The sequence below is a fragment of the Ascaphus truei genome, chromosome 3 (genome assembly GCF_040206685.1).
Source record: "Ascaphus truei isolate aAscTru1 chromosome 3, aAscTru1.hap1, whole genome shotgun sequence".
Classification (NCBI taxonomy): domain Eukaryota; kingdom Metazoa; phylum Chordata; class Amphibia; order Anura; family Ascaphidae; genus Ascaphus; species Ascaphus truei.
Window position 1 is genome coordinate 89,094,030 of NC_134485.1, and position 72,089 is coordinate 89,166,118.

Here is a 72,089-nt window from a genome sequence, read left to right on the forward strand (position 1 = left end):
TTTTTTGAGAGTTAGACGTCTCACGAATTTTTGTGTATCTATATATAGATCAAACATGTTAGGTCTCTGCGAGGGGGCAAAATTGAGCCCCTTCGAAAGGACCTTCTCCTCAATATCAGAGATTTTATGGCTACTGATGTTAAACACATTGCTAACCTCTACCGATGACTCGCTTGGTCTGACTTTTTTCTCTTTCCTCCTCTTTTTCCTCTGAATCCTCTATTCTTTTGCGTCTCGCAGATCGTGGGGTATCCTGTCTCCCTGTTAGGTTGTCTGTCTCGCTGTTTCTCCTCGGGGGGAAGTCGTAATCCCTGTCGTGATCTAAAAAAGACATTTGATGCTGATTATTTTCATGGTCTCTAGATGGTATATGGTAAGGTCTAAAGCCATTGTTTGGTCTAAAGACATCATCATAGCCTCTATGATAATAGTCATGATGTCCATAGCCTCCATGGCCATTGGTATACCCTCCCTGTGGTGGACCATGATACCTATGAGGCCCATTCCTATATGGTGCTTGTGGACGAGCTCCAAAATAGGGGCGTTGTGATGCCACCTTTTTACTCAGTGGTTTGGGTATTGGGTTACTATCTTTTTTAGGTTTTTTTGTTCTTCCTTAGATTTTATTCCCTTACTGATTGGTGTAGTTTTAACCTCCACATTGGGGATTTCTTCTACAATATGAACTTTCTTCTCTGATTTCCAGTCCCTTTGTCAATTCTGTTCATAGTCCTTTTTGTCCCGTATATATTTTTTCTGCTTTGTACTAATAACCTCCTTCTCTAGTTTTTGTATCCTTTGAGTGATTTTCTCATCTAATACTTTGTACTCTTTGAGTTCAGAGAAGTGGCTCAATTTCTCTTGGATTTCTATAATCTCTTTGTCCAAAACATCTAGGGATCTAGTTCTATACTGAATGGACAGGTTCACTAAACCAAACGCACGAGTCAAGAAGGTGGTTCCACTCTTTCATGAATTCCTCATTCTCTGTCTCAAGTGTCGGTACTTTGAGGACCCTTAGTCCTCTCGGTATCCGTTTATGTTCTAAGTATTTCTTCAATGCTACCACTTCCCAGATCTGCCTCATTTCTTGCGTGAGGAGTTTCTCTACTTTATTGAATAGGGTATCTAAATTTTCAGTGTCAACATCTATGTTATCCACCTCTGTGTCCTCTGTGAAAATACTATCTAGATTACAACTGCGAAGTACTCGACTAGAAAAAAGTGACATATTAAATAATGGTTGGCTGCTGATATGTGAAATGGATATGGAGGTGATGGTGAAATTATACTAAACTAAAACATATACAAAAGCGCTCAACCTATTAACCTAACTTAACAATCTACTTGTGATATATAAGTGCTCTAAATATTAATTCCTCTTTGCAAGAACTAACAATACAGTAGAATTGAATCCTGCAGACTAATTGTTAGACTGAGAAAGCGGCTGCCTAAGGATGAGAATAGCACACCTATCCACAAGGAATGCAATACAAAGTATACAGACAATACAAAACAGACAATTAACACAGATGTCCTTGGCGCACTATCTGGTATATAACCTGACAGTAATGAAGTCCATTTGTCCTTGATGACAGGGATATTAAATCCGAAATCCAATCGCACTGGAGGTCCTTTAAGGTAGTTGAATCAAATCTGTGATGATATTAAAGACAGAACAACCATTGCGCAGTACTTCTGGTCAAACATCAACTCCCCACCGTTGCCAGCTACTTACTTAAAAATAGATAAAAAAGGCCTCAAAAGGTATCTTTCACTTCTTTCCCCGTTGAGTCGCGGCCACGAAGCGGGGATACAAGCCAAATCTCACCTCCATCTGCAGCATCCCGGCATCCTGCCACGCAAGCGGACGGCACATTGTATCACAGACATAGGGACTATGGACATGTGAGTGCACTGTTTTATAGTCTTGTAGTTTAATTGCATTAAATTGTTACGGTATCATACCATTGGCCCTATTTCCTTACTTTCCGGTATTGTGCTGGTGAGAGGCTTCTTTCTGAGTGGAGGAGGCATTTCGCCTGGCAACTAAGCTGAGATCAGGCAACGGGGAAAGAAGTGAAAGATACCTTTTGAGGCCTTTTTTATCTATTTTTAAGTAAGTAGCTGGCAACGGTGGGATAGTTGATGTTTGACCAGAAGTACTGCGCAATGGTTGTTCTGTCTTTTATATCATCACAGATTTGATTCAACTACCTTAAAGGACCTCCAGTGCGATTGGATTTCGGATTTAATATCCCTGTCATCAAGGACAATTGGACTTCATTACTGTCAGGTTATATACCAGATAGTGCGCCAAGGACATCTGTGTTAATTGTCTGTTTTGTATTGTCTGTATACTTTGTATTGCATTCCTTGTGGATAGGTGTGCTATTCTCATCCTTAGACAGCCGCTTTCTCAGTCTAACAATTAGTCTGCAGGATTCAATTCTACTGTATTGTTAGTTCTTGCAAAGAGGAATTAATATTTAGAGCACTTATATATCACAAGTAGATTGTTAAGTTAAGTTAATAGGTTGAGCGCTTTTGTATATGTTTTAGTTTAGTATAATTTCACCATAGCCTCTGATACTCCTTTATACTGGCATTTTTTTGTCATATACTGTACTGTACAAGCTGTAATCTTGAGCGGAAACCAATATAGTGTACCTTGATGTCAATATAGAGCTGTCTGTATCCAATTAACCCCATAGAGGTGTACCAACCTTTATCAGCTTCTCTATATGCTACACTATTATGGGGATTTTTATCGTTACATATACTGTATGTTTTTAATCTTTATATGAATTTTTCTATTTGATGATGAATTATGAAATAAAATTTTATTATTTTCCTTTGATCTTTCTGGTCATTTTGGGTCATTAGACCGTATTACAGTAATTATCTGTTAGACCACTGTTGTCTGCCTATTGTTATCCAGCATTGAGTGCTAGTAATAGGGGGAATCTTTCTGATCTTTCTTTGATCAACTCTGTAAAAACAATGCGCGTACTGTATCAATGTGTACCAGTCAAATATCATAGGTATACCATTATTAAATATGTAATAAAGAGTCTTCTCTTCCAAAAAAGGAAAAAACAAACTTTAAAAATGTTCTGCAAAGTGAATGATCCCCCAACACGCACCAACTTTGGATCTCTATTTATGTACAGATCCCAAGAGAGGGGCATGACTTCTGCCCTATATTATTCCCTAATTAACGTGGACAGATAACAAATATTTTCATATGCTAAAATGGGAGGAGGAGCTCGGTGAGGTCCTAGACGAGGAGGATTGGGCTGACATATGGGAGGCTGCGGCAAAACGTTTGATCTGCACAATGATTAAAGAGAACTCCTTTAAACTATTATTTCACTGGTATACGACCCAAGTCAGACTCCATGCCATATACAATGCCCATTGACCGACCTGTTTTAGAGGGTGTGGAGAAAATGGCTCAATGTCACCTATCTGGTGGAATTGTCCGAAACCTGTTCTCCTATGGAGACATGTTTACCTGTTTATCAATAGGCTTCTGAATACGGACCTGAGACCTGACCCTTGGTCTGCTCTACTAGGCAGACCAGTTCAAGACATGTCTAGAGTCTCACCCAAACTAAAATCCCATGTCATGTCAGCCACAAGATGCTGTATAGCAGTGGCCTGAAAAACAGGAACCCCCCTCTCTGACAATGGTGAAAGAATATAGAATTCAGAATGCAGAATATGGCATATTGCCACAAAGGAGAAACTGACGGCTTACCTAAGGGAGAGCTACGACAAGTTCTCTCAGATCTGGGACCCGTGGTTTGCCAGTGAGGGAGGGCAGAGAGATATTAGAGAATTGGCTTGGGTGTAGACAGAAGACGACGATCCCAACAGACGGATCTAGCATTGAGGTATGTTTCAAATAAACCATAGTATGGGTTTCTCCTGTCAAATAATGAGTATGACTGGGAGCATACATGTGAAATAAAATCAGACCTTTGATGATACTGATACCACCAACCCCTCCCTCCCCTCCCCTTCATTTCCCCTTGTATTGTTTGGTCCATTATATTCATCCAATTTTGTTCATTATGTTCATCCATTATTATTTAACCACAGAGATTTTTGGGGGATGTTAAGGAGGACTCCAGCAATACGGATAATCATCATTATATGTGGATATGTGGGCTGGGAATATCAATTATGGTTTCGGCTATGTAACATCCCCACTACACCTGTTTTATCCTCTGTATCCCATTTGAAAATTTGCCAATAAAAAATTAAGTTGAAAAAAAAAATGTTCTACTCGCTTAAAATGTGTTATATTCCTCAGTTTAAATTGTTTATGTTTAAAAAAACAAATATCTATGAAAATATTGTTATTGTTTAATTCAATATAACTTTTTCCAGTTGCCTTCAGAGGATTTATAAATTGTCTTCACCATCTGTGACAGATTCAGAACACATCAAGATTTGTCAAAAAGTCAGAGAAATACAGGTGTTAGTGACTGTGGATGAGAAAGAACTTGCATGTCACTTTAGTTTCAGGAGTGCATAACATGTGTGGTCTTTTATCTTCAGCAGTTGTCAAACAGATTTATCAATACCCCATACCGTGGCCTGTAACTCGGGAAGCAGGGGGTCCCCAGACCTGAAATTTATGTGATTCTGTTTCGGAGACCCCGTGCTTCCATACTGTTTTATTACAATAAAATAGAAGCAGTGCGATCGCCTGTTAGAGGCGCACAGGGAGAGGGACCAATTCATTCTCACTCTTGTATGTATGTATGTATTTATGTCTTTATTTATATTGCGCCATTAATGTACATAGCGCTTCACAGTAGTAATACACGTGACAATCACTTAAATAACAAATAATACAAATAACAGATCATGGGGATAAGTGCTTCAGACATAAAAGTAACAAGAGGAGTCCCTGCTCCGAAGAGCTTACCATCTAATTGGTATGTAGGAAGAATGTACAGAGACAGTAGGAGGGCATTCTGGTAAGTGTGTCTGCAGGGGGCGAAGGTGTATCATGTGTATAATATTAGCCACAGTGCTAATCATATGCTTCTTTAAGCAAGAGTGTCTTAAGGTGGGTCATAAAGGTGGATAGAGAGGGTGCAAATCGGGTATTGAGGGGAAGGGCATTCCAGAGATGTGGGGCAGTCAGTGAGAAAGGTTTAAAGCAGGGGAGTGCAATCTTTTTTACCTGCGCACCCTTCCGTCTGTCCCTCTCTCCTCGCGCCCCCCTGCTTACCTTGCTTCAGACGTCCTGGCGTCATGATGTCACGTTGCCACGGCAACGCGTCATCACATGACCCTGTGGCATCATTTGACGCCGTGTTGCCATGTCGAAGCATGACCAGGAGCGTCTTAAACAAGGTAGGTAGAAGTTTACAGAGGCCCTGCAGCTCCCCCGGCATTAATTTAATACCCCAGGCAACCGCGTGGGGCCTCTGTAAACCCCCCGCCCCCCGCAGAGAATCTCGCACCTCCCACTTTGCGCACCACTGGTTTAAGGCATCCTTGAGCAGAACGCAAGAGTCAGAATGGTGCTTAGCAAGAAATTCGGGCTGAGATGTAGGGAGGGGCAGAAGAGTGTAAAGCTTTAAAATTGAGAAGGAGAATTGAGTGTGAGATGCGGGATTTGATAGGAAGACAGGAGAGTGATTTCAGCAGGGGAGACGCCGAGACAGATTTGGGAAAGCGTAGAGTAATTCTGGCAGCAGTGTTTAGGATACTGTAGATGCGACACGAGAGAGGCAGGAAGGACAGCAATCGAGACGGGAGAGAATAAGGTCCTGAGTCAGAGTTTAAGCAGTCGAGCAACACAGGGGCGTATCTTTGTAATATTGTGGAGGAAAAAAGTGACAGGTTTTAGATACGTTTTGAATGTGAGAGGAGAATGTGAGGGAGGAGTCGAGTGTGACCACTTGGGAGCGTGGTTGGGCTACTGGGTGAATGATAGTACTTCCAACAGTAATGTGGAAGGAGGTAGTAGTGCCAGGTTTGGGAGGAAGTATGAGGAGCTCTGTTTTTGCCATGTTAAGTTTAAGTCGGTGGAGGGCCATCCAGGATGATATCGCAGAGAGACATTCAGAAACTTTGGTTTGTACAGCAGGTGTAAGGTCAGGGGTTGAAAAGTAAATTTGTGTGTCGTCAGCATAGAGGTGATATTTAAACCCAAGAGGTGTGATTAGGTCACCTAGAGAGATAGTGTGCAGGGATAAGAAAGAGGTCCCAGGACAGAGTCCTGGGGTACCCCCACAGAGAGATCGATAGAGGAGGAGGTGTTTGCAGGAGACACTGAAAGTACATTGGCGAGGTAAGAGGAGATCCCGGATAGAACTTTGTTATCAATACAAAGAGTATGGAGAATGTGAAGAAGAAGAGGCAGTTGAGGGTGGTTGAGTAGAGTCAAAGACAGAAAAGAGTTGGCATTGGTTAGGCCTGTGCGTGTTGATTAGTGAAGAAAGGTAAATTTGTTTAGCCTGAGAGAGGTCAGAGTTGAAATAGGATGGCATTAATTTGTAGATAAGGAAGTCTGCGAGAGTGTGAGAATTCCTCCAGAGGCGTTCAGAGGAAAGAGTGGAGGAACATGTGGGAATTTAGCCAGGGTCTGGGGTTAGAAAGGCGAGGACGGCAGAGAAAAAGCGAGGCATGTAGATCAAGAGAGGAGCACAAGGCAGAGTTGTAGTTCCTGAAAAGGTTGTCAGGGTCTGGAGAAGGGCTGAGAGAGGAGAGGGAGGAGTGTAAAGTGGAATCAAAGGCTGGTACACTGGCGACACACTTTATTGAAGTGTGGCCAGTTCCGCAAGCCGGGAGATTTCCCGGCTTGCTAGTGGCATCCCCTCGGCGTGCCGCGCGTCATCGGGTGCCTGCGCCCCCTGCACGTGTGTCCAGGGCTCCAAGAGGGAGCCCTGGTGTCCCGCGATGTGGGGGACGGCGGCAGGCGGTTCCGGGGGACCCGGCGGACCCGGATAGGAGAGGGGGAAGCCGCGATCGGCGGGCCTCTCCTCCGCTGCTTCGGCGCACGCCCGGCACCCTCCAGCGCGCGCCAGGTAACTGCTGCGGCCGAGAACGGGCAAATGCTCGAATAAACTCGGCCGCAGCAGTAGATTAAAAGAGCGCAGGTTTCTGCAGAAACGAGGGGTAGATGAGATGGAGAATGGGAGAATCAAGAGAGAAACTGAGATGAGGTGATGGTCAGAGAGAGGAAAGGGGGAAATTGAGAAATTAGAGGGAGAAAAGTTTTTAGTGAAAACCAGGTCTAGGTTGTGGCCATCCTTGTGGGTGCTGGCTGCAGCCCACTGCCAAAAGAAGAAGAGGTTAGAGAGAGAAAGTGGGAATCCCAAGAGAGAGAGGGGTCATCAACGTTGCAGTTGAAATCCCCAAGGAGAAGAACAGGGGAGTATGAGGAGAGAGAGAAAAAGGATTCAAAGTGAGAAAGGCAGAAGGGGGGTGAGTAGAGGTAGGTGGGCGATAGATGACCGCCACATGGACTGGGAGAGAAGAGAAGATCTGGACAGTGTGAGCCTCAAAGGAGGGAAAAGCAAAAGAGGGAGGAATAGGAATTCAGTAACGACAGAGAGAGTAGAACAGGAGCCCCACGCCTCCACCCCTGCCATCAGGGCGCAGAGTGTGGGAGAAAGAAAGGCCACCATAAGAGATTGCAGATTCTAGTGCAGAGTCATACTGAGTGAGCCAAGTCTCAGTTATAGCAAATAGGAGCAGAGAGTGAGAGAGAATGAAGTCATTCACAGAGAGGAACTTGCTATAAAGGGAGCGAGCATTCCAAAGGGTACAGGAGAATGGAAGAGAGGAGGGAGGGTGGCAGGGATGGGTATGAGATTGGAGGGGTTGACACCGGAAGGAGTAGAAGTTGCATTTGGCAGGTGAGGACGAGAGCATGTAGGAATAAGGCAGGGACCAGGATTGGGGGAAGATATCCCCAGAAGCAAGGAGGAGAAGCATGGATAGAAAGAGAATGTGTGAGGAGGATTTCTAGATGTGTGTTTTAGTGCAGGGGGTATAGCTGTGTAGTGACAGAGGGCACATGTAAGAAAGTAGTTCATGTGAACTGAGAAGTGGCAAAGAAAGGAGAGATGGAGATATATGAATAGAGTTGGAGACATGAGGCTGGTAGAAAGAAGTGCATCATTTGAAAAGAAGTGAGGCCATAGCAAATATAAATAGTAAAGGCAGCATCACAGCAGTATCAAAGTGCTGAGATGTGCAGTCTGGGATCAATAGTATCCTCCTTTCCAGCATAGATCAAAATCAGAAATCAGGGCCAGTATGTGTTGTCCACTTCTTCACACCTTTTGAACTCCCTTTTAAAATCCAGAACTGCATGCTACTTTAAACCTGGCTACTTCAAACATGGGCTGCTCTTTCTGCAGTTATGAAGGCCTAATAAGTCACCTGACTGAATTAAGTTCAGCCCAGCTTGCTTAATTAGCACATGTGAGGCACATTAAAACACATGGTTTTTCTAAACAGGGTGTTGTCCTGCCCAAGTGTAAAAGCTGAATGAATTGAGACACATCAAGGGGTGATTGGAGACAGGATTCAAATATGGGTTTTAACCTGAGAAGAAGAAGATAATATCTGTTAGGGTAAGGGATGAGTCCAATAATCCAATAGTCCTCCCGTTTAAACTACAGCACTGCATGCTACTTTACACTTGGCTATTTCAAACATGGCTGCAAGACAGCATAAGGCTGCTGTGCTTTTAGTTATATAGCTCTAAAATGTCACATGACTGAATTCAGTTAATCCCAGCAGCTTCATTAGCTCATGTGAGGCACATTAAAACAGATGGTTATTCTAAACAGTATGTTGTCCTGCCTAAGTGTGAAAGCTGAATTTAATAAAAATACACGTCAAGGGGGTGATTGGAGACAGGATTAAAATATTACCTAGGATTGTTACTACAGGTGCACCGACGAGTATTCTAAATCTTGCCTTGGAAAATCTGGGGCTATCACCAACAAGATCCAGGTACATGCTGGGTACATGCTGGGTACATGCTGCAACATTTCAGTGACATTTCTGCAGAGACTACAGTTATGAGATCAGATAACAGACACCACCTTGTTCCTATAGTCCATCATATTCATCACCACAATGGTAAGTTTGATGATGAGGCTATCATGGTGCTGAAGAGAATATAGAGTTGCTAATTCCCTTTTAGTGAAATTAGGTAAGGCAGATCTGTGTTTTTGGTCCAGTCCAAGAGTAATGAAAGGTAACTAAGGCAGCAGCAAGCCACCAAAGACAGAAGCACTGTGGTATAGTACAAGGGTGTGCAAAGTGTGGGGGGCACAAGATTATTCTGGGGGGGCACGGACGTCTCCTACCTTATCTTCAGTGACACTTCGCCATGGCGATGTGGCGTCAAATGACGTTGCAGGGTCACATGACGTGTGTGACGTCATAGCAACGCGCATCAAATGACGCCGTGGGGGTCACATCACCCTGCTTGTCACTTGACGCTGGATATTAGGTAAGGGGGGGTGCCAGCACAGGGGCTGGCAGGCAAGGGGAACACAGCACAGAAGGTTTGCGCACCCTGGTATAGTATACAGAAAGCAGGGAGGTATAGATGTAGTATCAGGTAAAGTACAATATACTGCTTTGTTCACTTTCAATGATAAATATGATGAATGATATCCTGGGCAGTGCCATCACATGTGTAACCCATATTCCCCCCCCCCCCAATCGCAGAGAGGGGATCTATATGCATTACCCAGCGTGGTGCTTTACCGGTTAGGCTCACAGGAGGCCTAAGCCTCCGCCACGGAGAGCCTGGAGCACGAATGACAATATGAATAACCTCGTACTTGGTGCAGAGCCTCCACCTGCGATGGCTCCCACCAGAGGGGGAGTGGTTCCTCGCAGGAAATATATATATCACTCCACACAACGTATGTAAAACTACCAATGACTTTACTTGCAGCAACAATAAGCATATGCACATATATCAACAGGTGTCCCTCCCTAGAGGAGACACTAACTACAGCGTCGCGCAGGACGCTACCTTCACCTCCACCTCCACCGGATGATCCCACCCAGTGTCCAGTAACCCCACACAGTATTACCCCACTCTCAAGTGAGATGGATATGTGTGACTGCGCAGCCACTATGTCCCTTGTGAATGTGATATGACTTGTTGGTGCACTTGTAGATTACCTGCCGGGCACTCCGGTGCCCAGGCCTGCCATGGAACTTCACAAAGGATCCTGACGTCGACTGTACACCGGAACTACCGTCCGGGGCGATCCCACCTGGATGGCTGATGCAGCAACAGCAAAGTTCTGAGCCCAAACCTCTGCACGGACGCGCAGCTTCTGCTGTGTCCCTAACTGGCTCTAGATAGTAAGTGGCAGGGTCCCTAACCTGGGGGCTGTCCCTGACACAACTCTCACTACTGGATGACTCAGGGCTAGCTGGGGCCTTGGGGGCTGCTGGCCTAGTGCAGGGAGTCACTGACTCCTGCACCCTACCTCCTTCCCCTAGCTTCTCCTGGCTCCAACTGCTGAGTGTACTCCAAGCACGCGAAATGTATCTCTTTGCTCCTGCAGGGCCATCCTCCAGCCCTATTGGCTCCCTGGGGTCACATGGGGCGCTGCTGAGGCTCATGGGACTTGTAGTCCATTCCAAGAGCCTTCCCTGGTAGGTTAGGGTTCGCGCGCTCCTTTATGCGCAAGCGCAACTCTCCAGGGCTGCCTGCAACTTCCTAGCCTCTTCCCTACTCTGCTACGCGCATGCGCGATCGCGCCGCATGCGCGTGCACCCGCAATTGCGGCCCCTGCTAACCGGGTACGCCGCCGAGCCTCCTAAGGCTCTCACCGCTCCCTGCTCCGGCCCCCACCTTTGGAAGCAGCCGGCGGGTCCGTCGCTGGCCTTGGCGGCACCCGCAACCCCGCTGCCCGAAAGGAGGGGGGTCTCTAGGAGCCGCTGGGGACCAGGGCTACACTTGAATCTCCTTAGTTGTCAGAATAATATTCACCCACACCCACACCAGTGTTTCTTTGTTACCAATTGTTAGAGTACACTTCTAATTACTTATATAGATGTAACCTCCCCCTCCCCCCCTCAATGGGATTACCAAATTACAATGTGGAGTTAATAGCGGGATAGTGTGTGCTGAGCCCACCCTGTGTTACCATGAGAATTCTGATGTCAGAAGGGATATATAAGAATGGAAGAAGGGTGTAGAAGTCAGGTTTCAGGAGAACAAGAGAAGAGGAGCCTCTTAGACACAAAAACGCTTACCCAAAAATGTGAAAATATTTTCCTGCTTCCTTTTTAAAATATTTTTTTATAAACCAAAAATCAATTGAGTTCTGGCAACAGAACAAAAGACAGAATGTATTTAGAACCAAAATGAAAGCACAGAGAAAGTACCCACTTCTACTATTTATGGGATATTGAATACAGATGACAGAGAGACACACTAGGATTATTGAAAGCTAGCAATTAAAAGCAACAGCAGTCTACAGTTTGCCTTAGGTGAGATCACTCCACTCCGCACCCATCAAGACCACTACAGCATCACTACCTCCCACCTGCAAAAGCTAAATTGTTTCTGGAGAATTTCCAATGTCTAATGAGTTGCCAATGTTTGCTGAATGTTGACAATTATTTGAGAACTGTGGAAGCCTGATATTTAACAGTTTTTTCACATCTCTAGTTACCACAAGGCTGGTATGAATCAAAGGCTGACTATGCCTGTATTCTATTGCTAAAGCACTGCTTAGTAACCCTGAGCCCTGGTCCGAAAAGCTTAACCAATTAAAACACAACAAACTTGGGTAACAATACAGCAGTGATTGATGTTGTTTTATCAGAGTTATAAGGGGCTTCTTAAAATTGCTCTATGGGGCCTGTGCTAGTAGCCTTCATAAAACGTCTCGCTGGGCCTGTTACTCCGCCAGTTTTGTCAGTGTAGTTATCACGGTATTCAGAAAGACTCTGAAGACTGACGATAGTTAATGACCAAAACTGGTGAGGAGCAGTGATGTGATATTCGCCTCTCTCAAATGTTCTCACCTGTGGATCTGCAGCGATATGGGAGGGCCAGCATAGAGATAGCCACCTCTCCCTGTGCATATCTCCCAGTGATCGCAGGGTTTTAATAACATTTTTAATACAAGTGTACAGTACGTGAGCATGGGGTCTCTAGAGCAGAAACGTGTTGATTTGAGGTCCGGGGACCCCCTGCTTCCCGAGATAAGGGCCTCGTTATGGGGTGCCGGTATCTCCAAAGCATTTAAATGTCCCAGTCATGTGACGCAAACCATTTACATGCATATGAGATACCGGCACCTCATAACTGGGCCTGTATCTCAGTAAGCAGGGGGTCCCTGGTTCTCAAATCAACGTGGTTCTGCTCCGGAGACCTCCTGCTCACGTACACTAGTAATGCATTTTTTATTAAAACAACTTCATTACCTTAGCAGCTAGCTGAAAGGGCAATGAAGGTGTTCAACTGCAATAGCCTGTTTATTGGGGGAAGAGAGGGAGGATGGTGTGTGGTAAGGCCTGCCGGGAAGGTTGCAGGAGGAGTTAACCCCTTCACCACCATAGTGATGGGAAACGCTATGGTACTGAACGGCTTAACCAGTCCCGCTAAACCCCCCCTCCCCACCCCCGGTAGGCCTAAACACCCACCCTTGGGGCTACTACCCCCTTCACCCAATCCTTTCGTTTTAAAGGCTTTGACATCATCCCTTAAAGTGATGTCACATCCTTTTTAACAAATGGTAAATATTACATGGTACAGGAACCAATGGGATTGGCTGCAATCCCATTGGCTGTAATACCATGTAATATCAGCCATGTGGTTTTAAGGATGTGACGTACAGTACCTCCCTTGGAGATGACATCACATCCTTAAATAAAATAAAAAATCTTGTCACATGATACAGCATCCAATCGGATTGGAGCTGTACCATCTGATCCTAAAATGTGACATCACAGGCCCTACATAAGGCCTGTTCCGTCTCATTTTAGCTCAAGACGACGACGAGGCAACTTCCGTTGCTGGATTTGTCATGGAGTACGTTGGATTACAACTAAAGAAGATAGAAGATTAAAGAAAAGAAGAAAAGAATGACAGAAAAATAAAGAAGGAGAAAGAAGATGAAAGATTTTGGTACCTGATGCTGATCGTCAAGGAGGGTGGAGTCTGATTGCAGTGGATGACTTCAAGTGTCGAGAGCTTCCTGATATGCCGGGATTCGGAGGGTGAAGACTTCTAAAGGTAAGATAAATATTGAATATATGTAATTGTCTTTTTTTCTGGTTTTTATTTTTATGTTTTTCATTCCCCATTAACTGCTAATGTATTAATCTGTGCCCAGGGTACAGATAAATACAGTCACAGGCAATGCATTTTTTAGAAAATGCTTGTTTACAATTGATTGTAATTTTTTTGATTTATGTTTATTGTTTTCACTAAATTGTTTGGTATTTGGATGGCTTGTCTCTATTACATTTTAGCATTGGTTAGCGGTTTTATTTCTGGAATTGTTTTGTTGGTTAGGTGTGTATTTAATTGTATTCTAGTATTTTGTTATACCGATTTTTATTCGTTTGTGGTTTCTGTGTTAGAATAATTTTACTGATGAGTAGTTGAGGGTTTGTATTTCTTTAATTGTTGTTTTTTGTTGTGCTTGATGATATTTTGCATATGTTGGCCATTGAATGCTATAGTGGCTTATCATTCCCATATTATATGGGTATGATGTACCCTGTGCCAATATATGGGTAGAGGGTGGGGGTACTTGTGCAGGGGTTGGTGGCTAGGCCTCCCGAGTGGGTAGCGGGTGAGTTAACCCCTTAACTACTATAGCGGTTAATAACCGCTAAGGTTATTAAGGGGTTAGGGGCCATTAGATTGTATTTTTTCTGGTACTCTTGCTGCCAACAAAGGACATGGACCTGGAGTATGGTGATGATTATAGCAGGGGAAAGTAGAAGTTTTATGTACTTTATTTATGCTGGCTGGCTAAGTTTGATTTTGAATGGACAAATGAGCTATTATCCATATCTGGATAATAGTAATTTTGCCCATTACTGTAATGTATGTGTTGTGAGGGGTTGTTGGGGGTAGAAGAGGTGGGTAGTAGGGTTGTTGTGTTTTTGAATGTTTATTTTGGGTAGCAAGGATGGGGGAAGTTGGCATTTGGCACTTGGTGGGTGTTTATACCTACTGGTGTGTAGCGGTATGGGTTAACCCCTTCATTACCTTAGCAATATTAACCGCTTAGGTAATGAAGAGGCTAACTCAACCTGACCTGAACTCCCCCCCCCCCCCACCAAGGGTCAAATAACACCTTCACCCACCCCAGTTACCCACAATAAACATGGCACCGGTAGTTAACCGCTTCATTGCCTTAGTGGTTAGCCGCTAAAGTAATGAAGTTGCCTGTAAATGCTTTTTTCATGCATCTGTTTCATGCCGGGGTCTCCGGAACTGGAATTCATGTGTACCTGCTCCAGAGACCCCGGCATCAATACGATGCAGGAAAAATGCATGTTTTTCTAAGTCCCTCTCTTGCCGCCACCTCTGAAGCTTCTCACCAGCTTCATGACAACTTTCTCTGGCAAGAGGAATTTGGGAGAAACTCGCCATTCTAGAGCCTCAATAACCTTAGAGGCTACTAGAATTGCACGAGGTTCAAAATCTGCCAATATGTGGCTTATCGCAGGTCACTTGGTGATGTGTTTTGGATGACAGAAAAAAATTGCGATTTAGCCCACTTATCCAGGCTTCCTGAATCGCTGTAGGCATTTTTGGCCGATAACAGCTAAAAAGCTTTGATAAGTGGGTTATGAAGGCTACCAGCATAGGCCCCTTAAAATATTTTACTTTAATTCACTTTCCATTCACTGGCAATCTGGGAATGAGGGGAATATCACATACTATCATAAACATATACCTTGTGTAGCCCCCTCTTGGAGGACTACTAGTTTCTGTAAAGGGTTGATTGCCTTAGGGGGTTAACTCTGTGGGGTCATTCAGGTTACTCCCCTCACCATCATGTGATGTCTGATGTCAATGTAAGGATATCAATAGCCACCCATTACGTTCTAGAAGCCGGCACTTCAGAGTTCTATCTGGAGTCCTTACTTTGACTCCTGTAAAAAGGTTTGTGTGTTTAGTAATATGCATTAAGATGTATCCTGAAAACCTTTATTGTTTTCCACTTAGAAACGTGCCCATACTAAGTTAGCATCTTATTAAAGGAATGGGAAACCCAAGTTTATGGGTGAAAGCTGCCAACTATCCTGGTCTCATATGGTTGTCCCTATAGCAGCTTCACTACTACTGTTTACACATGGTTGCCAATACTGCATTCCTCGCTCACTTTGAACTTGCTCATCTAGTGGGTTTTCATTGGCATTCTTGTATCCCTGCAAGCTGTCTTTATTTACTAATTTCCAATGATCCACTAAGCTATGTACCTCCCATGAATAGGAATAGGGAACTACCAGGGGATGAAGTCTTTAAAGTATTGTTTGCCACAAGTATCTGTCAAAGTACATTATATGTTGATATACATTATGTGGAATATTTTAGATGGCTGTCAATAAAGCTCTTATTTGTTTTATTATAGTTCCTGGAGCCCATATTTTTCCTATGCTTTCATCCATGCCCAGCCTGCACCTACTGAACATCTTGTGATGGCCCTGAGAGACTGATAAATTATAGTATATAACTATATGGGATACCTGGTGCTTATTACAGTAGAAAGTGTCCATACAGTGCAGTCCTTTAAATGTCCAAATGATGTTCCGAACCAAAATGACGATTGCAGTTGGATTCGTTAGTCCCCCCTAATAAAGGGTTAAAGAAAAAACACAAATTGCGCAGTATATCTGGACAGGTGCATACAAGACAGTACAACCACAGTGAACTACTTACAAGATAAATCTTGCAACTTTCAGTTGAGAGGATCTGTGCTTTAACCTCTTCCTTGCTGTGATCACGAATCCCACGCGAATCTTCTCAATCCTCCTCTTCTTTAGCCTCTCCCAAGTAGATATTCGAAAGGCATGATAAGGAGAGAATACAGCAAGATAGTGTGGAAAGTACAACACAATTTATTAAAATATATAAAAACAGCCAAATGTAAACTCACATATGGATGCAGTAACACGTGCAATACTAGGATGCCGTCCGCAGCTTGCTAAGGTGTCCCTTTTGCTTGTTACAAATCAAGTACAGCTGTATGGCTCCTCTCAGCAGCAACTCAGTGCCCAGGACTCTCTTCGCCCTCCCTGGTGTGTTCCGGCGCTGGTCCCGCTGACGTCACTGCCTGAGCGCCGTTCAAACAACTGGGAACCTCCTCTGCAGACGGTGCGGCAAGTGAATTGGGTGTATGCACCTGTCCAGATATACTGCGCAATTTGTGTTTTTTCTTTAACCCTTTATTAGGGGGGACTATCGAATCCAACTGCAATCGTCATTTCTTTGGGAACATCATTTGGACATTTAAAGGACTGCACTGTATGGACACTTTCTACTGTAATAAGCGCCAGGTATCCCATATGGTTTTTGTATGAGTTTTGTGTGTAGGTTGAGGAGATAACCTGCACTGTGGGACAACTTAGGCTGCTTTAATTGTTTGTTTTTTAGTCATCACGTTCACTTGATATTGTATGTGCACTTTATTATATTGTAGGCGCAATTAAGTATGCACACCATTTAATTTAAGGCACATTTTTTAGCATTAGCTCATTATAGGTTAAGCGCTGTAGTTTTGGTGTATTAGTTAGTTATTTACATTATAGTATATAACTAATTTAATGTGACCTCCTCTAGAGTCGGTTAAGGAGGGTTACATTTTGTGCCCAACGTGGGACTGGGCATTAAAAAAAAAAATACATATTTTGTATTTTTGCTCGTTTTGAAACTTTTGGAATGAAGAAAATATTTTGCTGATTTTGCTTGTTTTTCGGAACTTCTAATGTTAAGAAAGGGTTCTGAAGAATTTTAGTAGAATTTGTGTGTATTTTCCACTGAGGAAACTGTTTTACTGCTTTCCTGCCTTAGGGGCCTATTCACTAAACTTCGATAAGTGACTTAACACTTCTCAAGTGCACTTTATAAGTGATTTTACATGTGTAGCTATTCACAAAGCTGTGATAATATGGCAAAATCGCTTGAAAACGGCTTATCAACAAGCGTCATAACTCATGCACTGACAAGCCGTGCGTTAGCTCAAAAAAGGCTGAAACTCGATCTTTTTGCTATTAACTGCTATTCACAAAGCAGTGAGATGCAAATTGCTGGTTAAAAACATGTGTTTTTTTTCCTCACTACCTAAATAGTGGTGAGATACTGTAGGAATTAGAGTGAGGGTGAGTTCCAAACTAAATAGATATCTCTAGATGTGTACAGTATATTTTCCCTCCAAACAAATTAGGGAGAAATATATGTGCTGAAAAATGAACATTCTTGAGGTACCATGGGAGATATGCTAATGCTTATACACAGTATATTTAAATTATATCCTTAAAACCAATCTGTTTTAAGACCCTTGCAATGAAGGAGGTACCAGTGTCAGACCCAACAGAATTAGATCCAACAACTTCTGCTATTCAGGGCATCATCTCTAGCATTGAACTAACTCAGATGCTGGGAAATGCTGCATACAACATACTATTGAGCTCTAATACTCAGACCTGTAGCCCCCACCACATAGCTTCATTTAAAGCAGGAAATATTGTGAAATCTTTTATTTATTTTTTACATAAATCAGTTCTGTAGTATTAGATAATAGTGACTTTTTAAAAATAACTCAACTCTTAATGCCATTTTAATCAGTTTTAAAACATTCTTTAATTTCTATAGCTGGTTTTAGCCTACTTCCCAAGCAGTGCAAGATGTTTTCAACACGTTCCTGTTTGTTATAATTTGCTACCAATGTCCCAAGCAGGTTGAATGTTACAGTACCTTAGTAATATAGGGATACATTTTAGTTTCTGAGTTGCACTGACTGAAGGATTGATTTAAACTGTAAGACAACCATTATGGTAGGCACACAGTAAGGATTGTTACAGAATTATAACACGAGCACCAAACGATTGCCAGTATAGGTAAGAGCTTAGAATTATACAATGTCACATGCTTACATATAAAAAAAATGACACCTGAGAGATATGTGAGAGTAGATCTTCCAAGCATCTCCATTAGTTTAATGCTAAAGCTTCTGTCCTAAATAGCAGAAGTTGTGGCTTCTAATCCTGTTGGGTCTGATACTGGTATCCCCTTCATTGCAAGGGTCTTTAAACTAATTGGTCTTAAGGATATATTTTATATATACTGTTTATAGACATTAGTATACAGTATCTCCCATGGTACCTCAGGTATGTTCATTTTCAGCCATGCATTTCTCACTATTTTATTTGTAGGGATGTTTGAGGGGACATACAGATACAGCCACGTACAGTATCTATCAACTTCCTCAGAGCATGTACTGGAGCACAGAGTGCAAAGCGTTGACTGCCTGCGGTGCAGTGCTTTGCAGGGAGGAATGGCCAATTGGGATAAACACAGCAGGGGTCGCTGCTTTTGAATGGGACTCCCGCTGTATGAACCCTACTGGGCTGCATTAGTATGTAAAAGATATGCAGTAAGAATAGAAAGAATCAATCACTCACCCTGCGAGCCTCGAACAGGCGATTGCGCATCTTTATTTTATTTAAATATCATAGTATTAAAGCAGCCATGGGAACCCCCTGTTTTAAAAAAAAAAAATGTAATGTATTTTATTTTGTGGTTCTTTTGAATTTTTAGATTCCCATTCATTGCCATTGCAGCAGCAATCCATGCCGATATTGTGGGCATAGTTTACCACTGTGACAAACAATGGGTTTATTGTCAAATATTTGTTTTTATTTAAATGTAATTTATATTATTTTGTGGTTATTTTTATTTTAGGTTGCTCATTCATTGCGGCAATCCATGCCCATATTGTGGGCATGGTTTACCACTGTGACAATCAATTGATAGAGGGGGTGGGATGTAGGGGTAGCTGCCTGGGGAGGGTGGTTAGAACTCCCGGGTGGGTAGCAAGAGGGGGTTAACCCCTTAATTACCATTGCAGTTAATACCATGTCAATAGTCTGTTTTTTTATTTTACTGTCGGTGCTCAGTAAAGATGAGGACAAGGATGGCCTTCATCCTGGAAGGTGTAAGTACAACTTTTATTTACTATATGCTGGCTGGACAATGTTTTATTTTTTAATGGGCAAATGCGCTATTATCCAGATATGTATCATAGGGAGTTTGCCCATTACTGTACTGAATGTGTTAGGGGGAGGTTTTTTGGGGGGGTACAAAGGGTGGGTAGTAGGGTGCCCATTCATTGCCATTGGGGTTATATTTGCTCCCATTGGGAGCATAGGTGATCCCACTAGCAATCAATGGGTATATTGGTGTTTGTATTGCATTTTAAAGTTTATTGGGATTAGAGGGGGTGGGTGAAGGGGGTAGTTACCCAAGGTTGGGTGGTTAGTAGTAAGGTGGGTAGTAGTATGGGTTAACCCCTCCATTACCTTTGTGGTTACTATCACTAACGTAATGAACGGGTTTATCCCTCCCGCAACCTTCCCGGTAGGCCTAACTACCCACCCTGGGGCAACTACCCCCTTCACACACCCGCTCTACCCCCAATAAACCAGGTACTCTAGCTTAACCCTTTCATTGCCTTAGCGGTGTATATATATATATATATATATGTGGGTGGTTTTCTGGGTATGCACCTTAACCCTGGCTGTGCTCAAAGCTGTGACCATGCAGCAAGCTTAAGCCTATAGGGAAACATGTTAAAAATGGTTATTGAGGCAAAAAGTGACACTGTGTGCTCATTTGCATGTCATTTCCCAGAATCCCTTGCTGCAGTGGAAGTGCTGTATGCTGGGTGATGATGGGGAAAGGCGGGGTTGCAGACCTGCCTAAGACATGCAGATGAGCATACAGTTATATTTGCATATTTGCTTTCCTGTGGAGGGTTTTTGTCACTTTTTTTACTCACCATAACTTAACTCAGTATTATGGTTTAGCCTATCCCATAGCCTCTCTTACATTCCCAGTAAATCCAACCCCACACTGATGAGACCCATCAAGGTCGAAACGGCTGTCTGTGGGTGGTTTTCTGGGTATGCACCTTAACCCTGGCTGTGCTCAAAGCTGTGACCATGCAGCAAGCTTAAGCCTATAGGGAACCATGTTAAAAATGGTTATTGAGGCAAAAAGTGACACTGTGTGCTCATTTGCATGTCATTTCCCAGAATCCCTTGCTGCAGTGGAAGTGCTGTATGCTGGGTGATAATGGGGAAAGGCGGGGTTGCAGACCTGCCTAAGACATGCAGATGAGCATACAGTTATATTTGCATATATATATATATATATATATATATTATTATTTTTTTTTTCATTTTTCTATATTTTAACATGCTTATGTTTTTTGGAAAACATATGTTTTACTAAAACATTTTATCAAGTGGTTTCGTTTTTCAGTTTACCCACATCAGTGGAGTATATTATAATTTATATATATATATATATATATATATATATATATATATATATATATATATATATATATATATATATATATATATATATATATATATATTATAGACGATACCGTTCTGTGGCTAACAAAATGCTTTTATTTGTGCCATATTATATATTATATATTTATACAAATATATATTATTTGTAGATTATAGTGTGCATCGATTTATTACATACCTCCTTTATTCCCCTTTGGTTTGGTCAAGGATTGTTTAGTTAGAGCGCATTCCTTTTCATACATTTTTCTATTTCTTCTTCCTCCTGTCCATGATGACCTGTGTCAGCGTATATACATATGCCGTCTATAATTTCTTAAAAAGATTGTTGTACAGATTTATGGGGGTTTGCCATATGTTCCTATCCTGTGCCTGCACTCTTGTGCCATTTCCACTTTATATCTGAAAGCGCTTCTTACAGTGCTACACAGCCTGTCAAAACATCCCTATACTGTTGGCTGAGTCAGCAATATGACACCATTGTCGCTTCTTAATTGACATGGAGGTTTTGTGCATTAGGTGACCAATTATGTGGTCATTGATCTTACAGTAATTATTTTCTCTACAAAAATGGAGTTCTCCTCTTTAGAGAATTTCATACTTGTGGTTTCTCTATGGGCTTGGTGCTGAGCCCCGACTCCATGATCATTCCTCCCACTCTCATCTCTTACTCTCTTCTTCCCTCCTCCTGTCCACTCACTTTGACCTACCGTACTTCTATCCTCACCTATCACCCACCCCTTCTAAGTTCCTCCCCATAAATCTCATCTTACCACTCCAACAAAGACTCAACACTCTCACTACACCTCCTCTCACCACTTCCACTATGCCTCCTCTCACTACCACTCCCTCCACTCCTTTTCTCATCACAACTACCTCCAGTTCTCCTCTCACAAATCCCACTGTGCCCCTTTTCACCACCCCTAATTTTATCACTCCCACAACATCTCCTCTCATCTCCACTCCTCCCTCCATTCCTCTAATCACTCCCACTATGCCTCCTTTCACCTCAACTCCTGCCCACACCACCCCTCCCTCCACTGCTCCTCTCAACAACACTTACTACACTCATCATCTTCTCCTCCATATCAGACAACAAACACGCTCACAATTGAACACAATCACTATACCACACTATCAAACAACAAAGATCACTTTCTTACATCTATTACAATATACACATAATATACAAGGACTCACAAAGTACAAATGGCACAGGAAAACTGATTCAGACATCTCCAAATATCTATAAACAAAAATCAGAACCTTAAACTCCTTATCGCTAAAATATGTGCTCTCTTTCTCTCAACAGCACTGACAGCTTGCTTACTTTCAACACAGCACTATATACAGTAGATATCCATGCAGGCTTATACCGTGTGCCTTACAAAGTCTCAGGACATTACCGCCATTTTGTGTTTGATAAATAGAAATTTAACATAGATTGAACTTTGATGGACTTATGTATTTTTTTCAACCTCATCTACTATGTAACTATGTAATTATTCTAGTAATGTCTTATTATCGCTCTGGCAATTTTTTTTAGACTTTTAAAATGTTAATAACGTCTGCCTTATTTATGCAATAATAACATTAGAATTTTAATGTGAACGGAATGGGATGTTTACCCAGTTTTAACCGAGTTTGATGACTCCAGGTCATGGAGTGATACCTGTGAACACATCTGAACACCCTTGTAAGTGGAATGTGTTATTGTATGCCCCAGAGGAAAGGAACAGCAACAGCTAGGCCTTTGACATCATCCAGCCACAGCGCAAGAACTGGGAATCTGGAATTATTGGAGGAGATGAGGTGAAGAAGGTCGGCAGACGTACCTGGGACCCCACCGATTGGACAGAATCAAACAGTGTGCCTTTTGAGCACTTTTACTTGTGAGTGCATCTGCTTTATTCGCTTTTATCATTTGCAGAAAAAATACACTGCACTGAAGGAGTAGGGTCTGCTGTGCTTCTATGTTTTGGCTATCCAAAACAAATGCAAGGCTTTTAATGCCATTATTATATTCAGCCATAGATTAGACATTTGGGGCTTATTCTCTAAATCAAATGGGGCCTTCTGTGTGATAGCACTGGATTAGCTCATAAAATAAGCCCCATTGTGCTTTCAAGTGCATGAAGTATTTGTTGCCAAAATTAGAATGATTCATCAAACACAACAATAAAGCAATAGTCTGGTTAAACTCAAGCTAAATTGTAGAAAATTCAGACAACATTGCAGTAAAATGAAAAAAAGTTAATATGTTAACAAATAATATCTGTAAAGAAAGCTGCGTCCAAATTTTTTTTATTGGATTCTGCAATTCATCATATTGGTATTTAGACTTTCTAAAGCTCATTTTAAACACCTGTCACTCAACTTTTTTTTTGTAACTACAAATACCAAATACCCAGCTCCCTGTGACATTGTAGGTATTTCATGAAAACCTATCTGTTTCCAGTTTGTAACTTGAGAGATTTCTAAGAAGTCATCTAGTCTTTAATAGGCTCTGGATTCCATGCCATCAATTTTTACATTCTAAAAGGCATTGCTGCTTAATTAGCATCTAATACCAAGGCCTCACAGCCTGCTTTAATAGGATGAGGTGGATTGAAATGGATTAAGAGTAAAGTACAGTTTTGGTTTAAAAAAAAACCCAGGCTTTCTTTTGATCAGAAGTGCAGTTGACATTAAAAGCAGCTGCAAAAAAATACCAGTGAAAAAATATTGTATTTTTCTGTAGAAATTACACAAATCAGCCCTCACATCCCTTTAGGCTGAGGCTTGGTACAAAACTAAGCAAGATAGAGCTAAAATAATGAGGTAACTGTTTCATGAATAGAGATTTGTGAAACTATCTAAAATGCAGTCACAAAAATGTTAGCATTTTGTTTTCAATTTTGCTTCCTTGCTAAATGTTTTGCTAAGACTCAAAGGGGAACATTTCCACCAAGATTTCATCATTTCACACTGAGCCTTTTTAAGACCAAACCCTGAAATAGCGTTTTTGAGAGTGAGGAGTACCCATTGAGTTATACAGTACAGTTTACCTCCCAATACACAAATCTATACAACATTAGGAGAGACACATGTGAACACACCTGAGATTTCTGTGATATATGCTTATTTAAATCTCTATCTCTATTTTTATTTTACAATCTGGAAGCTTTTCTTCCCAACTCTTGGCAAATCGCTTGTGAATTCTAACTGAGACGCACATTTTTTTTGAACATGAGAAAGGCTTGGTGAGCGACCCTGTGCGAATGAATAAACACAGTGATGACTGATTGTCAGTTGTCATAATTCATTATCCAGTACAATAAAATGAACAAAGACAAGGTATTTGTATAAAACGTGTGCCTCTCAAAAGTCAAGCAGGAAGATCCATCATAGATGTGTGTGTCATCTAGTGTTTACCTATAAATGCAGAACACTCCACCCAACAAAAATCACCCATGCTTCACAATGTGACTCTCACATCTGATTTTCAAAGAGCATTAGCTTTACTAATAGCTCATATAAAACAAGAAGAATGAGGGGTCTATGTGTGATATAAATTGCTTGTTATAGAGAACAGATCTAACTATAACATAGACTGAGACAGGTCACATATATCAGTGACAGAGCAATCACATGACCGTGAGTGCCTGAGGGGTCATGGCATTCTGGTGCCATGGCCCCTCCAGAACTTAAAGTGTTAATACAACGCTTTTTATACCTGAGTATTAAACATTTGTTTTAAAAGCAATTTAAATTGTTAGCCCTAAGTGCATTTTATGTTTGATTCTGTTACTGTCTTTGCACACAATTACTAGAGACATAGAAACTTTACTCCCCAGGTTCGTGAAAAAAGTGCCCTTTTTTCAGAGAAGAAAAATTTGTTCACCCACTACAACAGAAACTCGATTTCATAGCCTAAAATATAGTTTTAATGAAAGAGAAAGTCGCGCCTCTGGGTCTGGATGTTGTTGGAATATAGATTCGCTCATACAATTTGCCAATTTCACGAAAACTTCAAGGTTGAAACAATTTTCTACTACTTAACCAAGCTGCAGCACAATTCTCAAACTTGTTGAAAAGTTTGAGTATTACCAACTATATGAACTATACAGATACAGTGTTATGTAAGTTCATTTTGGTCACAAGGAAACTGCAGCTGAAAGGAGCCTGACCACAGCCCCATGTCCAAAAACCTAGTACACTGGTTGCCCTGTAGGGATTAACACAGTGGGGATATGAAATGGATGGAACTCCTGCTGCGTTAATCCTACCAGTCTGAAAGAGCTACACAGAGAGAGCAGAGAGAAGCGACCTTCTCTGTGTGTCTCCCCACACAGCTCATACAGCCGATCTCACTATTTGTATTATTTTTAGTACATAGGATTGAAGCAGGGGATCTCCAGAGCTGAACCACATTCATGTCATGTCCTCGGACCCCATGCTTCCCGAGGTACATGCCTCTATATTTGGTGTCGAGATCTCCTGCAAGTTTAAATATCCCTCATCATGGCCCTTGTGCACGGGACATTTAAAGGTGCAGGAGATACCGGCAACCCATACTGTGGCCCGTACCTCGGGAACAGGGGGTCCATGGACCTGAAAGTAATGCCGTTCAGATCTGGACATGTCCTGCTTCAATCCTACTATATGTACTAAAAATAAAATAAAAGCAGACTTTCATTACCTTAGTGGCTAATCGCTAAGATAATGATGAAGGGGTTAACCCTCCTGCTACCTCCCGGGTAGGCATAACCACCCTCCCTGGGGGAAACTACCCCTTCACCCACACCCTCTACCCCTAACAACCCCCCAACTACAGATTTGGCTAATGTGGCTTTGCCCATTTTGAAGTATAAAATAATAAAATAAAATAATACATATAAAATACAATACAATACAGTATACATTACAAAAGCACAGATAGCCACATTGACAATCAATGGGCACCCTATAAGCCCCATGACAAAACCACCTCTACCCCAAACAACCCCCCCCCCCCACTGACACACAGTAATGGGCAATAGCCCTATTAGTAAGATCTGGTTAATAGTGCTTTTGTCCTTTCAAAAGTAATCAATGGCCACCCTTTAGTAGATTAAGGTCATACTTATCCCTGCCAGGAGGAAGGCCATCCTGGTCCTTGTCCTCGTCCTACAGTATTCCTCAGTGGTTCCAACATTTTAAACACTTTTTACTGGCCTAAGCGGGTAGTAACGACTATGGTTATAAAGGGTTTAAACCTTCCTGCTCCCCCTGGGAGGCCTAACCACCCTCCCCAGGGCAGTTCCCCCCACCACCAACCACACACAGAAATGGGCAATAGCCCTATTAGCAAAATATGGCTAAAAGCAGTTTGGACCATTTGTGAAACATAAGAAAAACAATAAAATAAAGTACAAATTGCAATACAATAAATTGATTGGTTGTCACTGCAGTTATCTATGCCCTCAATGGAGTCACAGGTAGTCACATTGGCAATAAATGTGCTCCCTATAGTCAATATATCTGTTTCTTACCCTCGCCAGGATGAAGGCTCACAATAATGCATTGTGAATGTCAGTTGCTCCAGCTGACTAGAGATGGGCAAATCCACACAAATCCGTTTCCCAGATTTTCTCGCATTTTCTCCCCAAAACCGTTTCCCAGTGTAAAATTTGCAAACAGATTTTGGTCGGTTTTAATTCTTAAAAATCTGTCACCGGACTGCGGAATCAGCAGAATATATTGGCAATAAAAGGAAAAATTCTGTAAAATGTGTATCACCCTTTTTGTTATTGATCTGCTGAAATCTGCGCACCAAAAAAACGGCCGAACCTCTGCGGATCTAATTGGCCAAAAAAAGTGTCCATCTCTAATAATGACTGCTACATCTGTATGAAAGTAGTATCAAATACAACACAAACAAATATATTTTATATTATATAAATATAATACAAATTCAAAGGAGCATTACAAATTGCCACCCGCAATTCCATGAAAGTGCATAGAAAACAAAGTGAGGATTATTTTTTAAACAGATTGGCATAAACTGTGTATCAAGTGTAAAGAGAGTGTTACATGTCTTAGATTGGACAATTGACCTCTGCTTTTTAAAGATTGTGACAGCAAGAAATAGCCTGTTTAACAAATTATGCAATTGATGCTTTCAAATGTAAAGAATCACATTACATAGTGTAGATACTATAGTTGCAAGTAGAAACTGAGCAGAAGATTTGTTCATTACAAATCTATCCAGGAATGAATATTTGCCCTTTAGGCATCCATGAAAATTAGATTGACATGTTGGACATAGTAATTATGGGGTTGGCTCTTAACCTATAACCCTTTAGGAATACACTTGAATATCTCTTCACACTGATTGCACCTTGACTGTTGGACTGTCTAAATTCTAATTCCAATATGTCCAAATATCTAATTGCCATTCAAGGAAAGTCTTACCTCCAGGGGCCTATAATAAGGATTCAAATAAGATGAAGAGCCAGTTAAGAAGCCTGATGTCATGCAAGTGATACCTGATGCTGCAAACATGTAGCAAAATTGGGTGGCTAGGATTAATATAATCCATTGATTTCTGTAGATAATCAACATGACTGTGCAATAGGATTTCTCTCTTGGAAGAAAAAAAAGCAGACGTGTCAAATGAAAACACTAACTACATTTTCCTACAGTGTAATGCTTTTTAACAGTCACTCTTAAAGTATATTACTTCATTGCTCTTTTTAATTTATATGCTTGTACATTTCAAGGATAAATTTATAGAACTACTTAACCAGTGCTGGTCGCATGTAACCTGTAAATAGCCATAACATCATTGAAGCAGCAATCCTGCTTAATTTTGATAAAGTTTTCCTCTGGAGCAGAAAAGTATTCCCGAGATACTTAGCAGTGAAGTAACCAGTGTTATCCATGGACATTTAAGTGGCAGTTCAATAAGAAGTCTCAATGGATTACATTATGGTTTCCTATTGGCCCACAGTACTAAAGGGAATTAGAACACTGGAAGTATGTCAGGAAATGAGTTGTCAATGGAGCTGAAAATAACTTGGAATGAATGCTGTTCAGAACCAAAATCAATGTTAACAATTAAACAGGCCAGGCCAGACTGCTGCTTTAATTATACTGCATGATGAAAATAGGGAGTGCTAAGTTGCATACTATATTGAGGTGATCTATGTAAAGTTTCTCTACAACTCTGGAGTCATGGCATTAAAGTCAATTTTACTTGCAAAAGCATCATATGTGACTCTTACAATTTTGCATAGTTTTTCTTATTTCATTCATGAAATAGTGTCTAACAGAGATGGGTAAAACCTGCTGTGTGCAATCTTAACCTATCATAACCTTACATTCAAAAAGCAAATACAAAACCAGCAGCCAAAAGATTTTTAGAACCAAAACCAAAATAATTTAGAACCAAACTCAAAACACCAGGCCATCCGTCCATCTCTATAAACATGTGGTGTTTCTTGCAATATCTTTTTTTTTTTAACTATTTTGAGTTCTTCAGTAATAATATTTTAGTTTACTAATTGTTTACATATTCAATACTAATTATAGACATTGTTTCATGCATTGCTACGCTATTTTAGCTTGCATCAGCCTGATTCAAGCTTTTCCCATAATTTGGCAAAAATCCGAAACACCAAAATATTTGTAGAATCAAATGCAGATGCTTATGCCCTTATACACAAAAGGGAGCTTAGCTTTAGCACATCTTCACTCCTACTGCAGTACTATGAATGGGAGCTGAGGCATTCCAAACCTTAGCACCATTTTGTGGATCTCGGATTTAGGTCATGTTACATCAAAGCTGCGGTGAGTAAAAAAATACTATATTACTGCCCCCAAAAATGTGTTATTTAACAACATCAACATTGTAGTGCTAAAAATAAGCAATTAAATAAAAAAATACCTCATGTATTTTATTGCCAGCTCTAGGCTGGCATTTGCCCTGCATACAGTATGTATATAATGGGCAATAAACACACACACACACACACACACACACACACACACACACACACACACACACACACACACACACACACACACACACACACACACACACACACACACACACACACACAGACACAGACACAGACACAGACACAGACACACACACACACACATATATATATATATATATATATATATATATATATATATATCTGCAACACAGATGATCATTTATCCAGCTGTGTGACATGACTTATTGTCTTTATTATTCCTTTTGGGTTGGTTCTGTTTACCTCCTGGCATGAATTTCCACACACCACGTTCTTGGGGAGTATAGGCTCTATTATTGTTTACCCCACTCCATGTGTGGTGTCATTGCCATCAGGTTGCACATTACCATCCCTGGTTTGTCTATGTGTGTGTACCATTGGGGTTTCCTTATGTTAGGTTTGTCTACTACTTAGACCCCTGAGTGCGATATTTATTTGTGTGTTATCCATCGCACTTTTTCATTTCCCTTTTACTTGTGGTTTTCCTTGGGGACCGGCCGGTCACGACTCCAGGTGGGATCTTTTGATCTCCACTCGGAGTATTAGGATCCCTTTATTTCATTACATTGAGGTCTCCACAAGTTTTAGGGTCTTGAGCTTGAGTATGAGCTTGCCCCTTCTAGTTTCTTCTGGGGAGGATCAAAAGTTAGTTCTCTCTACCCCTCCAAAGGGAGAGGGTGTGTGAGACTTGAGCTTCCGTCATCGTGGGCTGAGGAAGCAAAAAGAGTGAGTTCTCTCTACCCCTCTGAAGGGAGAGGATGTAGAGGAGTTGTGCCCTATGCGAAGTAAGAGGGCTATGAGTTTTTCCCATTGCGGGGCAAGCATGCCATTCTAAGCCGGCTGGCTTAGTCACCATCCAGACTAGAATGCCCCAAGAGATGGAGCAAGCACCATCCAGATGTCCCAGTCTGCAGAGAGTATGCTGTACTGAGAAGGGAGAAGGAGAGAGAAAAAATAAAGGTGATGATTCATCAGACTTCTGTCTGGGTGTCGGTTACTGCGCAGAAGGGAAACGTTGTGCATGTCCTGGGATCCTGTCATGGCTGGAGGTGCTGTAGCATGAATGAGTAGCTATCAGAAAGACCCAAAAGCCTGTCCCATGCCCCTTACCACCACGGCCACTCATCTCTCCTGGAACCAGCAGGTAAGCTCAGCACCACACAAGAGCTAAAACCAGGGTAGTTTCCCAGAGAAGGGGGGAAACAGGGTTACATATGTGTGTGCTATGTTATAATATTGTCATATGTGTTTCAGTTCATGGAATTAAGGTCATCGGCAGCAAAAGTAATAAAAGTACTGCATGCATGGTGCGCTGTAGAAGAGAGAGTAAGATACCCAAAAAGGCAGCAGGAGAACCGCAAGTATATAATCACAAACACACAGTAAAATGTGCAGTACTGTACATGAAGTTAGTCTCTTGGAAGTTAAGGGCATAAATTCTCCAATAAAAAGAAACAAAATTCTTGTACACCTGAAAAAATTAAAGGACAGATATTGCACTATAGAAAGAATTATTTGTGTGGAACCTGCGCTCCAATGCCGGGTCTGCTGTAAGTACACAATTGTAAATGAAAGTCCAAAAAACACCATAGGGGGTAATGATATGATGATGAATTCTGCAGTGTGGTATCCTTAATGGGGACATATATTCACTGAAGGAACTGAGCAAAGGAGAAACCCCCTGCGCAGAACCTCATTAGGATGGGCCCTGGAACACTGTAACACCACATTGCATGTCATTTGCATAGGATAAAGTCTCTTACTCACATCGCTGGAGCATCCCCAATGGTGTAGAGAGGGTGTACTCCTTTTTTTCCCATCCTCATAATACCTTTTCAAGAATCGATTATGTTTTAATAAGTGACCATCTAATCCCTAACCTGGGCATGGCTTCCATTGAAAACATCTTGATTTCTGACCATGCTCCAGTATGGATAGGGCTAAATAATGGTCAGAAAGAGCACAAAGATTGGAATGGAGGTTCCCTTCACACTTATATCACAATGAACAGTTTAAAGCTTTCCTACTAAAAAAATGGTACCAATTCAAGGACAATAACAATGCACACCCAAAAGAAGGCAAATTGTATTGGGAAACTGCAAAGGTGGTGCTAAGGGGAGATATAATGGCCTTTTCAAATAAAAAAGGAAGGAAATAGACACGGAATTCAGGAAAGCTAGTGACCTGCGAAGCATACAGCAGCTTTAAACTAAAACCATCTTTGGCCACAAAAGAGGAATATTTTTTTTAAATAAAGGACATATGCTAGATATGGCTGCTGAGAAAGGAAGTAAAAAAATGCAATATAGAGACTTTAATCTATATAGATATGGGAATAAAGCTGGCAAACTAATGGGCAATTTATTCAGGAACTGCACATCATCTAAACATATAACGGAAATACAGAAAGCTAATGGGGAAATCTCAACAGAACCCAAAGAGAAAGCTTTATCATTTCAGGAGTACTATCAAAAATTATATGGAAAGAGTGAGGAAAACGCAAAGGTAATAGAGGATTTCATGGGAAAATTACAATTGCCTAAATTAACAAGGGAAGGTCAACAAAGATTTCATTAGAAAATTTCCATAGAAGAAATATCTAGAGTCGATTAAAAAACTTAAAAATTGCAAAGCACCAGGGCCCAATGGGTTTGGGGCCAAAATCTATAAAATCGTAAGTGTGGAAATAGGTGTACCACGTAAGGAAGCGTTCAAAGATATTTTAAAAACAGAATAATACTTAGAAACGGGCAAGGTGGCTTTCATAAGGATTCTTCACAAGGAAGGGAAAATCCCACTAAATCCAGAATCATCCTGTATAGACCAATGTCATTATTAAATCAAGATATCAAGATCCTCCCAAATTTTTTAGCAGAGACTAGCATCAATCCTACCAAAATTGATCCATCCAGATCAATCTGGATTTGTAAAGGGGAGACATTCAATAAACAATATTAGAAAAATTATAGCTGCCATTAACTGGACCAAATCTAATATAAAAAAATAACAAAAATAATATTATAATATCAATAGACGCCGAAAAGGCCTTTGATAATGTAAGCTGGAAGTATCTGTTCCAGATACTGCAAAAAGTGGGCATTGAGGGACCTTTCCTTAGGATAATACAATCAATGTACGCAGATCCAAAAGCTAAAATAATGGCAGCTGGGTTACTCTTTCCCGAGTTTAAATTATACAGAGGTACGAGACAAGGGTGCCCTCTGTCACCTTTGCTCTATAATTTAGCTATCGAGCATTTGGCCGACTATCTGAGGTGTATGGAAAGTTTTAAGGGAATCAACATATGGAAGAATGAGGCTAAATTAGCTCTATTTGCGGACGATCTGCTGCTCCTAGTGTCTAATCCGGAGGAGGCGTGTCCGAATATATTTAAAGCTATAGGGGAATTTGGTAAATTCTCAAGGTTCAAAGTTAATGTTACAAAAACAGAAATATTAATCCTCACAAATAAGAATGATGTAACATGGGATGAGAAGTTAGCCTTTAAAAGGCCAAGGAAATCTATTAAATATCTACAGTGGCGACCAACTTTATTCTTACTTGGCTAGCTCCGCGAATTTCAGAAGATCCCGGTGATGTGCGGTTTTGTGTCGTTTTCTCCCGGGGTGTATAGCGTTATTTTCGCGGCTGTGATTTAAGCATTTTATTCCTGCTGGCTGAAATAATGCAATGCCGTGTAAAAACGCATGAGGGCGTTTGTGAGCTGTTGTCTCTGAAGTCTAATACCTTCGCGGTTCAACCTACTGCTGCGACACACTTTATTCGAGCAAATACCCAGTATGTACCTGGCAGATACCTGGAATGCGCCGCTCCTCACCTCTGACAAGCCCCGTTGCATTTGCCTTCCCAGCCTGGGTTCATGCCTGGCTGATGGTGCGGCTGATCTGTTAAATGATAATGATTAGGATTTAATAGGCTGTAATGCTTCGCGTGTCTACCAGATGGCATAAATTCATGAATTGTAATGCAGTATATATATATATATACTGTGCAGTATTGCAGCCAGCGGGAATAAAATGCTTCAATACCTGCCTGGAAAATAACTCAATGCACTCGGGCAGAAAACAGTCACAAACCTCAATACACCCGGGTATACCCGAATTCGTGGGACTAGCCAAGCTCGAATAAAGTGTGTCGCCAGTGTACAGTACACAGTCTGTGCGTGCGCGCGCAGTAACAGTAAAATTGCATATTTAATTTATTTTAAAGTACAGTACTGTACATGCTCGGACCCTGTTGGGGTGAAGTGAGGGGGTTCCTAACATCTGGGGGAAAATGAATTTTAATTCTATGGTGAGTACTGTCTTGTTGCCGTATTATTTTGGTGGGGCTGGCTGGGTACTTCTTTAGGGGGCTGATCATTACTGTACATTAAAACTTTTCTTTTTTTTTCCTCAGAAAAGAAAACGGCTAATGGGGGGATTTCGATGGATAATACTGTATGCTGATGTTTTCCGGCCATACAGTATACTGTGTAATAAACCCGAATAAATAAAACTATGCATTTATTCTACATGTTCAGTATCGTTTCATTATGTGTCTTAAACAGTATACTGTACAGTGGTATACAGTGCCTAACATCTTTGGGAAAAAGAATTTTATTCCTAGGTGCCCTAGAACAGAAGTTCCCACGCCAATTGCCCGTGAACTTGACCGCGGCCCTAAGTAGTTCCCACGCCAATTGCGCGAATATAATGTAAAATAACCCGTTCTGTGGGTCTAAGCGGGTTGAAATTTACCTGGTCCTCATGCGGGAGGACCCTTGCCATAGTGGCAAAATATCAGCCTTGCACGACCCCCGGAACCGGAGGTACCAAAAGACAGTTTAAAAGCACATTACCAAAGTGGCTTTTTTTCTGCCATGCAAGTCAATGGCAGAAACCTGAAATTTAACATCACCCTGACTCCGTTCTGTTGCCACGAGAGTGTCGCAATTTGCCATGCAATCCTGCCGCAACTAGAACTACATGGTCACCGAATCTGAGCCCTCTAGGTCGAACAGAATCGGAGTTGTGGGTTCCAGGTTTCTGCTCATTCTGACTTAGCCGGTTCAAAGCTTTCTCCGCCATTGCGCTCAATGGTAGGACCCTCCTCGCCGGCGTGACCCTTTCTCGCCGCCATTACTGCACGGACCCTGTTGGGGTCAAGTGAGGGGGTTCCTAACATCTAGGGGCAAAATGAATTTTATTTCTAGGTGCCCTAGAACAGAAGTTCCCACGCCAATTGAACTAGTTCCCACGCCAATTGCTGTAGTTCCTACGCCAATTGCGCGACCAGGCAGTTAAAAAACAGTGCAGCAAGCCTCTACATTTGTTACACTGGCAAAGGAGCAAATGGAAACAATGTGAGGCAATTTAACATGTTCTTTTATTGGTGGAGTCAGTACAAAAACATTTATTTACAATGTTGTAACATTTAAAGTGCACAGCAATTCTAACCATCAACACACAATAATACATACTGCAGCCTTTATTAAATTCTTCTGCCACAAAATATTTTTGGTGCATGGGGCACAGGGAGTTACAGTGACTTGCTTTTTATGTAATGTATTTGGGGGTTGTCTTTGGGGGTTTATTCATCAAATTATTATGATGAACTGCCTTTAGGAATTACAGTGCTGTTAAATATTTCAGTCACACACCTCCAGAGTTTTTAATCCCTCCCTAGCCAAGCATATTGCCATTGTGTTCTTAATCCACCCATAGCCGAGCTACAGTACAAACACTCAGTACGCCTGCGTCTAATCACACCATCCCCCTCCCCCAACCCTTAGAGGCCTGTTGTTTGAACGGTAATGCTTTGGAAAATCAACATGTTCTTTTATTGGTGGAGTCAGTACAAAAACATTTATTTACAATGTTGAAACATTTAAAATGCACAGAAATTCTAACCATCAACACACAGTAATACATTCTGCAGCCTTTATTAAATTCTTCTGCCACAAAACATTTTTGGTGCATGGGGCACAGGGAGTTACAGTGACTTGCTTTTTATGTACTGTATTTGGGGGTTGTCTTTGTGGGTTTATTCATCAAATTATTATGATGAACTGCCTTTTGAAATTACAGTGCTGTTAACTATTTCAGCCACACACCTCCAGAGTTTTTAATCCCTCCCTAGCCAAGCGTCCATCGGCTGAGTCCCCTTAGCCTACCATCCCCCTCTCTCCACTGGGTCGTTGATCTTCTTCATATTGCCATTGTGTCCTTAATCCGCCCATAGCCGAGCTACAAACACTCAGCACGCCTGCCTCTAATCACACCATCCCCCGCCCCCAACCCTTAGAGGCCTGTTGTTTGAACGGTAATGCTTTCGAAAATCCCCTCTCGAATTTGAAATGTAAATCTGATGTGCACAGCACTGTGAGAATTGAGAGTACATTGATACAGTATTTCATCAGGGTGTGAAAAAATTTGTCAGTCACTATGGTTTACAGTCACATGTTTTTAATACAATACAATACATTCTTTAATATCTTTAAAATAAAAATATATAAATCCTGTATATACAGTAAGTATAATGTAACATAACCCGTTCTGTGGGTCTGGCCGCGGCTCTAAGTAGTTCCCATGCCAATTGCGAGAATATAATGTAAAATAACCCGTTCTGTGGGTCTGAGCGGGTTAAAATTTACCTGGTCCTCATGCGGGAGGACCCTTGCCATAGTGGCAAAATATCAGCCTTGCACGACCCCTGGAACCGGAGGTACCAAAAGACAGTTTAAAAGCACATTACCAAAGTGGCTTTTTTTCTGCCATGCAAGTCAATGGCAGAAACCTGAAATTTAACATCACCCTGACTCCGTTCTGTTGCCATGAGAGGGTCGCAATTTGCCATGCAATCCTGCCGCAACTAGGACTACATGGTCACTGAATCTGAGCCCTCTAGGTCAAACAGAACCGGAATTATGGGTTCCAGGTTTCTGCTCATTCTGACTTAGCCGGTTCAAAGCTTTCTCCGCCATTGCGCTCAATGGTAGGACCCTCCTCGCCGGCGTGACCCTTTCTCGCCGCCATTACTGCTCGGACCCTGTTGGGGTCAAGTGAAGGGGTTCCTAACATCTAGGGGCAAAATGAATTTTATTTCTAGGTGCCCTAGAACAGAAGTTCCCACGCCAATTGACCTAGTTCCCACGCCAATTGCCGTAGTTCCTACGCCAATTGCATGACCAGGCAGTTAAAAAACAGTGCAGCAAGCCTCTACATTTGTTACACTGGCAAAGGAGCAAATGGAAACAATGTGAGGCAATTCAACATGTTCTTTTATTGGTGGAGTCAGTACAATAACATTTATTTACAATGTTGTAACATTTAAAGTGTACAGCAATTCTAACCATCAACACACAATAATACATACTGCAGTCTTTATTAAATTCTTCTGCCACAAAACATTTTTGGTGCATGGGGCACAGGGAGTTACAGTGACATGCTTTTTAAGTACTGTATTTGGGGATTGTTTTTGGGGGTTTATTTATCAAATTATTATGATGAACTGCCTTTTGAAATTACAGTGCTGTTAACTATTTCAGCCACACACCTCCAGAGTTTTTAATCCCTCCCTAGCCAAGCATATTGCCATTGTGTTCTTAATCCGCCCATAGCCGAGCTACAAACACTCAGCACGCCTGCGTCTAATCACACCATCCCCCTCCCCCAACCCTTAGAGGCCTGTTGTTTGAACGGTAATGCTTTAGAAAATCCCCTCTCGAATTTGAAATGCAAATCTGATGTGCACAGCACTGTGAGAACTGAGAGTACACTGATAAATATTTTCAGACCCTGATGAAATACTGTGTCAGTCACAATGGTTTACAGTCGCATGTTTTTAATACAATACAGTACATTTTTTAATATCTTTAAAATAAAAATGTATAAATCCGGGTAAAATATTTTATAAATAAATAAATAAAATAATTCATTGGTGCACTGTAGGGGTGGCTGTCAATGATAATGATTATGATTCGCAGGAAAGTGAATAAATATGTATTTTATTTTATCAGGAACCAAAAAAATACAAATATAAAAATAATCAGGAATAATACATACAGTAATGCAGTCTTTATTAAGTTATTTTGGCAGCTTGAAATTGGATAACCATTTGGAAAACCTTTGTAAAACATGGGGAAACATGAGTAATGCACATTTATAAGAATATTATTTAATACTATATATACAGTATACAGTACAGTACTGTAATGTACTGTATAATATACTGTATATATACTGTATAGTAAAATTATTTTTTCTTTAGTCTTTATCTTTTCCTCATTCTGTCTGCAGTACAGTAGTTCATTGAGAGAAGAGAGGTTTTGTGTACATCATTGATGCTGTTTATATACTGTACATTTGACTGTACAAGCAGATTTGTCTGGACACAACGACCCCATCCCCCTAGGCCACCGTTTTTCCTGGAACGACAAGAAAACCAAAAATTAGTGCAGTTACTGTACTGTATTATGGCAGAACTACTGTAGGTGGCTGGTGCAGCTTTTTCTGGAAAGAAAAAAAATGGGGCAGTTACTGTAGTACTGATGCAAACACAGGGCAGGTAGCGCTAACTATATAGGAAATAGAAACCCTTATATGAGAAATAACCCTCACATCGGGGGCTGCCTAAATACTAAAACTGACCCCCTGGTCAGATAACAACACACAAAAGAAGAATATAGTATTAAAAAGGCGCCGGCAGGTAAAGGATATATCCACCAACAGGAGGACCCGAATGGATTCCAGACTGTAGAGATGTGCTTAAAAGAAATATAAAAAATCACAAAACATAGTGTAATACTGTAAATGCAATAGACAAACAACATATACTAAACACAACTATTAAATTGATATATATCAGCTGAGATCATGGGTGATTAGGATTGTAAAAAACATTTAATAAAACTGATTAAAAACACTGGACATAAAAAACATAAACAAAATAATATATCATATAATAGGACAATCGATAAGGGACCGGTAATCAGCAACACCGGATGAACTGCCCACTCACCGGACGATAGATAAAAGCGGACGGTGGATAAATCTGAGAGTATCCCCTCTCTTTACAGCTCACACAGCTACTGCACCGGATCAGTGTTAGGATGATGGTTGCACACGCCAGCCTGCGTGTGTTCACTCTCCTTTGGCGCTCATATCACCTTGCAGCTGGTGGCAGATTCACCGCAGCAGATTCGTAAAGATCTTGCAGTAAGTTTCAGCTGATGAACAGCTAATTCGTCTCGGCACTGGGAACAGCTCAGGCGTAGCGATGCAGGTCCCTCAAAGTTAACCCTACGCGTTTCGAGAGCGGGCTGCTCTCTTCTTCAGGGGTTCTAGAAATGTGTCCCATAATGTCCTCTTATTTAGGAGTCCAAATAACACCCTAATTGAATTGCTGCACATGCGCATTGGGTAATGTGTAGAAAGCAATGTCCATTTGTCAGCACATGCGCAGTGCTGCATGATAGCAGGAAATAAATTTACAAAGTATAAATAACGATCTCAGCTGAATATCTTACATATAACATCAACTAATGTGATAAAGTGTGTATAATAAGTGTGCTACGAATGAATAAGTGATACAGTATAGAAACTAATCTTGACTTAATAATGTGATATATATATATATATATATATATAACTAAAAAAGTGTGAATAAATTACTTTACATAATATAGTTAATACATACTAATGTTTAACAATTATTCTGGACAAATGTTATTACTAAGTATAGTGCCTATATTTCTTTATAACTAATGTTATTTTAAATATGTGACATTTGATTAATGTATGATAAAAAAGTGATTATATTACGAATAACACAAAAAACAAAACTGTGCGCTACTACCTAACTACCTATAAAGTTTAAATGTATAAATATATACAGTGCAGTGACTATACCATCAATTTAGTGATAAAAAATATATAAAAAATTAAACCACAACTCCCACAGTGAGATAATTATACATTAAATAATAAGTGCCACATAACCGTGTTGGGGATAATGGCGTCTGCAGCTGTAAACGCAGGGGTGGCTCAGCACCCCACACACACTAAGAGAATGGAAACAAAAGAAAACAGCGCACAACGCCAAATAGTGAAGCAAATTCAACAATATATTATAGAATTAAAAAGGGGGTAATATATCTGCGTACATGAAAAAAGTTGGTAAAAGGCATGTAGTGTGTATCACACTGTTTACCACTCGGCAGCTGTTAGCTGTAGATTCAGGTGCTTGCTTCCCTCTGCTGCTGCAGCTCAGTTGATTCTGGGGCAGGATGTCAGTCTTTTCACTCCCAAGGGGATTTCCCTTCATGCAGCCAGGTTCAGCAGCTGGTACTGGGGCTCGGTGAAATCGCTCCTGCTTCCTGGCCGATATGAAGCTGCTCCTGTACCTCGGCAGGTGTATCCTCTGCACAGAGGTTAAAACGCAGCTTGCTGGGGTGCCCTCAGCGTGCCACGGTGCCGCTCGGTCGCCGGACGCTGTGTAATGACGTCACTGTCTACACAGCAGTGGTGGATTCAATAGGGAAGTTTGAACAGTCTTACAAAGTCTCTCACAAGTGTCCAAAACAGCACACAGGATGAAATAAAAACAGGACAGGCCAATACATAGACAAAGGCCAATGTAAGCAGATATAAGGCAATAGAATGTTACATCCAACTAGTTTCGAAGAATTAACTACTTCTTCAGGGCTTCAGTGTGATACACACTACATGCCTTTTACCAACTTTTTTCATGTACGCAGATATATTACCCCCTTTTTAATTCTATAATATATTGTTGAATTTGCTTCACTATTTGGCGTTGTGCGCTGTTTTCTTTTGTTTCCATATTACGAATAAACCTTTAACAAGGTGAATAAAGTGCTTTGATAAGTGTCAAATATTTATTTATTTTATTAAAGTGTTTTGTGCATATAAGGTGTATTTAATATTACACACATATTGCATTTACAGTACATATTTAAACATTCAAACAACAATCCATAATAAAATCATCTGAAATAAAAAAATAAATAATAAAGGAACAAATTGGACAAATCACATCTTGAATTAATTTACCAAAAAGGATTTTAAGTCAAAATCAACGTTGAGGCCTAGTGGGGATAGGGTCCGTAGTTCGTATATCCAATAGGACTCTCGCCTCCCCAATAGGCTTACAGCGTTTCCTCCTCTCCAATTTGGAACGATGGTTTCAATTGCCATACATTTCAAACCAGTGGGATCTTGATTATGCACTTGCAGAAAATGATGCGATACGTTGTGCGTAATTAACCCTCTCTTGATATTATATACATGTTCATATAAACGTCTTTGGACAGATCTAGTTGTCATACCCACATATTGCAGACCGCATGGACATTCTAGTAAATAAACTACAAAAGAACTTTTACATGTGATGTGTTGATGAATTGAATAATTTTTGGAAGTGTTATTTGATGTATAGTTTGATGTTCTTATACTATATTTGCACGCAGTACACCTGTTACTTGGGAAATATCCTTTATGTATGACAGAATTACGTAACTTGGTTTGTAATGATGGGCAGCTGGGAGCTAATTTGCGTCCGATGTTGGGTGCTCTAGTAAATACAATCTGGGGATGTTCTGGCAAAATACCCTCAAGTTCTTTATCTTTTTTTAGAATGGGCCAATATTTTTTGAATATTTTCCTTATATTTGGTGCCATCTGATTGTATTGAGTTATAAAACTAAGATTAGCGGATTTATTTATAACCTTTTTTTTGTACTGCAAAAAATTAGATCTTTCCATTGCTGCAACTTCTGTTATCGTTTTGTCTAGATCTAGATCTTTAGATGAATATTCTCTTTCCAGAAATTTTTTCTTTAAATCTTTAGCTTGTTACTAGTTACTGTAACTAGTTACTGTAGTACTGTCAAACTAGTGTACTGTATACTGTACTGGAACTACTGTATACTCTGACTACTGTTAAATTCTATGTACTGTAAACTGATGGCTGGTACTGCTCTCTCTGTAAAGAAAAAACTAACTACTGTATACTCTTACTATCTGGAAAGAAAAATCTTTGCCATACTTACCTGTAACATACTGTACTTACAATACTACAGCACAGTACTACTTTCCTGATGCTTGCCCATTACGCGCGATGACAATGGGCAACACAGTGGCAATATGGTCTATATATTTATTGCAGCGTTCCACGGTGAGTACATCGTTCCAAAAACTCAGTATGCCTTTCAACAACTCGTCCTTTTTGGAGGGTTTCACCACTTTCCGGATATGATCCTTCAGCTGATGCCAGACCATTTCGATCGGATTGAAGTCTGGCGACTTGTCATTGGAAAGAAAGGACAATTGGTTTAAGAGCTAAAAACAGTGGGGAACAAAAATGGGACACGGTCTACTGCACTTACTCCGCTGGCGTCTTCACCCAGTTGATGCCGCGCTCAAGGATATGCGCCGTTGACGCAGTGTGCTTGGGATCGTTGTCCTGGTAGAAGCGGTGACCATTGGAGAAGTCGCGTGTGATGTATTGCACTATCACGGGCACAATGTTGTCTTGGAAGAAAGCTTTATTCATGATTCCTATAGCAAGAAAAGAAAAGTGCTCAAAAAACTGCACAATAGTACAGTACAGTGCATACGGTAAGGCAACACTAGTCAAGTACAGTGCATTAGGCGACATTATATTTGATACATTTTACCTTCAAAGATGACAATGCATCCCGGTCCATGCCTAGAGATGGTACCCCACACATGCAGCTTTACAGGGTGTTTTGGCCGCGGCTTCAAAGATAAGCGGCCTTTTTTGTGGAACGCAAATCGTGAAAATCTCTCCAGCGACACAGTAGACTCATCAGTGAAGATGCAATCCTGGAAAGTCTCCCCGCTGTCGATCCATGCCTGGGCCTGGAGCACTCTTTTGATTTTGTTTGCGTCCCGTATCATGGGGTACACTCTGTAATGACAAGGAATAAAAAAAATTTGCTGCACAGTGCAGTACAGTTTGCGAAACAACACTTTTACCTCCTGTACTATCCAGTACTAACCTCGCACGTCCATATTTCCATCCAATGCTGCATCTCATCTTCTTTATGCTGCTCTCGGATACAGTCAGATTGTGCTTTTCCTGCATAGTGTTTTTAACCCTTAATGCACTCCTCTCATCATTCTCCTCACTTATTTTGTCCATCAGAACAGTTGTCTCCCTACAATGTAAAGAAATTATATTGTTTTATTAATATGCAGCAATATAAAATGTATATAAATGTAATGTTGTAATATACATTAAATATAAATAGACAAAATATATATACTGTTGTACAATAAATATAAATATACAAAATACATTTACTGTTGTAATATAAATATAAATATACAGTACATCCTATTCAGTATATACCGTTGTAAGATTAATTGAAATATACAAAAAATGTATACTGCTATACTATAAATATAAATAGACAAAATATATATACTGTTGTACTATAAATATAAATATACAAAATAAATATACTGTTGTAATATAAATATAAATATACAGTACATCCTATTCAGTATATACCGTTGTAAGATTAATTGAAATATACAAAAAATGAATACTGCTGTACTATAAATATAAATAGACAAACTACTGTACAGTATGTTGTAATATAAATCAATAGAAATAACAACAGTATTACAGTAGATACAGAACTGTACTGTACAGTACAGTTTTCTATATTTTTTTTTTGTTAAGTTTTATAAATATACTTACGCGTTAGTTACCCTTGGTGCCTTTTTCCGGTCTCTGTTTTTTCCTTGTGCATGATAGCTCACGGTGGTTAATGGCACAACGAGGTCAGAAGTAGCTAACCAGCGTTGGATAGCAGCAATTTGGTGTCCGCTCCTGTACATCTCCTTAATTCGCATGCTGACATCCTTTGAAATCTTTTTAACAGGCATTGCTGCGAGTAGAAAGAAATAGAAACACAAGAATGTATATTCGATGTTTAGTCAATGTGTATTCTATGTGCAGTCAATACACAAAATGGATGGTGTATTTATACGGTAATGACTAACATTAGAGTACGCCCACTTTCAACACCTGTACCTGGCCGCCATGCATAAAAGGTCACACACTTTGCATAGGCCCCCACTCCAGGATCTTTATCTGAACTTGCCCTTGTACAGATACTGTACTGCATTGTGCCACCTGCTTCCATGGAGCATCCCCGGTTCTATGGACGCACGAACCCACTCACCTCTGCCGTGCCTGTCATGCTGAAAAAGCGAAAGGCGGTTGCCGTTTCCATGCCAAGGCAAAAGCGACAGGCTAAGGCCAATAAAGAAAACCTTCTGCTGACCCCAAAGGTTAAGGGTTTTCTTAGACGTAAGCCTCATTATGTGAAGAAGATATACGATGATGTACTCTCGACGCAGAACGAATGGCAGCCAACCCATCGGACCCGCAGACCACTTCCTCCCATATGCTTCGACGACTCTGCTTTAGCTGTCCCGGAAATCTTCATCCCGTCTTCTCCACCCCCATCTTCTCCGGTTCCATCTGACGACGCTGCCGCCTCTGAAATCCACTGGTCACTTTCTCCTTTGCTCTTAGACGACTCTGCTTCTCGCCCGGAAATCCAAAGGTCACCTTCTCCATCCCTCTTCGACGCTACCGCTTCTCCTCTACCGGGTATCCACAGGTCACCTCCTCCACTCTCCATCGATGCCGCTTCTCTCCATTGGAACCCCCATCTCATCCTCCGTTGCACCCATCCCCCCAGATGTCCAGACGCCATGCACAAGAAGCAGCTCGTTGGACCGGATGCTGAATGGGATAAGTGTGGATCTCCCCGGGAATTCAATTGTGCTGGCAAAGATAGATCTGCTTCTGGAGACAATGTTAAATGTGGAGCAACGGATGCTACAAATGGAGCAACGGATGGATCAACGGATGGAGAAGATAGAGGCTGACATTGCGGGCATACATTATTTGCTCGGTGCTAATGTCCCTGTTTCCCCGACGCCGGAGCAGGAGGGTGACATGGATGTGATGAATGGGACCTTTGACCCCTTCCATCACCAAGCACCCTCCCTCCACCACAAGATGTAGTGTACATGTATGCCGTTGAGGAGGACATGACAACCCGTCAAGACCACGCCAGGAGACAACACGGCGACCACGACAGGAGGAAAGCTTCCTCCCAGACATCCTACCATCGCCCGTCGCCACAAGCACACCTGCTCGCAAAAGACCTACACCCACTCGCATCGAAACAGTGCCTGACATCACCCTGCGCGATCTGACAGCGGCGCTTAGGGAGAAGTATAGGGTGATGAGTGCTGGTGCACCCCACAAGTATGCCTTGATCATTTTTAAGCACCATGTTCCCTACACGTTGTACAGCGAGTGGGTGTTCAAAGTGAACTACGATGGGAATCGCGTAAAAAAGGCCCTTCCTGCCAATTTAAGGAAAAACATTGTGGAAGAATTGCGGCGCTTTTATACAGTTACAGGTCCTGTAATGAAAGGCGTAAGAGACTGCATTAATGGCGTTTTGCTCCATGCAAGGAATCGGCCATGGATGGACAATGTGGAGGACTGTCAGTGAGACCATACTGTTGTGCTGAACTGTATTGTACTGTACATGTTTTGCCCTAGAGTACCTGCTGTACTTAAACAAAGGAGATGTTGTTGTGTGTTTTTTTTCACAGGACATGCACAACTCCAGTCCCTGAGGGCCGCAAACAGGCATGGTTTTCAATGTTGCCCTGAAAACCTGCCCTGTTTGCTGCCCTCTAGGACTGAACTGGTGCAGGTCTGACTGACAGTGTTGCGCACCATCCCACTGTACTGTACTGTATACAGTACTGGGTTTCTTTAATAAAGGAGATGTTACTTAAAATGCTTCAACATTGTACATTATTTGTAAATAAATGTTATTGTACTGACCCCACCAATAAAAGACCATGTTGAATTGCCTCACATTGTTTCCATTTGCTCCTTTGCCAGTGTAACAAATGTAGAGGCTTACTGCACTGTTGTTTTACTGCCTGGTCGCGCAATTGGCGTAGGAACTACGGCAATTGGCGTGGGAACTAGGTCAATTGGCGTGGGAACTTCTGTTCTAGGGCACCTAGAAATAAAATTCATTTTGCCCCTAGATGTTAGGAACCCCCTCACTTGACCCCAACAGGGTCCGAGCAGTAATGGCGGTGAGAAAAGGTCACGCCGGCGAGGAGGGTCCTACCATTGAGCGCAATGGCGGAGAAAGCTTTGAACCGGCTAAGTCAGAATGAGCAGAAACCTGGAACCCACAACTCCAGTTCTGTTCGACCTAGAGGGCTCAGATTCGGTGACCATGTTGTCCTAGTTGCGGCAGGATTGCATGGCAAATTGCGACCCTCTCGTGGCAACAGAATGGAGTCAGGGTAATGTTAAATTTCAGGTTTCTGCCATTGACTTGCATGGCAGAAAAAAAGCCACTTTGGTAATGTGCTTTTAAACTGTCTTTTAGTACCTCCGGTTCCGGGGGTCGTGCAAGGCTGATATTTTGGCACTATGGCAAGGGTCCTCCCGCATGAGGACCAGGTAAATTTCAACCCACTCAGACCCACAGAACGGGTTATGTTACATTATACTTACTGTATATACAGGATTTATATATTTTTATTTTAAAGATATTAAAGAATGTACTGTATTGTATTAAAAACATGTGACTGTAAACCATAGTGACTAACAAATATTTTCACACCCTGATGAAATACTGTATCAGTGTACTCTCAATTCTCACAGTGCTGTGCACATCAGATTTACATTTCAAATTCGAGAGGGGATTTTCGAAAGCATTACCGTTCAAACAACAGGCCTCTAAGGGTTGGGGGAGGGGGATGGTGTGATTAGAAGCAGGCGTGCTGAGTGTTTGTAGCTCGGCTAAGGACGGATTAAGAACACAATGGCAATATGCTGAAGATCAACGACCCAGTGGAGAGAGGGGGATGGTAGGCTAGGGTGACTCAGCCGATTGACGCTTGGCTAGGGAGGGATTAAAAACTCTGGATGTGTGTGGCTGAAATAGTTAACAGCACTGTAATTTCAAAAGGCAGTTCATCAAAATTATTTGATGAATAAACCCCCAAAGACAACCCCCAAATACAGTACATAAAAAGCAAGTCACTTTAACTCCCTGTGCCCCATGCACCAAAAATGTTTTGTGGCAGAAGAATTTAATAAAGGCTGCAGAATGTATTATTGTGTGTTGATGGTTAGAATTGCTGTGCACTTTAAATGTTTCAACATTGTAAATAAATGTTTTTGTACTGACTCCACCAATAAAAGAACATGTTGAATTGCCTCACATTGTTTCCATTTGCTCCTTTGCCAGTGTAACAAATGTAGAGGCTTGCTGCACTGTTTTTTAACTGCCTGGTCATGCAATTGGCGTAGGAACTACGGCAATTGGCGTGGGAACTAGGTCAATTGGCGTGGGAACTTCTGTTCTAGGGCACCTAGAAATAAAATTCATTTTGCCCCTAGATGTTAGGAACCCCTTCACTTGACCCCAACAGGGTCCGAGCAGTAATGGCGGCGAGAAAGGGTCACGCCGGCGAGGAGGGTCCTACCATTGAGCGCAATGGCGGAGAAAGCTTTGAACCGGCTAAGTCAGAATGAGCAGAAACCTGCAACCCATAATTCCGGTTCTGTTTGACCTAGAGGGCTCAGATTCAGTGACCATGTAGTCCTAGTTGCGGCAGGATTGCATGGCAAATTGCGACCCTCTCATGGCAACAGAACGGAGTCAGGGTGATGTTAAATTTCAGGTTTCTGCCATTGACTTGCATGGCAGAAAAAAAGCCACTTTGGTAATGTGCTTTTAAACTGTCTTTTGGTACCTCCGGATCCAGGGGTCGTGCAAGGCTGATATTTTGCCACTATGGCAAGGGTCCTCCCGCATGAGGACCAGGTAAATTTCAACCCGCTCAGACCCACAGAACGGGTTATTTTACATTATATTCTCGCAATTGGCGTGGGATTTACTTAGAGCCGCGGTCAAGTTCACGGGCAATTGGCACGGGAACTTCTGTTCTAGGGCACCTAGGAATAAAATTATTTTTGCCCATAGATGTTAGGCACTGTATACCACTGTACAGTATACTGTGGAAGACACATAATGAAACGATACTAAATATGTAGAATAAATGCATAGTTTTATTTATTCGGGTTTATTACACAGTATACTGTACGGCCAGAAAACATCAGCATACAGTACAATATTATCCATCGAAATCCCCCCATTAGCCGTTTTCTTTTCTGAGGAAAAAAAAAGAAAAGTTTTAATGTACAGTAATGGTCAGCCCCCTAAAGAAGTACCCAGCCAGCCCCACCAAAATAATACGGCAACAAGACAGTACTCACCATTGAATTTCCCATTCAGCTTGCGCCGGCGCCGGTCAACTGCCAGTCCAGCTTTCTTCATCATCCACGTCGATATCTGGCAGCGGGACTAGTCAACCTGTAGTCAGCAGGTGAGGCTGGAAATTGCTTAGGTACATGCAAGCTTCATCAAAACTGCACGCCAAATCCAGCTCAGCCTCAGGCTCAGGCTCAGGGTTGTCACTGACAGTGGGACCGTCATTGGAAGCCGGTGCTGGTGCTGGTGCATTGCTTGGCAACGACTGTCGCTTCTTAGTTGGTTTTAACACGACTCTTTGCCTTGTGCCGCCTCCATGATCATAGATACGGGAAAAACCCGGTGATACACACCAATACACTCCAACAAATTGGGGCTCAATACGGTGAAAACAGGGGTCACTACATAACCTTTTCCTTACTGCACGCTTCCACGTATGAGGAGTTGGCGAAAATTTGTAAAAGTCATAGTTTTCGATAAAATACTGATAAATTTGAGCAACTGTTGCCATCTTATCCTCTGTTGCATTAATCGCGGCCCATATCAAATACGCGTAACTTCTGTCAGGTTTTTGGAAAGCAGGCTGCACTTGAACACTCATGGCGGGTGGGTCTCTGGAGAATAGTGTAACCCAAACTGAAACTGGTCTTTGTCTTTCTTTAATATGAAAAGCCTAAATTGATACATTTTGGCAACTCTTCCTTCAGTCCAAGTCCAGTTGAGGCCAAGGCCAAGTTACAATGGCACACTGTGGTACAGTATCTTTTTTAAACGAAACACCTGCAAGCCGACACATTACTGATTCGGCACATTACAATTCATGAATTTCTGCCATCTGGCGGACACGCGAAGCATTGCAGTCTTTTTAAATCCGAACCATTATCAATAAACCCATCAACCGCGCGTCAGCCGGGCATGACCCTGGCTGGGACGGCAAAAGGAGCTCGGCATGCTCCAGGTGAACAGCGTGGCATTCCAGGAACAAGCCAGGTAAAAGCCGGTGATTTGTAAGAATAAAAGCTGCCGCAACAGTAGGTATTAATATTGTAGCGGACCTGGGAAAACTATATGTAGACAATTTTTTAAAGAGTATTTTTCAGAAGGTAATAAAGGAACTGGAAGGATGGCAGAACCTCCCTCTGAACCTGTCAAGGAGATGCCAACTGATAAAAATGGTCAGCTATGCCAAAATTATCTACCCCTTACAAATGTTACCATTATTAATAAAACATACAGATACCAAAGAATTAATTAGAGCTTTTAGTAGGTTCATTTGGAGAGGAGGGCGACCCAGAATTGCATTAAAAAAAACTACAACTATGCAGAGAATTTGGAGGACTAAATTTCCCCGATATCAGAAAGTTCAATTTATCATGTGTTATAAGGCATGCAAGCGATTGGATATTGGAGAAATGTTTCCACTCAAATTTAGAGATAGAGCAGCAGCAGATACAGTATGGCCTATGAATCTAAGAGATATACTACATACAATGTGGGGAGCATTGCCGCAAGAGATCAAAGATAATATATTGGTAAGAGACACTTACGCAGCATGAAAGACAATAAGGTTGAATATGGGATCATACACAATCTCTAAATTTCTGCCTATTAAGGGAAATGCAAACTTCCTCCCAGGCCAAAATCAGACATCCTTTCAATTGTGGGAAGGCAAGGGCTTAAGGTGTATAGGACATTTGATAAAGGAAGACCAGGAAAGGTTCCTTACCTTTGAGGAATTAAAGGAAAAGTGGGAGATACTTAGTTCACATGGTTATTCGTATGCACAGGTGACACGTTATTGTAAATCACTGGAGAACTATAAAAAGGAAGTATTGTCAAATAATATATTTGATATTTTTTTTAGTCTTTCCAGAGAGAATAGATACACTATGTCATATATATATATATATATATATATTAGAGAGATAAATTATGAGAGGATTTTGCAAAAGGTTTTAGTGGTCTGGAACAAAGATTTCAAGGAAATACCGGAACTTGATATAATACTTACTGGTTTAGATAGAACTAGAAAACGTATCATATCAGAACCATGGAGAGAGATGAAACAAAAACTGACACACAGGGCATATTGTACTTTTAACTTAAGTTACAAGAATACAGACCAATCCAGGAATAGATATCCGAAGTGCCAACAAACCAAAGCAGACCAAAAGCACTGTTTATGAACTACCCCAAGATGCAAATTTTTGGAACCAACTGCTTGATTATATACAGCAGAATGTTAAAATAACTGCGGTTAAAGAACCCGTTTCTTTGATATTTGGCAACTTGGAGGAATGGAAGATCATGAATAATGGGGTGGGAATACCTAAATTCGTAGAAATTACATTATTGGCAGCCAGAAAAAACATTGTTACAATGGATAAAGGATATACACCCTAACATGGAGATGCTAAACAAATATTTAACACAATTATTCGTTAGATAAAATGGAAGCCGAAACCAATAAAGAGCTAAAAACGGAAACACTATTAAAAATTTGTGATCCCTTTATTGAAATTTTACCAGACAGGGACAAAGAGGTTGTGATGCGAGCGTTTGAACAAACGTTGTTTTATTTACTAAGAAGTCTGGCACGTGAGAAGCACAGAAGGTGACGGGGGGGGGGGAAATAATAAAATATCTAATGTCTGTTATCCCTAGATAAGGTTAGGACCTATAGCACAGAAACAGCAAAATAAACTGTGGGTAAGAGGGGAAAAGCTACAGCGGGAAATGATGCAATGCAGATACAGTAGAATGGACACATCAATTTAAAATTTTATTTAATTTTTTGTTTTTCATTGTCTACAGTTTAAGTAATTTTAATATATTATTTACTGGTTTAGTGCACTGTCAAATGTAAAGGAATATTGTAATCACTGTAAACACTGTAAACTGGTGTTTTGTGGTCTTGTTGAAATGTACAGTAATATGTTTTGTTATGGAAAACGCAATAAAAAATTTTTAACGATAAAAAAAACATTACTGTAAATATTTACCCCTTATTAGTCCAAGTGGTCTACTAGTCCTGGTTACCCATGTCTATCTGACCACAAAGGCTTAAAATGGGTTAATATCAAAAATTTGCCTTCACTACCTACCCCTACCCCATATGGCATTACCATACCATGTGCCACCAAACCCCCCTCAACGTCCCCCCAAACTATATTGTATTGTATTGTATGTCTTTATTTAAATAGCGCCATAAGTGTACATAGCAATTCACAGTAGTGATACATATTGTAATCATATAAATAACAAATAATATAAATAACTGGTCATGGGAATAAGTGCTTCAGACATAAATGTAACATTAAGGAAGAGGAGTCCCTGCTCCGAGGAGCTTACAATCTATTATGTTCTAATGTAGGCAAAGCAGTTTGGAAAAAGATTTTAGACTTCTTATATCAGTCGGTTGCCTGTCAAAGTTTGTTTAGGAGCCATATACTGTACATTAAACTTTTATCAAATTGTTTGTGTACTATGCTTACCTGCCTCCTCTTTTTGTGGTTGCGATAACCCAGTGTCCCTGGTTCCTACCAACAATATCACTACGGGTCACACTTTTAAGATGCTCTTCATAGATAGTCAGTATTGGTCCTCCACCTGTCCCTCTTCTGTGTTCATCCTCATGACTCATTTTCGCCTTAACTTTTCTTTTAATTTCAGAATATCTTTTTTTTACAATGCTGTTTTGTTCTTTGGAAGAAATGCACACTGTTATCAGCATATGAAATTCCACTCCACTGGTAATTTTTGCCTACTATTTTGTCTTCAATGCAAGGCTACCCAGAATTTGTTGGTAGTGAAGAATAATGTTTTTTCTACTAGAACTTGATTTTCTACTTTCAGAAATGTCAGGTTACTATGCTGTAGCCTCTCTGCAACATCTGTGCCAGGTTTTGTGTGTGGAGGTGGTAGCGTTGCCTCCACCGGGGCTTTCTGCCACCTATCTGGCTGCAATCTCCACCAATGCCCCTTTGTCCTCCATTCCTCTCCCCTCCTCCCCTCCTAATCTGGCCTAAACCTTGCCACACCTAGGTCCCACCCATTTTAATCTCCTCCCCATCACTCATCGTCTCCACAGTCCTCCACCCATAAGTAACTCCTCACACTCCCTCCACACCTCTGTCGCTAACTCTTCTACCCACGACTCTTAACCCATTTTCTCACCAGCACTCCTTTGCTCCTCACTCCTCTACCCAAGACTTCTCCACTCCTCAATTCTTCTGGCAGATAATTACTTCTCTATCAAACTTGATGAAATCACATGCTGGGGTTTGTTGGTGACAGAGGGGGTGTGTGAATGGGGTAGTTGCCCCTGTAGTGGGTGGTTAGGCCTCCCAGTGGGTAGCAGGAGGGTTAACCCCTTTATTACCTTAGTGCAGTGTTTCCCAATTAAATTTAGTCGTGGAACCTTTTTTTATTTTGTACAACAAAATGGAACCCCTTAAATATTTTTAGCGTAGAACATGAAAAAAAAAAAGAAATCCGCCGCAGGCGAAAAATGTTCTTGGTTCAAGATCAAAAACCTTTAAATTGAAAGTTACATTTTTCCAGGGGGAAGGCAAGTACACGTTTTGTCCTCTTTCATGTCCCATAAATAAATGCAGCCGCCCTGTATACGTGCCCGTCAGGGGAAAAGAATGATAAGGTTTTACTCTTACTTATATGGTAATTATAGCATCAGATTCTTTGTTTATTATTATGGTGTAGGGGGGGGGGGGAGCCCGCAGCCCGCAATGGTGTTGGTATCTCCGCCCCTCCTGGCGGCTGCAATTTTTAAATGTTTTATTTTTTCGCAAAACACTTAATTTTACCTCACGGAACGCCAGTTTTTTTTTTAAAAAGTCCCCCACTGTCCCAATACATTTTTAAAAGACCTCAGGGTTCCGCGGAACCCCATTTGGGAAACACTGCTCTACAATACACGTGTTACTCCTTTACTATACAACACACACACACATTTATATATACATACATATATAATATACTATATACATACACATATATACACACACACACACCTCACTCCATCCTATACACTTCCCTTCACTCCAGCCTATACTCTCCCATACACTTCCCCTCACACCTTCCTATACACTTCCCCTCACTCCCTCCTATACTCTCCCATACACTTCCCCTCACTCCTTCCTATACACCTCCCCTGCTCACTCACACCTTTCTATACTGCCATACAATTTCCTTATAATTAGATATCCTGTGCGCCCTAACTGCTCTTCTGCTCCAGCGCAAGCTGTAACCACCTCCCTCCTCGCGCTCCCTTCTCATGCACCTCACTCTCCACTTTCTTCACCGGCAGCTTTTGCCACGGGTCAGCCAGCTGCGCTAGCGGCATCTTCCCCGCACGAGCAGCGTGCAGAGCCGGGGCTTCCCGCACGAGCCTCAGTGGAGCGAACAATCTGTCTCTCCGTGGCTGCTCACTCTCTCCACAGCCGCTATGGGGGAGCGGGGCGAGAGGGGGGTGGAGGAGAGCCATGGTAGAACCCCTGGCACTGCTCCGTGGAACCCCATTTGGGAAACACTGCCATAGTGGTTAGCCACTAAGGTAATGAAGCTCTTCTTTTATTTTTATCTTCAGTACATACAATAGGATTAAAGTAGGGGCACTCCGGATCTGAACTACATTACTTTCATGTTCGGGGACCCTGTGCATCCTGAGGTACGGGCCTCAATATTGGGTACCAGTATCTCATGTAAGTTTAATTGTCCCGGTCATGTGGGCCGTCACTTATCTCCAGGTTCTGAAACCCGTGCAATTCTAATAGCCGCGATTAGGTTATTGAGGCCGCTAGAATGGCGAGTTTCTCCCCAAATCCTCACACCAGGAAAAGTTGGCGTGAGGCTAGTGAGAAGCTGCTGAGAGGCGGTGAGATAGGACAGAAAAAAATTACTTTTTTTTGCATTGGATTGATGCCGGGAGTCTCTGGAGCTGGTATCCATTAATATCAGCACCGGAGACGCCTGGCATCAATCCTATGCAATAAAAAGGTATTTAAAGGCAACTTCATTACCTTAGCGGCTAACGGCTAAGACAATGAAGAGGTTAACCCCACCCACTACACCAAGGGCCAAATACCCCCTTCCCCCACCCCCGCTACCCACAATAAGCACTAATACCCATATATAAGGCCGGTACGTCTCATTTTACCTCAAGAAGCAGACGAGAAAACATCCTGTTGGGGCTTTACCATGGGGCTTTACATTGACAGATGAAGAAAGCAGACAATGATAGAAGATCAAAGAAAGAAGATTTTTTTTTTACCTGATGCTGGTCTTCAAGGTGGATGGCGTTGGATTGCAGGTGATAATGTTGCAATACGAGAGCTTACAGATACAATGGGATTCGGAGGGTGAAGACTTCTAAAGGTTAGAAAAATATTGAATGTATGGAAATGTCTTTTTTTCAGGTTTTTTCATTGTATTTATTTATTTTTATGTTTGTGATTGCCCATTGACTGATAATGTATTAATCTGTGTACAGATACATACAATGACAGCTAATGCATTTTTTGGCACATGTTTGTTTTGAATTGATTGTTATATTTTTCGATTTCAGTTTATTGTATGGATTCAATTGTTTGGAATTTGGATGGCTTGTTTTTAGTACATTTTAGGATTGGTTAGCATTTTAAATTAATTGCTTGTTTTTTTGGCTACTGGTTTAAATTCATTAATTGTTTTGTTGGCTAGTGTTTAAAATTAATTAATTGTTTTGTTGGTTAGTGCTTTTATTTATTAAATTGAATTTTTGGCTAGTGCTTAAATTTAATTATTTAATTGGTTGGCTAGTGCTTTTATTTATTTAATTGGTTGACTAGTGCTTTTATTTCTTGAATTGGGGTGTTTAGGTGCTTGTGTATATCTTTTATTATTGTGTATTTTTGGCCTTCATGCCTTTTTATTAGGGTGACCATTGACTGCAATAGTGGCTTATCATGCCCATATTAAATGGGTATGATGTACCACTATGCAAATCAATTGGTAGAAGGTGGGTGTAGCGGTCCCGGGGTAGGTGGTTAGGCTTCCGGGGTGGGTAGCGGGGGAGGTTGGGTTAACTCCTTAAATACTATCGCGGTTATTAACCAATAAGGTGATTAAGGGGTTAGGGGCCATTAGATTGTATTTTTTCTTGTATTCTTTTTGGCAATGGAGGACATAGACCTGGAGTATGCTGATGAGGATGCCCTTCATGATGGCAGGGGTAAGCAGAAAGTTGTATTTACTTTATTTATGCTGGCTTGCTAATGTTTTATTTTATAATGGGCAAATTAGCTATTATCCATATCTGGATAATAGTTATTTTGCCCATTACTGTACAGTATATGTTGGGGGGTGGGTGTATTTATTTCAATGTATTGCACATTTTTTTTGCCACAGGATTGGTACCGCTGGCCAGCAGGGACCCGCGGGGACCACCCGAGGGCCACCAGAAGCCCGCAGGGACCACCTGAGGGCCCCCATACACCCGAGGGGGCCACACAGAGGCCACAAGACTCTTGCAGGGACCACCTGATTACACCCACGGCCTCTGGTATCAATCATGTGGGGGTAGAGGATGTAGGTATTAGTGTTGTTATGTTTTTAATATTTATTGTGGGTAGAAGCTGTTTTAATATACATTTTAATACTAGGGTAGATGAGCAGGGAGTCTCCGGAGCAGAACCACGTTGATTTGAGGTCCAGGGACCCCCTGCTACCCAAGTTACAGGCCCCGTTATAGGGTGCCGGTATCTCTTATGCACTTAAATGTCCCACGTCACGTGACCGTGGGAATAAAATGCATAGGAGATACCGGCGCCCCATAACGGGGCCTGTATCTCGGGAAGCAGGGGGTCCCCAGACCTGAAATCAACCTGGTTCTGCTCCGGAGACTCCCTGCTCATCTACACTAGTATTACATTTTATATTAAAAAAAGTTATCGCTGGCAAGATATGCGCAGGGCGAGGCGGCTCTCTCTGTGCAGCTTTCTCTGCAGCTGAAATAAATCGCCAGATTTTGCCTTTTAGAGAGGCGATCATCACGTCGCCAGCTACTCGCCCATTTTGGGAATTTTGCTATCACAGGTAATCGAGGCTCTCTGAATACCGTGATAGGAACGCTCAAAAAACGGGCGAATTAAATTGCCCGGCAATTTTTTTTATGAACGCTTATAGCATAGGCCCCATTGTCTTGATCTCTCGTTAGAAATACTATAAAACATACAGTTTCTTTTTACTTGATGACATTTCATTTGATTTTTAATTTTAGATTATGACGTAATCACGTGAAAAATGTCTTCAGAATTTGTCAGCAAACATTTTGCACTTTTTCATTTGGACAAAAAGGCTGTGTTTTGCTTGAAGGGGTTGTACAACCAATATATTATCTAGACTTGGGTTGTATAATCTACAGTATCTGAATTGTATCTGAACACCTCTGAATTGTATGTCTTATTAGGGGATATCTTTTCTATAACTAACCTTCTTATCTATTCATATTTGTTTGTTTGGGAGGTCAGGAAAACCTATTGTTATTAGGATATACAGTAACACATCACTCCACAATGTATTCTATGATATTTTGTTTTTGTTTAATATACAATTAAAGTGAGTAAGGGTAAATTAACAGAAATTGTTTAATGTATGCTAACATAACCTGTTAACATGAAAGAATATTTTTTTTGCAAAATTATTCTAAATGGAATATATCATATATAACCAGATTAATAACTGCACTGTAAAATACATACTATGTGTATACTAGAGTGCCATATGAAAGCTTATATTGGATACAGATCACATATTCTCTACATTCTTATATTAACCCATGCCAGAAACACATTGGGCTTTATTCTATAAAGTGAGATTGAATTTAATGGGGCTATCTGTGCAGTATGGCTGGATCGCTGTTATACTTTATAGAATAACAACCGCTATATTTGTTGTTAATAAAAATTGCATTCTAATTATGTATTTATTATTTGTAGCATTGGACATATTTATTTTTATTATTTTTAAGTGCACATGTTACTTATATTTTGGTATATTATGAAAATTGAGAATTACAATTTTACAATACAAATTTTTGTTTCAATTTTTTATTGAGTTTTTTACAAGGTTGAAAATGTACATCGATGCCTTCCAAAAACATTTAACACTATTTGGAATAGTACTCTGAAAATTCTTGGGCAATTTCGTTTTCTTTGAATGTCTTAAGGCCGGATTTGGTTCGAATTGCTGTGATTTGGGATGTAACCCTGAGACCTCTAAGTTTTTTGGCCAGTAACCGATCTGCCTTGTTTCCGTTATGGGCTTCTCATAATGTGGCTGGCAACCTCACAGATCCTTTGTTTATAGCAAAGTATTCTGATATTTTTTGAGAGATTGTTTTTACTACCTCCGGGGAATTCAGCAAGGAATCATTTAATTTCCATTGGTAGCGGGTATTTTTGGCAAACGGAAGAAAGAGCACCATGTCGATGGGGGCATGGTCAGACCAGGATATTGAGCCAGTATTTGACTGGGTGGATGCCTGGAGAACATCTCTGGTACCCAGAAAAAGATCAATCCTCGAGTAGGACTGATGTGGGGAGGAGAAGAATGAGTAGTTTCTTTGTCCCTGATGCTGGGATCTCCAAATGTTAAATAGGGAGAAGTCCATCAGAATATCTCTGACGTTCCTAGCATTAAGGAGAGTAGACTTGGGCGGGTTGGTGCCCAGAGGGTTAGTTCTATCTTGATCTGGAGAACTTATTAAATTAAAATCTCCTGCAATAATGATCGTCTTGGCTTGAGATTTACTCACAGTCTAGAATACAAATTTTAATTAGCCCATTTGGCAAAAGCTCGTAATTTAGTAAGGACCCTCAGGTTTCACTCAGCTATACTGCACATGACTATTAGTTATTGCGTTTCTGTCACTGAAATTGCAAATTACAGTATTTCATCTACACTATGCAACAAACAATCAATATTCTTACCTCAACATTAATAGGATTATAGACACATTTCTTCTTTGAAACTCAAAACCCTAGACACACCCAGAGGACTAGAGAACATTAGATTAGGGTTTTTTAAGCATCCTAACATCCCCACTTTTAATATCTCCTCAAACATTTCAAGCAACCTGCTTACTCTACACCTTGTCCAAATATTTGCCTCTGTAGTCCCTCTATTCTCTCCTCTAGCTATCTTCTCATGTCCATCCAATAAAAACAGCATTCTTTGTCTACTGTCAACCACACTGCTCCTGCTACTACTCACAGCTCTTGTCCTCATAAATCTCAAACTTGGCACACTTGCTCATGCTGCCATCTTCCCGTACTTCTGAAAGTCACTGGAGGAAATTGTGCTCTTAAGCAGATTTTTCTCAGTACAAATTCCTTCTCTCTTCTAACAGTGCATTGTGCAAATATATTTGTCATATCTTACAGATGCAGCAATGAGTATCCGAATACTTGCCTTTGAAAATCTGGGGCAATCTTCGAGTAATGCTACAACATTTCTGTGACATTTCTGCAAACAAACTAATGGCCATCGGATTAACACAGCGGAAGTCCCTGGCAGTCTCATTCAGTTTGAATGGGACTGCCAGGGACCCCCGCTGTGTTAATCCGATGGGCCGTTAGTCTGTCTGCAGAAATGTCACCGAAATGTTGGAGCATTACTGGGGTATTGCCCCAGATTTTCCCAGGCAAGTGTTTGGATACTCGTGGCTGCATCTGTATATTCACTGTATCCTTCAACTCCCAATGTATTTTCTTCTCTTAATCATTGAGCCCATTCACAACAGCTTCTTTGTTTTTTTTTCTTTGCTAGTAACTCCTCCTCTCATCTCCCTTCATCTTTTGGGGTCCCATAGGCCTCTGTACTAGGATTAACAGATGTAGTGAGATTTACTGTCATCAGCATTAAAGAAGAACAAGGACAAGTTTGCGATGCTGAGGACAGTGTCTGTGGCAATGGGGGGCATCCATGCTTCTTAATGGGACGCCCTGCAGAGTGAATCCTTCAGTGCCCTGACCACCACAGCACCGAAGACTGTAACCCTTGCCCTTTTCTTCTAATCTTATCTCAGGAAGCATGGATCCCCGGAGCTGAAATTAATGTTCTTCATCTCTGGAGGCTCCCTTGTTCAAACCTCTAACTAAAAAAAATAGCAAGAAATGCAACATGGAATGCTTCTTTAAATGATTAAATGTTGTTTTTTCACACAATCTAGAAGTGTGCACAGTACCTAGAAGTATACAAAGTTAAATATATGAACATACTAAATCCTAGTACATGGTGAAGTGCTTTTATCCTTAGCTGACTTTTGTCTACTTATAAGTAATGTTTTTGTCATACTGTATATGTGATAATCTTTCAAAGTCTCTGGCCCAGACCCACAGAACTCTCTTATTTACTTAAGGATGCCGAAACTCAAGTTTTTGTGCTAATGGAAATTTTCAAAGCTCCCAAAATTGTGTTAAGGCCTGTTTTATTGCTAAGACAGCCTGCCATTAACTTTAACAGACGTTAATGTTAACTATATACAAAAGTGTGAAAACCTCAGCACATACAGTATACACAGTAAGCTGTTAAAGTTAACATGCATAGTCATAGCTATACCTGGCTATACCTTCCAGCACTTAAGCCGGGTTGCAGAACAATTTTGGGCCGTGCATGGGTGCTGAAGTGGCCAACTTTGGCTTCATATGTTGCCTTTGCAATATTGAAAGACAAAATGAATACCCCGGACTAAGCCACAAATGTATCCAAGACCAATGTATTAACACCTTAAAGCCAGAATGGCCATAAAGGCATGCACTATGCATAACTTTATGTTCACTAAGATAGCCAAGGGTTTAATATAAACATCATAACTACCTTACTACCCATTGTGTGACAGAAAGGGTTAACCCCCCCCCCCCCTTACCCCTCCCCACTCCCCTTAACTTCTCGGTTGGTCAAACCTCCTTCCCTGGGGCACCTAACCCCATAACCCACTCCGTCTACCCCCCACAAACAAACATAAAACCCCCACTCTATATTACTGGTCACTAGCCCCTACCAACCAAAGTTGGTTAATATGGCTAATGGCAACATAAACACAAGAAAAAATAACACCATAAACAATGAAATAAAATAAAAAACATACTATTACACATATTATGCATATTTGTCACCTAGTTGGCAAAATCTGTAATGTCATAACCAATAGGCTGCAATCCCATGCAAGCAACCTGATTGGTTACTGTAACATGTGATGACATGATAGGTCATCTGCAACATCCTTGGCCCCTAAAAAAGGCAAGATCTGTCACAGAACACAGGAAGTTATAGCAGAGGCCACATTCCTTGGCTGACAAAAAGAAGATAGAAGAAATCCAGAGGAACGGAAGAAGAAAAAAGAAAAGAAGAAAAACTTATAGATAAAAGACTACAATCAGCGGAGGATTGAGGGCATCAGTCAATATAAGGATCCCTCATTGCCAGACCATGGATGGCCTTGGATTACAAGTAGACCATCAGGTCCGGGTTGATCTACATTTTTCTGGAGATTTTTGTTCTGTTGGCCATTAGCCATATTGGCCACCTTTTGGTTTACATATGTACAAAATTAGTCAGTGCTAATTTGTGACAGAACAAGTACAGTGATGTAAAATACCATACCATCCTCCCTGCCCATCACATCCCCTGCCTGCACATCACCCCCCCTGCACATCCCATCCCATCCCCCCTGCCCATCACAACCCCCCTTCCTGCAGATCACCACACCTGCACATCCCACCCCCCTATCCATTACATCACCTCTGCCCATCACATCGCCCATTCCTGCACATCACCATACACACACACACACACACACACACACACACACACGCACATGCACACACACATACACACATATACACACATACACATCTCCCTCCCTCCCTGTACCTCCGCTGGGGGGGAGGAGAGAAGGGAGCTGGTTTCTGGCAATGGGACTCACAAAGCCAGCTGACATCCCGGCCCGGATTTGTGACAGAACATAACTGTATACATTATGTTTCAGCAACAAGTACAGTGATGTAAAATACCATACCATCCCCTCTGCCCATCACATCCCCTGCCTGCACATCACCCCCCCTGCACATTTTATCCCATCCCCCCTGCCCATCACATCACCCCTCTGCACATCTCATCCCCCCTTCCCATCACAATCCCCCTTCCTGCAGATCACCACACCTGCACATCCCATCCCCCTATCCATTACATCCCCTCTGCCCATCACATCGCCAATTTCTGCACATCACCATACACACACACACACACACACATGAACACATATATACACACATACACCTCTCCCTCCCTCCCTGTACCTCCGCTGGGGGGGAGGAGAGAAGGGAGCTGGTTTCTGGCAATGGGACTCACAAAGCCAGCTGACATCCCGGCCCAGACTCGTGAAATCCCCGCCCCCCCCTCTCACAGACTCACAGCTTCTCTGCACATATCAGCTGCTTGTGTTGCATGGGGGAGGGTTGCTGCAGCGACGCCAGCTGCAGGGAGAGCTGGGAGAGATATCCCAGCTCTCCCCCTCCGGCGGACACGGAATCCCTGATCGCGGCAGTCATTTTTTATTTATTTTAATCGCGATCCCGGTTATAATGCGGTCATATTAAATAACAAAAAAATGAGAAAAGAAAATATAGAACCCTTTCAGTGTGAGATGGGTTGGCAGATTATTGGAGATAAGGAAAAAGCTGAGGTTTTAATCAAATTCTTTGCCTCTGTGTTTACCAGGGAAGAATCAATTTCAAAAGTAGTGGCGCAGGAGGAAGCCACAACCTCCGTATTAATGAACAATTGGTTAACTGAGGAAGAAGTTCATAAGCGACTTGAAAAAATTAAAGTATATAAGGCACCTGACCCCGATGGCATACATCCAAGAGTTCTCAAGGAGTTAAGCTCAGTAATAGCAAAACCATTATATTTAATATTCAAGGACTCCATTTCCACAGGCTCAGAGTACAAGATTAGCGTAAAGCAGATGTGGTACCTATATTTAAAAAGGGAAAAAGGGGACGATAGACAGCACTCTGATAGTGTTAATTGTATGCAATTGCAGGGTGCACGGAACAAAAGGGGACACTTATTCCCCTGTATAGTACTAACAAATCTACGTAAGTACCAGCACTCACTGTCTAATAGCTAAATGATGAAAACAGTTGTAATGCAGAATAAACATTTAATAATAAAACGAATCAGAAATAAATCAAATGTGTTTGCAGAAACCAGTATCACAAATGGGCATGTCACAAAGTGAGGGGTGGGGGGGGGAGGGGGGAAGGAAAAAGGGGAAAAAACATGAAACACAAGGAATATACACAAAAAACAGTCATTGACTGTTGTGGACTCCTGGTGCTTCTTTGCAAGCTGCTTTCTTGCAAGCTGTGTTCAGAGTGTACTGTACCCTTGCCAACAGTTTCTTGTGGTACTTGAACTACTGGCATTGACTTTAGTGGATTCTTGCTGCCCTGTTATTAGCTGTTTAGCTAGGGGGGCGACGTTTCGAGGGACTACCTCTTCATCTGGCCCATTCCCCCTGGTCCAAAAGGTCCCCGAGGTACTTCCGTAAGCCTCCCTTCCCCTATAACTGGTCAAATCAGACACCCCTGAAAATAGATAACAAACATACAGTATAGGCTAAATACAGCTACACAGCTAATAGCAGGGCAGCAAGAATCCACTAAAGTCAATGCCAGTAGTTCAAGTAGCACAATAAACTGTGGGCAATGGTACAGTAAATGCTGAACACAGCTTGCAAGAAAGCAGCTTGCAAAGAAGACAGTAATCAAACTGAGCACTCCACACGAGCACAAGGAGCAGAGCCACAGAGGGTTTGATTACTCTCTTCATTTGCTATTCCCATTAATCTTTCATTGACTGTTGTGGACTCCTGGTGCTTCTTTGCGAGCTGCTTTCTTGCAAGCTGTGTTCAGCCTTTACTGTACCATTGCCCACAGTTTCTTGTGTTCACACAGTATTTAGCCTACACTGTATTTTTGCTATCTATTTTCAGGGGTGTCTGATTTTATCAGTTATAGGGGAAAGGAGGCTTAGGGAAGTACCTCTGGGACCTTTTGGACCAGGGGGAATGGGCCAGATGAAAAGGTAGTCCCTCGAAACGCCCTAGCATACTTTCCATTCTCTGTTTTTTGTGTATATTCCTTGTGTTTCATGTTTTTTTCCCCTTTTCCTCCCCCCCCCCCCCCACCAAACCCTCACTTTGTGACATGCCTATTTGTGATACTGGTTTCTGCAAACACATTTGATTTATTTCTGGTTCGTTTTATTATTAAATGTTTATTCTGCATTACAACTGTTTTCATCATTTAGCTATTAGACAGTAAGTGCTGGTACTTACGTAGATTTGTTAGTACTATATTTAAAAAGGTTGCTAGATCACAACCGGGAAATTACAGACCTGTAAGCCTGACTTCAAAAGTAGGGAAACTACTTGAAGGTTTAATACGGGATAATATTCAGGAATACCTAAGGAAAACAAAATTATTAGTAATAGTCAGCATGGATTTATGAAGGATAGATCTTGCCAAACTAACCTTATTTGTTTCTTTGAGGAGGTAAGTAGGAATTTAGACCAGGGTAATGCAGTTGATGTGGTCTACTTAGATTTTGCAAAGGCTTTTGATACGGTTTCACACAAGAGGTTGGTGTACAAAATAAAGAAAATTGGACTCAGTAATAATATATGCACCTGGATTGAAAACTGGTTAAAGGACAGACAACAGAGGGATGTCATAAATGGAACTTTTTCAGGTTGGGCTAAAGTCGTGAGTGGAGTACCTCAGTGATCGGTACTGGGACCCCTGCTTTTTAACTTGTTTATTAATGACCTTGAGCTTGGGATCGAGAGCAAAGTCTCCATCTTTGCTGATGATACTAAATTGTGTAAGGTAATAGAATCAGAGCAGGATGTAATTTCTCTTCAGAAGGACATGGAGAGACTGGAAACGTGGGCAGGTAAATGGCAGATGAGGTTTAATACAGATAAATGTAAGGTTATGCATTTGGGATGCAAGAATAAAAAGGCGCCTTACAAATTAAATGGAGATATATTGGGGGAATCCTTGACGGAGAAGGATTTAGGACTGCTTGTAGACAGCAGGCTTAGCAATAGTGACCAATGTCATGCGTTAGCTGCAAAGGCAAACAAGATCTTATCTTGCATCAAACGGGCAATGGATGGAAGAGAAGTAAACATAATTATGCCCCTTCACAAAGCATTAGTAAGACCACACCTTGAATATGGAGTACAATTTTGGGCACCAATCCTAAGAAAAGACATTATGGAACTAGAGTAGAGTGCAGAGAAGAGCCACCAAATTAAAAAGGGGATGGACATTCTAACTAATGGGGAGAGGCTAGCTAAATTAGATTTATTTACATTAGAAAAGAGGCGTCTAAGAGGGGATATGATAACTATATACAAATATATTCAGGGACAATACAAGGAGCTTTCAAAAGAACTATTCATTCCATGGGCAGTACAAATGACTCGGGGCCATCCCTTAAGGTTGGAGGAAAGGAAATTTCACCAGCAACAAAGGAAAGGGTTCTTTACAGAAAGGGCAGTTAAAATGTGGAATTCATTACCCATGGAGACTGTGATGGCAGATACAATAGATTTGTTCAAAAAAAGTTTGGACATCTTTTTAGATGGGAAAGGTATACAGGGATATACCAAATAAGTATACATGGAAGGATGTTGATCCAGGGATTAATCCGACTGCCAATTCTTGGAGTCAGGAAGGAATACATTTTCCCCTTAATGGGGATTTTTCTTTGCCTTCCTCTGGATCAATAAGTAAGTATAGATATAGGATAAAGTATCTGTTGTCTAAATTTAGCATAGGTTGAACTTGATGGACCAAGTCTTTTTTCAACCTCATCTACTATGTAACTATGCAACTACTGCACCGACACACTTTATTCGAGCAAATACCCAGTATGTACCTGGCAGATACCTGGAATGCGCCGCTCCTCACCTCTGACAAGCCCCGTTGCATTTGCCTTCCCAGCCTGGGTTCATGCCTGGCTGACGGGCGGCTGATCTGTTAAATGATCATGATTAGGATTTAATAGGCTGCAATGCTTCGCGTGTCTACCAGATGGCATAAATTCATGAATTGTAATGCAGTATATATATATATATACTGTGCAGTATTGCAGCCAGCGGGAATAAAATGCTTCAATCCCTGCCTGGAAAATAACCCAATGCACTCGGGCAGAAAACAGTCACAAACCTCAATACACCCGGGTATACCCGAATTCGTGGGACTAGCCGAGCTCGAATAAAGTGTGTCGCCAGTGTATATCAGGTGGACCCAGAGGACCGCGTTATAACGGGGTTCAGCTGTGTATATATATATATATATATATATATATATATATATACGTTAGTCACTAACCGAGTGGTCACGATTGCTATCTCGTGAGACCTGAGGAGCAACACAGGAGAATTGAAAGGTAGCTGCAGGCGTTTTTGTTACCACACGGAGAATCTCGGCGTTCCACGTGGTGAGGAGGCAAACCGCCATACAGAGCAGCAGGAAGGAGAGGATTCTTTATATTCTATATGCCTAAATCATCTGCTACTTTAGATTTCACCAAAGATATCAGCCATTGTTCCCAGTTTAAGTTATGCTCAATTTATTATTGTATAGCAACATTTGCCGACTGTGTTTTCTTTCTTTTCCCCATATATTACTTTTGTATATAGTGTAACACTGGGGCAGCATTTGTTGTTACATTTTATTGTTTTATTGTGTTAATCTGCGCACTTAGTATTTTTATAGTATATATATATATATATATATATATATATATACATACATACATACATACATACATACATACATACATACATACATACAGCACCGACATTGTTTATTGCACTAAATCACGACGGCACGCCGAGATCTACCCCAGCTGCCGCCAGTAACAACCGCGCGCCGCCGCGTTTCCCCCACGCACCCCCCCTCCAATTCGCGCGCAATTTACCTCCCTTCCCGACCCCGTACCCGGCTCCTGCTCTGCCCCTCTGCTTCCCCGCACCCCCGCTTACCTTCATTTGATCTCCAGGGGTGTCGGGGAAGCCTGTGGAAGCCGGGGAAGACGGGGAAGCCGGGCGCGCATGTTACTGTGACGTCACAGTGCGCCGCCACGCGCCGCGGCTACCCGCTTCCCAGCCGCATGGAGCCGGCGGCTTTTGCTTCAATAAACAATGTCGCTACTGTACATACATACACAACCACATTTTAAGTTATTGTGGGTGAAAAAGGAAACAAGAAACCTAGCATTTAGCAAATAAAAAGATCACTTGTGAGCACATTCACGTCATGTCTATATGGTGGAGGTTCTTGTTGCCTTTTTCACCCACCATAACTTAATGTGCTAAATCCTACAGTCTTGAATATTGCAAAGCCAGCACAAGCAATCTCACACTGATGAGACCCATTAAGGTCGAAACGTGTCTGTGATTGGTTACTCTGGCTTTGCATCTGATTCCCATGCTGTGCTTACAAGCTCTGTCAACTGTGAGCATTAGCTTATAAAGGTTCCATGTAAAAATGGATTTCAGGCAAAAGGTGACACAGTGTGCTCATTTGTATGTAATTTCCCAGAATCCCTTGCTGCAATGGAAGAACTGTATGCTAGGTGATAATTGTGAAAAGCGGGGTCGAAGACCTGTCTAAGACATGTGAATGTGCTCACAAGGGTATTATATCTTTATTTATATAGCGCCAAAAGTTTACTCAGCACGTCACAAAAAATACAGGACAGGGAATTATAATAATACAACAAGCAGAGCAAAATCAGACAATAGGAAAGGAAATCCCTGCCCCGGAGATCTTACAATCTAAGTGGTATGTTGGGAGATTTACAGAGACAGCAGGTGAGGGAATAAGTGCTGTAGATGGCAGTGCTTGCTCACAATGGGTGGTAGGAGTGACTAATTGTGGGACAATAGCCATGAGTGCAGGCTATTGTGATGTGAGTTATACCCGTGCATTGAACTGGGGGACCCTTTGTTACTGGGGGGACCCTGGTTCCATGCTGGGGATACCTTATACCCCTATGCCCTGCTTACTCTCCTGGTCTGTGCTGAAGCAGGTAGTCCTAGCGGTGAGTCACAAAAGCGTTTTCAAGGGGAGATTTTGCTGGAGCAATATGTCTCAATTTATCAAAGAATCCGTTCGGTTTCCCGAGTAAATTTTTGGGGTTTCCTGCAACTCTGGAACTCTGCTACCTAGACACATTCTGACAAAACTTTCTCCGTAAAACCCTTGAAACTCATAGCCTAGAAATCTCTGCTTGCTAGCACCCCTGGAAAGGTAAAACACACAAATTATTTATTGTTGCACAATCACGTACAGTGCAGTTACAATAAACAGGTTCAAGAGCTGACACTCTAAAACCCCAATTATGGAGCAGAGGTAACCAGTCAGGCATAATACCTTTATTGATGGCCTGGTTACCACCTCACCATCAGTAATTCCTTCCCTCTAAATGATGTAGTTACCCTTATATGGGTCTCTACATCATGGGAGGAAGGCTATACAGTATCACAATTTTTGGTCATCTTCGTTATCAAGGGGGTTGGACAGGACACATAACACTGTCAAGCCCCCTTGATGATGTAGATGAAAACTGCGGCGCCGAGGACAGTGTCTGGCTATATCTGTATTTTTTTTAAATTGAGAATATTGTGAAATTACAGAAATGTTGACAATTGTTGCCATACAAACTATATATATTATTTTCTGGGGTGGGGTCACTGCAAAAGTACTGTTCCATGGTTTTGTATTTATTATTTATTTATTCTTTAAATTCTTTAAATATTTGCTAATTTTCAAATTGAAAAAAAAAACATTAGCGTTTGTTATTTTTTTTTTAAATTCGAACATTTTGTGGGACATTGTGCAGAACTACAGTAGGAAGAAAAAAATATCCAATAAAAAAAATGAACTTTGGCCAATAGGTAGGCTAATTCTTTATTTCTATTAACTTATCTTATGTTTCTACGTTATGCTTTCAATAGGATTTTTTCTCTTTTCACTTTTGGAGCTGTTTTGTAATACTGTATATTAAGAATTCCCCAAAAAATGAATGTACAGTACCGTAGGCAAATTTCATAAAAAAAAGTTTACCAAAAGTCAAACAACTCACACAATAGTACAGATGCAGCCAGACTTACCTTCCCCAGGATTTTGCCATATGTGTGGAAAAGGCAATAACAACTTGAGGTCAATGTGTGCAATCGGGTTCCTGAAGCATTCCCCAGCCGTGGGGAAAGTAAATCTGACTACTTCTTTACTAACCCTATTGAAACCATAATCTCATTACTAAAAAAATCAAGCAGTAGCATGAACTTTACTGTAAAAGTCTATTTCAACAAAAAATAATTTGAAGACAAATCTGTTTCTTGTTGGGACACTTTTGCACAAAACACTTTGCTCTGAAGCATCACAAACAGTATTTACAGCACACCTGTGAATAATTAAATTACCTACTAGTTCTACAGTACATCTGTTTATTTTATCTTTATCTCTCTTGGTTTGCAGATCATCTGAAGCAGGGATGCGCAAACTGGGGGACACGCCCCTCAGGGGGTTGGGAGCTTTTTCTTGGAGGGCGTGGCGGTTGCAGAGGCCCTGCACTCTTCCCCAAGGCATTTAATATAAATGCTGGGGGATCGCGTTAGGCCTCTGCAAATCTCTACTTACCATGATTCAGCTGCATTGTGACACGTCGTCATGGTAACGGGTCATCAAAAGGCGCCGCAGGGTCATGTGACGTGATGTCACACACGTCAAATGATGCTGCAAGTAACGTGATGTGATGTCACATGACCCAGCAGTGTTAGTTGACGCAGCTACAGAGAGGACAGGGCACCAAGACAGGCAAGAACGGAGGAAACAGCAGCAAAAGTTTGCGCTCCCCTGATCTAAAGTACTAGTGTTATCCTTGTTTTGACCAATTAAAACAACACAACAACTGTACACTGTAGAAGTTTACAATTAAAATTTGCACTTTCCATTACAGTACAGTGTAATATATACTGTAGTTAATTCAGAAATTGAAAAAGTGCAATACAGGGGTATGAAATACAGGTATGAACATTCTGTTTGATTCACATGTATGGAAAGAGTTTACAGTTATACCATATTATCAGGTTTCTCTGTGATCCATTTCTGCTTTCTGACAAATTGCTATTTTTCTTTTGAATAATTATAGCCTGTGTGATGCCCACACCACGTTGTAGCATCTTTTAGTCCCAGATTAAGGCAGGAAACGTAGTATTTCTCTATATGGGGTTTATTTACAGGGATAAATAATACACTAACAGGGCCACTGTCCCTTTTAGTCAAAACGAAATCATAAAACAAACCCCTTCTCCTTTTAGGTGACTAACTATACATTTGGCTTCAACCCTTGCTTCCTGAATGGACAGCTAAGCTGGATACCACCCCAAACAGGTACTATTATGGCTGTCAATATAAAGGCTCTGAGCACAGCAATAAAGGGGTTTTACTTATCTGTTTCTACCGGCTTTGGAGCAGACATCCCCGCATCAGCACAGTCTCGCATCCTTCCTTTCTAGGGGACCTCAGCCCCATAAGAGCTCCGAAAATCTCTCCTCTGTTAGTTCAATGTTAAGGACAGGACATCCCTGCATCCTTCCTTCTTCCTGGGATTAACAACCTAATCAGTCCCAGCAAGCTCCGCGACCAACGTGCAGCGGGCCAAGGGGCTGTGCCAGCTTCCACAGCTGGGGAGAACTCTTCTTTGTCCCCCTTCTCTGGGAACATCAGTCAGTCTCTCAATGGCATCTCTCTGTTTCTGCCTTAAAACACTTCCTTGTTCAATCAACAGTTCAGCCTGCTCAATTAGTTTGCAGCTGCTGCTGGCTTCTCTAGGGAGATTAACTCTCTGTGCATTGGAAGTCCCATAGCGGCCCTATTCCAGCACCCAGAGGACAGTGATGGTATCACACCTGACATTAGGACCAGAATAGTCCTGAACAGAGGCCATTTTATCACTTTATTGAATGTCATCATCTTTTATAGGGTGGAACACTGTTATAGGGAATATTGAGTTTGACCTCGAGAAATATGTTTATCCTGATAACTCTCATATTGTCAAAGACTGGAGTATTGGGCTGTATTTTATAAGCAATGTACTCTGCAAGCTCCCATGTACCTTTTCTGTTCAGACCACCTGTCGATGTAACATTGGGAGTAATTAAAGCCACTATTGCCTGCATTTTGATGAACTATACAATATGTTGTTAGATAAAGTGTTGTTGCACATCATGTTATAAAGCATGTGCATGAGCATACTTAGAAACTGAATAAAGTTTCATATGAGTTAACAACTTAAATTCTTACATTAGTGACATGTTTCCTCTTCTTCTTTGAAAGAATTGTCATTATGAACCAATAGGAACTTACAAAGGTATTACTTAACAATAGGGTGGCAAGTAAGGGACCTTGATAAATGTAAATTTCAGGAATGTGACCAAGCTGAAGAAAGCTTGGCTAAAATTCACTATTCTGTGTTTCCCATTGCAAATTTATAAAAACAGATTTGTGTCAGGAATCGGCGTTCTCCACGCTCCCCACACACAGCACTCTCTCCCTCTAGGGAGCCCCTGGACACACAACACAATCCTGCCTTACCGTCCTCCGTGGCTCCTCGCCCCTGCCGCGGTTGCGGGATCACTCCCCTTGGCGATTCCTCTGCTCAGCGCCGGGCGCGCCCACGCCTTCCCGCGCGCACACCTGCACACTCTCTGGTGTGGTCCACGTGCGTACACACATTACGGAGCGCGCTCACTCTGCACACTCTTCTTCCTGTCCCCCGTACCTCAGGCTCCGCCCCCGCACGCCGCACGGGCATACTCAGGTTACCAACAAGACTCACCTGGCTTGTTATGGCTGCACCAATCTGCAGTGTCTCCTTGTAGTTCTTCCAGTCTCGCCTCCATTCCTGATTGGACATCCCTGCTTTATCTAGCTCCTCTCTGCTCTCAGTCCTTGCTCAACATAGTCTCTGTATGAAAGTACTTCTGGATTCTCTTAGTGTTTTCACAGGTTCTGACACGGCTCGTACGACTACCTCCTCTGGCTCTCGATCTCGGCACTCCTTGGACAACGCTCACTCTGGTAACCCCTTGAACACGGCTTGGACTACAACCTATCTCCGCTCTCCACTCCCTGACCTCGGCAAGGCATTCTTTACTCTATCTCTACAACCGGTACCGGCAAGTACTGTCTACATTACTACACCTGGTCTGGCAACACTTTATACCACACTCCGGACACGCTCCCTTTGCTGCGGGTGCGTGTATTACCACTTCCCCCTTTAGCTCCGGGGACGGGTCTGGTCTGCGGGCAGCACCAGCGTAATAATTTGCCTGGATCATCCCTAATGATAACTGACTTGCTTTTAATTTGAGTGCCATAAGAAAGAGCTCAAACACCCTCTATATAATGAGTAGAGACGTACGTACATGCTCAAATTCCGTTTGCCTTGATTTCACTCAAACTTTAAAAAAACTTTAGCAAAATATTTACTAGATTAGTTTGACTATAAAAATAGCTGTGTGTGCTGTGCACGCGCATAGTAAGTGAAACTTCTTTGTGTGTTGTTAGCAACATATAAAGTAACAATAATATTAGATGTTGTTATAGATGTTTGTAATAACATGGAATCATTTTTAGATGTTACAATTGTATAGTTTAATTTTTGCTTTTAAAAATCCATACTATCATTTTTAATACATTAAATAATTGACTTACGATAACTGAAGTAAGATACATATATTGTCAATTGCAAACTCTCTAAATGTTGTTGAAAAACCGCATCAATAGTGAATCTGGATGTTGTAGTTGCTATGGCTGGATTGGTGTTGAGAGTTAAATTGAATTTTTCTTGTAGTAATGTAATAAGTGGTAGAGCTTCTTGAGATAGAAAGTTGATGTTAAAATCACCAGTTAATATGATGGGTAGTTTGTCATAATGTTTGATGAACAATCCTTCACCTTCAATAGAGTACTCATGCTCTAAGCAGACTCATTCAAAAAATTGTATAATGTATTTTTTTTCTGTACCTAAAGTGTTGCTGTAAGCTGTGAAAACGTAATAAAATATTCGAAACAAATTTACTCTGCTGATTATTTCTTTGACTAATAAACTTCGTAGAATTACAGAGATGACCCCGCCAATCTGCTAAAAGCATGAGTAAATTTGATTGGTGGGTTCATGTTTATTGGCTGCAGTGCAGTGGCAGCAGTACCGGCATCATGGATGTTGAGCGGGTGGAGGGAGTGGCGCCGGAGGCTAGCGCCACCGCATGTCAGAGAGCGGGTGGGGGGAGCGGCGGCGCTTTGAATGAGTCTGCTTAGTGCATGAGTAAATTTGATTGGCGGGGTCATGTTTTTTTAATGAGTCTGCTTAGAGCATGAGTAAATTTGATTGGCGGGGTCATGTTTATTGGCAGCAGTGCAGTGGTAGCAGTACCGGCATCATGGATGTTGAGCGGGTGGGGGGAGCGGCTGTCAGTGTTGTTGAGCGGGTGGGGGGAGCAGCGCCGGCGACTGGCACCGGCGGCTGGCACTGCCTCCGCATGTCAGCGGGCATGTGGGGGGAGCAGCACATGCCACATGTCATTTTTAGGTTAGCAGGGCGGGTGGGAGCGGGTGGGAGCATGTCAGTGTTGGGGTCGGGCTAAGCCAGAACACAGCCCGGCCTCAACTGCCAGCACTTACTTCATGACGTCACATCCATTTCATTTTCTGTCTCCACAATGCATTTTTGTCCCATTACGAATGAGGTGCCACTAAAGAAGTTTCACTTCAAAAATAGTGTGCGAAATGTACAACGTTTAAGCAAAATTCTGCAATTTCAATTGAACTTTGACACTTTTGAGTGAAATTGTTGCACTTTACCAGAGAAAAATCATTCCTGAATGATTTCACCCCATATCGGAGCCTGTAACTGGGAAGCAGGGGGTCCCAAGGGCTGAAATTAATGCAGTTCAGCTC